Raw genomic sequence first — 57,309 nt, 5'->3', positions numbered from 1 at the left:
GCCAGCCTCCATGAATGCATGACACTGAGATGGATATCTGAGACATACCCACACAAAGAGAGCACATACGGGTATTTTGTGTGTGTTTGCTGCTTTGTCTCAAGCACTGCATAACCATTTCCTCGACAATGTCGTGGATATTATGATGTCAGTTTTCACTTCCCCGACGGCTTCTCTCTGACTTTATGCCTCTGTCTCTGAGAAAAGCATAGAAGGAAATATATGGCAAATGGACGCCTTCCCGCACTTGATGCTGTGGCTTAGTGAACATGTCCTTTGTGTTCTCGTCTAAAAGATGTCATCTTGTACGAAAGGTTTGCCTGGCGTTAAAGTGATCTGAATTTCAAAGCAGCAAGGAGGAAAGTCTGCGTTGCTCTGCTTGCTGGCAGGCAGCTTCTTGCAACTTCTTGCAGCTTCCCTGGTGGTCCAGTGGTTAGGATTCGGCGCTTTCACCGCCGCGGCCAGGATTCGATTCCCGGTTAGGGAACAGTGCGTTTTGAGGCTGTTTGAAATGCCTCCAATCAATGCACCCGCGCGAAGCAATGTCTGCTCCTGATCAACCTTTTGCAATTTCAACACTGCTGATGCCTCAACAGGTACACAATGCACTTCCTTGCCTTTTGTAAAATGCCTGCTGTTTCAAAGTCAGCAGGAAATTACATTTGGGACGAGAACAGTCACGGTTATTATCAAACTTCCATGTATTTTCTTGCAGGCTGCACCCCCTAACAAACTTAGCTTATCACAGCACGGCTATCAATCAACTCAACGCCAGTTTGAAGAATGCAACATTTGAAAGTTAGCAAAGTTTGCAAGACTTTAGTGAGAGAGAGTTGGGCCGTGATAACATTTCTAAGCAGTAAGATATTCAGTAGGCCTGAGCCCTTGCTGCGTCATACAATTCTCCCCATACTGATTCTGCTATCTTCAATTGGTCTCCTCTGGTTACCGTCATACCTGCCACTGGCAAGCGTTTCTCCTTATTACCTCAATCAAATCCCCTTGTAATTTTGAAAGCCTCTTATTAAATTTCCTCTTAACCGTCTGAGGAAAACAATCACAAACTCTCAACATAACTGAAGTTCCTTATCCCTCGGACCACTCTGCAAGACGTCAAACTGAGTGTCTCGCTCTGTATGTCTATCTTTGTCTCCCTCTTTGTCCCTGTCTCTCTCTGTATAGGATTCTGAGGTTGCTTGACAGGATAGATGCAGGGAGGATGTTTCCCCTCCTGGGGGAATCTACAACTAGGGGGCAAAGCTCCAGGATATCCGGTCGCCCATTTAAAACGGAGATGAGGAGGAATTTCTTCTCTCAGAATGTCGTGAATCTTTGGAATCCTCTACCCCACAGAGCTGTGGAGGCGGAGCCACTGAATATATTCAAGGTGGAGGTAGACATATATTTGAGCTGCAGTGGAGTCAAGGGTTATGGGGAGCGGGCAGGAAAGTGGCGTTGAGTAGAAGATCTGATCAGCCATGATCTTATTGAATGGCGGGGCAGGTTCGAGGGGCCGAATGGCCCACTCCTGCTCCTATTCCTTCTATTCTTATTTCTGTCCCTTCTGCCTCTGTCCCTCTGTTCACAGGTCGATTTTTGCTCTGACAGATTCGGCACTTTTCAGTTCCTCGTTAGTATAGTGGTGAGTATCCCCGCCTGTCACGCGGGAGACCGGGGTTCAATTCCCCGACGGGGAGAATTTTTAACATCCCCAATTTTAAACCTTTGGGCAGCTCCTTAAAAAGACCCTGGGAAAAGTTGAATAGAACAAAATGAACGAAAATAATTTTAAAATATGTACATGACGAAATTTATAACAACTCCCTGCACCAGTTCCTCGTTAGTGGAGTGTTCTCCTTCTGTTTGCCTGTTGTGTGGGGCTCTGAGGAGGGAGAGAGAAAATGAGATAACAGCGGGAGAAAGCACGACTGCTCTTTCAAAGAGACAGCACAGGCACGATTGGCCGAATGGCCTCCCACCGTGCTGCCAGCCTCCATGAATGCATGACACTGAGATGGATATCTGAGACATACCCACACAAAGAGAGCACATACGGGTATTTTGTGTGTGTTTGCTGCTTTGTCTCAAGCACTGCATAACCATTTCCTCGACAATGTCGTGGATATTATGATGTCAGCTTTCACTTCCCCGACGGCTTCTCTCTGACTTTATGCCTCTGTCTCTGAGAAAAGCATAGAAGGAAATATATGGCAAATGGACGCCTTCCCGCACTTGATGCTGTGGCTTAGTGAACATGTCCTTTGTGTTCTCGTCTAAAAGATGTCATCTTGTACGAAAAGTTTGCCTGGCGTTAAAGTGATCTGAATTTCAAAGCAGCAAGGAGTTAAGTCTGCGTTGCTCTGCTTGCTGGCAGGCAGCTTCTTGCAGCTTCCCTGGTGGTCTAGTGGTTAAGATTCGGCGCTTTCACTGCCGCGGCCCGGGTTCGATTCCCGATTAGGGAACAGTGCGTTTTGAGGCTGTTTGAAATGCCTCCAATCAATGCACCCGCGCGAAGCAATGCCTGCTCCTGATCAACCTTTGCAATTTCAACACTGCTGCTGCCTCAACAGGTTCACAATGCACTTCCTTGCCTTTTGTAAAATGCCTGCTGTTTCAAAGTCAGCAGGAAATTACATTTGGGACGAGACAATTTAAACGTGTACATGCCCACATTTAACTGCAGCTGACAGTGTCAGAACAGTCACGGTTATTATCAAACTTCCATGTATTTTCTTGCAGGCTGCACCCCCCCAAACAAACTTAGCTTATCACAGCACGGCTATCAATCAACTCAACGCCAGTTTGAAGAATGCAACATTTGAAAGTTAGCAACGTGTGCAAGACTTTAGTGAGAGAGAGTTGGGCCGTGATAACATTTCTAAGCAGTAAGATATTCAGTAGGCCTGAGCCCTTGCTGCGTAATACAATTCTCCCCATACTGATTCTGCTATCTTCAATTGGTCTCCTCTGGTTACCGTCATACCTGCCACTGGCAAGCGTTTCTCCTTATTACCTCAATCAAATCCCCTTGTAATTTTGAAAGACTCTTATTAAATTTCCTCTTAACCGTCTGAGGAAAACAATCACAAACTCTCAACATAACTGAAGTTCCTTATCCCTCGGACCACTCTGCAAGACATCAAACTGACTGTCTCGCTCTGTATGTCTATCTTTGTCTCCCTCTTTGTCCCTGTCTCTCTCTGTATAGGATTCTGAGGGTGCTTGACAGGATAGATGCAGGGAGGATGTTTCCCCTCCTGGGGGAATCTACAACTAGGGGGCAAAGCTCCAGGATATCCGGTCGCCCATTTAAAACGGAGATGAGGAGGAATTTGTTCTCTCAGAATGTCGTGAATCTTTGGAATCCTCTACCCCAGAGAGCTGTGGAGGCGGAGCCACTGAATATATTCAAGGTGGAGATAGACATATATTTGAGCTGCAGTGGAGTCAAGGGTTATGGGGAGCGGGCAGGAAAGTGGCGTTGAGTACAAGATCTGATCAGCCATGATCTTATTGAATGGCGGGGCAGGCTCGAGGGGCCGAATGGCCCACTCCTGCTCCGATTCCTTCTGTTCTTATTTCTGTCCCTTCTGCCTCTGTCCCTCTGTTCACAGGTCGATTTTTGCTCTGACAGATTCGGCACTTTTCAGTTCCTCGTTAGTATAGTGGTGAGTATCCCCGCCTGTCACGCGGGTGACCGGGGTTCAATTCCCCGACGGGGAGGATTTTTAACATCCCCAATTTTAAACCTTTGAGCAGCTCCTTAAAAAGACCCTGGGAAAAGTTGAATAGAACAAAATGAACGAAAATAATTTTAAAATATGTACATGACGAAATTTATAATAACTCCCTGCACCAGTTCCTCGTTAGTAGAGTGTTCTCCTTCTGTTTGCCTGTTGTGTGGGGCACTGAGGAGGGAGAGAGAAAATGAGATAACAGCGGGAGAAAGCACGACTGCTCTTTCAAAGAGACAGCACAGGCACGATTGGCCGAATGGCCTCCCACCGTGCTGCCAGCCTCCATGAATGCATGACACTGAGATGGATATCTGAGACATACCCACACAAAGAGAGCACATACGGGTATTTTGTGTGTGTTTGCTGCTTTGTCTCAAGCACTGCATAACCATTTCCTGGACAATGTCGTGGATATTATGATGTTCAGTTTTCACTTCCCCGACGGCTTCTCTCTGACTTTATGCCTCTGTCTCTGAGAAAAGCATAGAAGGAAATATATGGCAAATGGACCCCTTCCCGCACTTGATGCTGTGGCTTAGTGAACATGTCCTTTGTGTTCTCGTCTAAAAGATGTCATCTTGTACGAAAAGTTTGCCTGGCGTGAAAGTGATCTGAATTTCAAAGCAGCAAGGAGGAAAGTCTGCGTTGCTCTGCTTGCTGGCAGGCAGCTTCTTGCAGCTTCCCTGGTGGTCTCGTGGTTAGGATTCGGCGCTTTCACCGCCACGGCCCGGGTTCGATTCCCGGTTAAGGAACAGTGCGTTTTGAGGCTGTTTGAAATGCCTCCAATCAATGCACCCGCGCGAAGCAATGTCTGCTCCTGATCAACCTTTGCAATTTCAACACTGCTGATGTCTCAACAGGTACACAATGCACTTCCTTGCCTTTTGTAAAATGCCTGCTGTTTCAAAGTCAGCAGGAAATTACATTTGGGACGAGACAATTTAAACGTGTACATGCCCACATTTAACTGCAGCTGACAGTGTCAGAACAGTCACTGTTATTATCAAACTTCCATGTATTTTCTTGCAGGCTGCACCCCCCTAACAAACATAGCTTATCACAGCACGGCTATCAATCAACTCAACGCCAGTTTGAAGAATGCAACATTTGAAAGTTAGCAACGTGTGCAAGACTTTAGTGAGAGAGAGTTGGGCCGTGATAACATTTCTAAGCAGTAAGATATTCAGTAGGCCTGAGCCCTTGCTGCGTAATACAATTCTCCCCATACTGATTCTGCTATCTTCAATTGGTCTCCTCTGGTTACCGTCATACCTGCCACTGGCAAGCGTTTCTCCTTATTACCTCAATCAAATCCCCTTGTAATTTTGAAAGCCTCTTATTAAATTTCCTCTTAACCGTCTGAGGAAAACAATCACAAACTCTCTACATAACTGAAGTTCCTTATCCCTCGGACCACTCTGCAAGACGTCAAACTGACTGTCTCGCTCTGTATGTCTATCTTTGTCTCCCTCTTTGTCCCTGTCTCTCTCTGTATAGGATTCTGAGGGTGCTTGACAGGATAGATGCAGGGAGGATGTTTCCCCTCCTGGCGGAATCTACAACTCGGGGGCAAAGCTCCAGGATATCCGGTCGCCCATTTAAAACGGAGATGAGGAGGAATTTGTTCTCTCAGAATGTCGTGAATCTTTGGAATCCTCTACCCCAGACAGCTGTGGAGGCGGAGCCACTGAATATATTCAAGGTGGAGATAGACATATATTTGAGCTGCAGTGGAGTCAAGGGTTATGGGGAGCGGGCAGGAAAGTGGCGTTGATTATAAGATCTGATCAGCCATGATCTTATTGAATGGCGGGGCAGGCTCGAGGGGCCGAATGGCCTGCTCCTGTTCCTTCTGTTCTTATTCTAATTTCTGTCCCTTCTGCCTCTGTCCCTCTGTTCACAGGTCATTTTTGCTCTGACAGATTCGGCATCTTTCAGTTTCTCGTTAGTATAGTGGTGAGTATCCCCGCCTGTCACGCGGGAGACCGGGGTTCAATTCCCCGACGGGGAGAATTTTTAACATCCCCAATTTTAAACCTTTGGGCAGCTCCTTAAAAAGACCCTGGGAAAAGTTGAATAGAACAAAATGAACGAAAATAATTTTAAAATATGTACATGACGAAATTTATAACAACTCCCTGCACCAGTTCCTCGTTAGTAGAGTGTTCTCCTTCTGTTTGCCTGTTGTGTGGGGCACTGAGGAGGGAGAGAGAAAATGAGATAACAGCGGGAGAAAGCACGACTGCTCTTTCAAAGAGACAGCACAGGCACGATTGGCCGAATGGCCTCCCACCGTGCTGCCAGCCTCCATGAATGCATGACACTGAGATGGATATCTGAGACATACCCACACAAAGAGAGCACATACGGGTATTTTGTGTGTGTTTGCTGCTTTGTCTCAAGCACTGCATAACCATTTCCTGGACAATGTCGTGGATATTATGATGTTCAGTTTTCACTTCCCCGACGGCTTCTCTCTGACTTTATGCCTCTGTCTCTGAGAAAAGCATAGAAGGTAATATATGGCAAATGGACCCCTTCCCGCACTTGATGCTGTGGCTTAGTGAACATGTCCTTTGTATTCTCGTCTAAAAGATGTCATCTTGTACGAAACGTTTGCCTGGCGTGAAAGTGATCTGAATTTCAAAGCAGCAAGGAGGAAAGTCTGCGTTGCTCTGCTTGCTGGCAGGTAGCTTTTTGCAGCTTCCCTGGTGGTCTAGTGGTTAAGATTCGGCGCTTTTACTGCCGCGGCCCGGGTTCGATTCCCGATTAGGGAACAGTGCGTTTTGAGGCTGTTTGAAATGCCTCCAATCAATGCACCCGCGCGAAGCAAAGCCTGCTCCTGATCAACCTTTGCAATCTCAACACTGCTGCTGCCTCAACAGGTACACAATGCACTTCCTTGCCTTTTGTAAAATGCCTGCTGTTTCAAAGTCAGCAGGAAATTACATTTGGGACGAGACAATTTAAACGTGTACATGCCCACATTTAACTGCAGCTGACAGTGTCAGAACATTCACGGTTATTATCAAACTTCCATGTATTTTCTTGCAGGCTGCACCCCCCTAACAAACTTAGCTTATCACAGCACGGCTATCAATCAACTCAACGCCAGTTTGAAGAATGCAACATTTGAAAGTTAGCAACGGGTGCAAGACTTTAGTGAGAGAGAGTTGGGCCGTGATAACATTTCTAAGCAGTAAGATATTCAGTAGGCCTGAGCCCTTGCTGCGTAATACAGTTCTCCCCATACTGATTCTGCTATCTTCAATTGGTCTCCTCTGGTTACCGTCATACCTGCCACTGGCAAGCGTTTCTCCTTATTACCTCAATCAAATCCCCTTGTAATTTTGAAATCCTCTTATTAAATTTCCTCTTAACCGTCTGAGGAAAACAATCACAAACTCTCAACATAACTGAAGTTCCTTATCCCTCGGACCACTCTGCAAGACGTCAAACTGACTGTCTCGCTCTGTATGTCTATCTTTGTCTCCCTCTTTGTCCCTGTCTCTCTCTGTATAGGATTCTGAGGGTGCTTGACAGGATAGATGCAGGGAGGATGTTTCCCCTCCTGGGGGAATCTACAACTAGGGGGCAAAGCTCCAGGATATCCGGTCGCCCATTTAAAACGGAGATGAGGAGGAATTTGTTCTCTCAGAATGTCGTGAATCTTTGGAATCCTCTACCCCAGAGAGCTGTGGAGGCGGAGCCACTGAATATATTCAAGGTGGAGATAGACATATATTTGAGCTGCAGTGGAGTCAAGGGTTATGGGGAGCGGGCAGGAAAGTGGCGTTGAGTAAAAGATCTGATCAGCCATGATCTTATTGAATGGCGGGGCAGGCTCGAGGGGCCGAATGGCCCACTCCTGCTCCGATTCCTTCTGTTCTTATTTCTGTCCCTTCTGCCTCTGTCCCTCTGTTCACAGGTCGATTTTTGCTCTGACAGATTCGGCACCTTTCAGTTCCTCGTTAGTATAGTGGTGAGTATCCCCGCCTGTCACGCGGGCGACCGGGGTTCAATTCCCCGACGGGGAGAATTTTTAACATCCCCAATTTTAAACCTTTGGGCAGCTCCTTAAAAAGACCCTGGGAAAAGTTGAATAGAACAAAATGAACGAAAATAATTTTAAAATATGAACATGACGAAATTTATAACAACTCCCTGCACCAGTTCCTCGTTAGTAGAGTGTTCTCCTTCTGTTTGCCTGTTGTGTGGGGCACTGAGGAGGGAGAGAGAAAATGAGATAACAGCGGGAGAAAGCACGACTGCTCTTTCAAAGAGACAGCACAGGCACGATTGGCCGAATGGCCTCCCACCGTGCTGCCAGCCTCCATGAATGCATGACACTGAGATGGATATCTGAGACATACCCACACAAAGAGAGCACATACGGGTATTTTGTGTGTGTTTGCTGCTTTGTCTCAAGCACTGCATAACCATTTCCTGGACAATGTCGTGGATATTATGATGTTCAGTTTTCACTTCCCCGACGGCTTCTCTCTGACTTTATGCCTCTGTCTCTGAGAAAAGCATAGAAGGAAATATATGGCAAATGGACCCCTTCCCGCACTTGATGCTGTGGCTTAGTGAACATGTCCTTTGTGTTCTCGTCTAAAAGATGTCATCTTGTACGAAAAGTTTGCCTGGCGTGAAAGTGATCTGAATTTCAAAGCAGCAAGGAGGAAAGTCTGCGTTGCTCTGCTTGCTGGCAGGCAGCTTCTTGCAGCTTCTTGCAGCTTCCCTAGTGGTTAGGATACGGCGCTTTCACCGCCGTGGCCCGTGGTTCGATTCCCGGTTAGAGAACAGTGCGTTTTGAGGCTGTTTGAAATGCCTCCAATCAATGCACCCGCGCGAAGCAATGTCTGCTCCTGATCAACCTTTGCAATTTCAACACTGCTGATGTCTCAACAGGTACACAATGCACTTCCTTGCCTTTTGTAAAATGCCTGCTGTTTCAAAGTCAGCAGGAAATTACATTTGGGACGAGACAATTTAAACGTGTACATGCCCACATTTAACTGCAGCTGACAGTGTCAGAACAGTCACTGTTATTATCAAACTTCCATGTATTTTCTTGCAGGCTGCACCCCCCTAACAAACATAGCTTATCACAGCACGGCTATCAATCAACTCAACGCCAGTTTGAAGAATGCAACATTTGAAAGTTAGCAACGTGTGCAAGACTTTGGTGAGAGAGAGTTGGGCCGTGATAACATTTCTAAGCAGTAAGATATTCAGTAGGCCTGAGCCCTTGCTGCGTAATACAATTCTCCCCATACTGATTCTGCTATCTTCAATTGGTCTCCTCTGGTTACCGTCATACCTGCCACTGGCAAGCGTTTCTCCTTATTACCTCAATCAAATCCCCTTGTAATTTTGAAAGCCTCTTATTAAATTTCCTCTTAACCGTCTGAGGAAAACAATCACAAACTCTCAACATAACTGAAGTTCCTTATCCCTCGGACCACTCTGCAAGACGTCAAACTGACTGTCTCGCTCTGTATGTCTATCTTTGTCTCCCTCTTTGTCCCTGTCTCTCTCTGTATAGGATTCTGAGGGTGCTTGACAGGATAGATGCAGGGAGGATGTTTCCCCTCCTGGGGGAATCGACAACTCGGGGGCAAAGCTCCAGGATATCCGGTCGCCCATTTAAAACGGAGATGAGGAGGAATTTGTTCTCTCAGAATGTCGTGAATCTTTGGAATCCTCTACCCCAGAGAGCTGTGGAGGCGGAGCCACTGAATATATTCAAGGTGGAGATAGACATATATTTGAGCTGCAGTGGAGTCAAGGGTTATGGGGAGCGGGCAGGAAAGTGGCGTTGAGTATAAGATCTGATCAGCCATGATCTTATTGAATGGCGGGGCAGGCTCGAGTGGCCGAATGGCCCACTCCTGCTCCTGTTCCTTCTGTTCTTATTCTAATTTCTGTCCCTTCTGCCTCTGTCCCTCTGTTCACAGGTCGATTTTTGCTCTGACAGATTCGGCACCTTTCAGTTCCTCGTTAGTATAGTGGTGAGTATCCCCGCCTGTCACGCGGGAGACCGGGGTTCAATTCCCCGACGGGGAGAATTTTTAACATCCCCAATTTTAAACCTTTGGGCAGCTCCTTAAAAAGACCCTGGGAAAAGTTGAATAGAACAAAATGAACAAAAATAATTTTAAAATATGTACATGACGAAATTTATAACAACTCCCTGCACCAGTTCCTCGTTAGTAGAGTGTTCTCCTTCTGTTTGCCTGTTGTGTGGGGCACTGAGGAGGGAGAGAGAAAATGAGATAACAGCGGATGAAAGCACGACTGCTCTTTCAAAGAGACAGCACAGGCACGATTGGCCGAATGGCCTCCCACCGTGCTGCCAGCCTCCATGAATGCATGACACTGAGATGGATATCTGAGACATACCCACACAAAGAGAGCACATACGGGTATTTTGTGTGTGTTTGCTGCTTTGTCTCAAGCACTGCATAACCATTTCCTGGACAATGTCGTGGATATTATGATGTTCAGTTTTCACTTCCCCGACGGCTTCTCTCTGACTTTATGCCTCTGTCTCTGAGAAAAGCATCGAAGAAAATATATGGCAAATGGACCCCTTCCCGCACTTGATGCTGTGGCTTAGTGAACATGTCCTTTGTGTTCTCGTCTAAAAGATGTCATCTTGTACGAAAAGTTTGCCTGGCGTGAAAGTGATCTGAATTTCAAAGCAGTAAGGAGGAAAGTCTGCGTTGCTCTGCTTGCTGGCAGGCAGTTTTTTGCAGCTTCTTGCAGCTTCCCCAGTGGTTAGGATTCGGCGCTTTCACCGCCGCGGCCCGTGGTTCGATTCCCGGTTAGGGAACAGTGCGTTTTGAGGCTGTTTGAAATGCCTCCAATCAATGCACCCGCGCGAAGCAATGTCTGCTCCTGATCAACCTTTGCAATTTCAACACTGCTGATGTCTCAACAGGTACACAATGCACTTCCTTGCCTTTTGTAAAATGCCTGCTGTTTCAAGGTCAGCAGGAAATTACATTTGGGACGAGACAATTTAAACGTGTACATGCCCACATTTAACTGCAGCTGACAGTGTCAGAACAGTCACTGTTATTATCAAACTTCCATGTATTTTCTTGCAGGCTGCACCCCCCTAACAAACATAGCTTATCACAGCACGGCTATCAATCAACTCAACGCCAGTTTGAAGAATGCAACATTTGAAAGTTAGCAACGTGTGCAAGACTTTAGTGAGAGAGAGTTGGGCCGTGATAACATTTCTAAGCAGTAAGATATTCAGTAGGCCTGAGCCCTTGCTGCGTAATACAATTCTCCCCATTCTGCTATCTTCAATTGGTCTCCTCTGGTTACCGTCATACCTGCAACTGGCAAGCGTTTCACCTTATTACCTCAATCAAATCCCCTTGTAATTTTGAAAGCCTCTTATTAAATTTCCTCTTAACCGTCTGAGGAAAACAATCACAAACTCTCAACATAACTGAAGTTCCTTATCCCTCGGACCACTCTGCAAGACGTCAAACTGACTGTCTCGCTCTGTATGTCTATCTTTGTCTCCCTCTTTGTCCCTGTCTCTCTCTGTATAGGATTCTGAGGGTGCTTGACAGGATAGATGCAGGGAGGATGTTTCCCCTCCTGGGGGAATCTACAACTAGGGGGCAAAGCTCCAGGATATCCGGTCGCCCATTTAAAACGGAGATGAGGAGGAATTTCTTCTCTCAGAATGTTGTGAATCTTTGGAATCATCTACCCCAGAGAGCTGTGGAGGCGGAGCCACTGAATATATTCAAGGTGGAGGTAGACATATATTTGAGCTGCAGTGGAGTCAAGGGTTATGGGGAGCGGGCAGGAAAGTGGCGTTGAGTAGAAGATCTGATCAGCCATGATCTTATTGAATGGCGGGGCAGGTTCGAGGGACCGAATGGCCCACTCCTGCTTCTATTCCTTCTATTCTTATTTCTGTCCCTTCTGCCTCTGTCCCTCTGTTCACAGGTCGATTTTTGCTCTGACAGATTCGGCACTTTTCAGTTCCTCGTTAGTATAGTGGTGAGTATCCCCGCCTGTCACGCGGGAGACCGGGGTTCAATTCCCCGACGGGGAGAATTTTTAACATCCCCAATTTTAAACCTTTGGGCAGCTCCTTAAAAAGACCCTGGGAAAAGTTGAATAGAACAAAATGAACGAAAATAATTTTAAAATATGAACATGACGAAATTTATAACAACTCCCTGCACCAGTTCCTCGTTAGTAGAGTGTTCTCCTTCTGTTTGCCTGTTGTGTGGGGCACTGAGGAGGGAGAGAGAAAATGAGATAACAGCGGGAGAAAGCACGACTGCTCTTTCAAAGAGACAGCACAGGCACGATTGGCCGAATGGCCTCCCACCGTGCTGCCAGCCTCCATGAATGCATGACACTGAGATGGATATCTGAGACATACCCACACAAAGAGAGCACATACGGGTATTTTGTGTGTGTTTGCTGCTTTGTCTCAAGCACTGCATAACCATTTCCTGGACAATGTCGTGGATATTATGATGTTCAGTTTTCACTTCCCCGACGGCTTCTCTCTGACTTTATGCCTCTGTCTCTGAGAAAAGCAGAGAAGGAAATATATGGCAAATGGAGCCCTTCCCGCACTTGATGTTGTGGCTTAGTGAACATGTCCTTTGTGTTCTCGTCTAAAAGATGTCATCTTGTACGAAAAGTTTGCCTGGCGTGAAAGTGATCTGAATTTCAAAGCAGCAAGGAGGAAAGTCTGCGTTGCTCTGCTTGCTGGCAGGCAGCTTCTTGCAGCTTCCCTGGTGGTCTAGTGGTTAGGATTCGGCGCTTTCACCACCACGGCCCGGGTTCGATTCCCGGTTAGGGAACAGTGCGTTTTGAGGCTGTTTGAAATGCCTCCAATCAATGCACCCGCGCGAAGCAATGTCTGCTCCTGATCAACCTTTGCAATTTCAACACTGCTGCTGCCTCAACAGGTACACAATGCACTTCCTTGCCTTTTGTAAAATGCTTGCTGTTTCAAAGTCAGCAGGAAATTACATTTGGGACGAGACAATTTAAACGTGTACATGCCCACATTTAACTGCAGCTGACAGTGTCAGAACAGTCACGGTTATTATCAAACTTCCATGTATTTTCTTGCAGGCTGCACCCCCCTAACAAACTTAGCTTATCACAGCACGGCTATCAATCAACTCAACGCCAGCTTGAAGAATGCAACATTTGAAAGTTAGCAAAGTGTGCAAGACTTTAGTGAGAGAGAGTTGGGCCGTGATAACATTTCTAAGCAGTAACATATTCAGTAGGCCTGAGCCCTTGCTGCATAATACAATTCTCCCCATACTGATTCTGCTATCTTCAATTGGTCTCCTCTGGTTACCGTCATACCTGCCACTGGCAAGCGTTTCTCCTTATTACCTCAATCAAATCCCCTTGTAATTTTGAAAGCCTCTTATTAAATTTCCTCTTAACCGTCTGAGGAAAACAATCACAAACTCTCAACATAACTGAAGTTCCTTATCCCTCGGACCACTCTGCAAGACGTCAAACTGACTGTCTCGCTCTGTATGTCTATATTTGTCTCCCTCTTTGTCCCTGTCTCTCTCTGTATAGGATTCTGAGGGTGCTTGACAGGATAGATGCAGGGAGGATTTTTCCCCTCCTGGGGGAATCTACAACTAGGGGGCAAAGCTCCAGGATATCCGGTCGCCCATTTAAAACGGAGATGAGGAGGAATTTCTTCTCTCAGAATGTTGTGAATCTTTGGAATCATCTACCCCAGAGAGCTGTGGAGGCGGAGCCACTGAATATATTCAAGGTGGAGGTAGACATATATTTGAGCTGCAGTGGAGTCAAGGGTTATGGGGAGCGGGCAGGAAAGTGGCGTTGAGTAGAAGATCTGATCAGCCATGATCTTATTGAATGGCGGGGCAGGTTCGAGGGACCGAATGGCCCACTCCTGCTCCTATTCCTTCTGTTCTTATTCTTATTTCTGTCCCCTCTGTCCCTCTGTTCACAGGTCGATTTTTGCTCTGACAGATTCGGCACCTTTCAGTTCCTCGTTAGTATAGTGGTGAGTATCCCCGCCTGTCACGCGGGAGACCGCGGATCAATTCCCCGACGAGGAGAATTTTTAACATCCCCAATTTTAAACCTTTGGGCAGCTCCTTAAAAAGACCCTGGGAAAAGTTGAATAGAACAAAATGAACGAAAATAATTTTAAAATATGTACATGACGAAATTTATAACAACTCCCTGCACCAGTTCCTCGTTAGGAGAGTGTTCTCCTTCTGTTTGCCTGTTGTGTGGGGCACTGAGGAGGGAGAGAGAAAATGAGATAACAGCGGGAGAAAGCACGACTGCTCTTTCAAAGAGACAGCACAGGCACGATTGGCCGAATGGCCTCCCACCGTGCTGCCAGCCTCCATGAATGCATGACACTGAGATGGATATCTGAGACATACCCACACAAAGAGAGCACATACGGGTATTTTGTGTGTGTTTGCTGCTTTGTCTCAAGCACTGCATAACCATTTCCTGGACAATGTCGTGGATATTATGATGTTCAGTTTTCACTTCCCCGACGGCTTCTCTCTGACTTTATGCCTCTGTCTCTGAGAAAAGCATAGAAGGTAATATATGGCAAATGGACCCCTTCCCGCACTTGATGCTGTGGCTTAGTGAACATGTCCTTTGTGTTCTCGTCTAAAAGATGTCATCTTGTACGAAAAGTTTGCCTGGCGTGAAAGTGATCTGAATTTCAAAGCAGCAAGGAGGAAAGTCTGCGTTGCTCTGCTTGCTGGCAGGCAGCTTCTTGCAGCTTCCCTGGTGGTCTAGTGGTTAAGATTCGGCGCTTTCACTGCCGCGGCCCGGGTTCGATTCCCGATTAGGGAACAGTGCGTTTTGATGCTGTTTGAAATGTCTCCAATCAATGCACCCGCGCGAAGCAATGCCTGCTCCTGATCAACCTTTGCAATTTCAACACTGCTGCTGCCTCAACAGGGACACAATGCACTTCCTTGCCTTTTGTAAAATGCCTGCTGTTTCAAAGTCAGCAGGAAATTACATTTGTGACGAGACAATTTAAACGTGTACATGCCCACATTTAACTGCAGCTGACAGTGTCAGAACAGTCACGGTTATTATCAAACTTCCATGTATTTTCTTGCAGGCTGCACCCCGCTAACAAACTTAGCTTATCACAGCACGGCTATCAATCAACTCAACGCCAGTTTGAAGAATGCAACATTTGAAAGTTAGCAACGTGTGCAAGACTTTAGTGAGAGAGAGTTGGGCCGTGATAACATTTCTAAGCAGTAAGATATTCAGTAGGCCTGAGCCCTTGCTGCGTAATACAATTCTCCCCATACTGATTCTGCTATCTTCAATTGGTCTCCTCTGGTTACCGTCATACCTGCCACTGGCAAGCGTTTCTCCTTATTACCTCAATCAAATCCCCTTGTAATTTTGAAAGCCTCTTATTAAATTTCCTCTTAACCGTCTGAGGAAAACAATCACAAACTCTCAACATAACTGAAGTTCCTTATCCCTCGGACCACTCTGCAAGACGTCAAACTGAGTGTCTCGCTCTGTATGTCTATCTTTGTCTCCCTCTTTGTCCCTGTCTCTCTCTGTATAGGATTCTGAGGGTGCTTGACAGGATAGATGCAGGGAGGATGTTTCCCCTCCTGGGGGAATCTACAACTTGGGGGCAAAGCTCCAGGATATCCGGTCGCCCATTTAAAACGGAGATGAGGAGGAATTTCTTCTCTCAGAATGTCGTGAATCTTTGGAATCCTCTACCCCAGAGAGCTGTGGAGGCGGAGCCACTGAATATATTCAAGGTGGAGGTAGACATATATTTGAGCTGCAGTGGAGTCAAGGGTTATGGGGAGCGGGCAGGAAAGTGGCGTTGAGTAGAAGATCTGATCAGCCATGATCTTATTGAATGGCGGGGCAGGCTCGAGGGGCCGAATGGCCCACTCCTGCTCCGATTCCTTCTGTTCTTATTTCTGTCCCTTCTGCCTCTGTCCCTCTGTTCACAGGTCGATTTTTGCTCTGACAGATTCGGCACCTTTCAGTTCCTCGTTAGTATAGTGGTGAGTATCCCCGCCTGTCACGCGGGAGACCGGGGTTCAATTCCCCGACGGGGAGAATTTTTAACATCCCCAATTTTAAACCTTTGGGCAGCTCCTTAAAAAGACCCTGGGAAAAGTTGAATAGAACAAAATGAACGAAAATAATTTTAAAATATGAACATGACGAAATTTATAACAACTCCCTGCACCAGTTCCTCGTTAGTAGAGTGTTCTCCTTCTGTTTGCCTGTTGTGTGGGGCACTGAGGAGGGAGAGAGAAAATGAGATAACAGCGGGAGAAAGCACGACTGCTCTTTCAAAGAGACAGCACAGGCACGATTGGCCGAATGGCCTCCCACCGTGCTGCCAGCCTCCATGAATGCATGACACTGAGATGGATATCTGAGACATACCCACACAAAGAGAGCACATACGGGTATTTTGTGTGTGTTTGCTGCTTTGTCTCAAGCACTGCATAACCATTTCCTGGACAATGTCGTGGATATTATGATGTTCAGTTTTCACTTCCCCGACGGCTTCTCTCTGACTTTATGCCTCTGTCTCTGAGAAAAGAATAGAAGGTAATATATGGCAAATGGACCCCTTCCCGCACTTGATGCTGTGGCTTAGTGAACATGTCCTTTGTGTTCTCGTCTAAAAGATGTCATCTTGTCCGAAAAGTTTGCCTGGCGTGAAAGTGATCTGAATTTCAAAGCAGCAAGGAGGAAAGTCTGCGTTGCTCTGCTTGCTGGCAGGCAGCTTTTTGCAGCTTCCCTGGTGGTCTAGTGGTTAAGATTCGGCGCTTTTACTGCCGCGGCCCGGGTTCGATTCCCGATTAGAGAACAGTGCGTTTTGAGGCTGTTTGAAATGCCTCCAATCAATGCACCCGCGCGAAGCAATGCCTGCTCCTGATCAACCTTTGCAATTTCAACACTGCTGCTGCCTCAACAGGTACACAATGCACTTCCTTGCCTTTTGTAAAATGCCTGCTGTTTCAAAGTCAGCAGGAAATTACATTTGGGACGAGACAATTTAAACGTGTACATGCCCACATTTAACTGCAGCTGACAGTGTCAGAACAGTCACGGTTATTATCAAACTTCCATGTATTTTCTTGCAGGCTGCACCCCCCTAACAAACTTAGCTTATCACAGCACGGCTATCAATCAACTCAACGCCAGTTTGAAGAATGCAACATTTGAAAGTTAGCAACGTGTGCAAGACTTTAGTGAGAGAGAGTTGGGCCGTGATAACATTTCTAAGCAGTAAGATATTCAGTAGGCCTGAGCCCTTGCTGCGTAATACAATTCTCCCCATACTGATTCTGCTATCTTCAATTGGTCTCCTCTGGTTACCGTCATACCTGCCACTGGCAAGCGTTTCTCCTTATTACCTCAATCAAATCCCCTTGTAATTTTGAAAGCCTCTTATTAAATTTCCTCTTAACCGTCTGAGGAAAACAATCACAAACTCTCAACATAACTGAAGTTCCTTATCCCTCGGACCACTCTGCAAGACGTCAAACTGACTGTCTCGCTCTGTATGTCTATCTTTGTCTCCCTCTTTGTCCCTGTCTCTCTCTGTATAGAATTCTGAGGGTGCTTGACAGGATAGATGCAGGGAGGATGTTTCCCCTCCTGGGGGAATCTACAACTCGGGGGCAAAGCTCCAGGATATCCGGTCGCCCATTTAAAACGGAGATGAGGAGGAATTTGTTCTCTCAGAATGTCGTGAATCTTTGGAATCCTCTACCCCAGAGAGCTGTGGAGGCGGAGCCACTGAATATATTCAAGGTGGAGATAGACATATATTTGAGCTGCAGTGGAGTCAAGGGTTATGGGGAGCGGGCAGGAAAGTGGCGTTGAGTACAAGATCTGATCAGCCATGATCTTATTGAATGGCGGGGCAGGCTCGAGGGGCCGAATGGCCCACTCCTGCTCCGATTCCTTCTGTTCTTATTTCTGTCCCTTCTGCCTCTGTCCCTCTGTTCACAGGTCGATTTTTGCTCTGACAGATTCGGCACCTTTCAGTTCCTCGTTAGTATAGTGGTGAGTATCCCCGCCTGTCACGCGGGAGACCGGGGTTCAATTCCCCGACGGGGAGAATTTTTAACATCCCCAATTTTAAACCTTTGGGCAGCTCCTTAAAAAGACCCTGGGAAAAGTTGAATAGAACAAAATGAACGAAAATAATTTTAAAATATGAACATGACGAAATTTATAACAACTCCCTGCACCAGTTCCTCGTTAGTAGAGTGTTCTCCTTCTGTTTGCCTGTTGTGTGGGGCACTGAGGAGGGAGAGAGAAAATGAGATAACAGCGGGAGAAAGCACGACTGCTCTTTCAAAGAGACAGCACAGGCACGATTGGCCGAATGGCCTCCCACCGTGCTGCCAGCCTCCATGAATGCATGACACTGAGATGGATATCTGAGACATACCCACACAAAGAGAGCACATACGGGTATTTTGTGTGTGTTTGCTGCTTTGTCTCAAGCACTGCATAACCATTTCCTGGACAATGTCGTGGATATTATGATGTTCAGTTTTCACTTCCCCGACGGCTTCTCTCTGACTTTATGCCTCTGTCTCTGAGAAAAGCATAGAAGGAAATATATGGCAAATGGACCCCTTCCCGCACTTGATGCTGTGGCTTAGTGAACATGTCCTTTGTGTTCTCGTCTAAAAGATGTCATCTTGTACGAAAAGTTTGCCTGGCGTGAAAGTGATCTGAATTTCAAAGCAGCAAGGAGGAAAGTCTGCGTTGCTCTGCTTGCTGGCAGGCAGCTTCTTGCAGCTTCTCTAGTGATTAGGATTCGGCGCTTTCACCGCCGCGGCCAGTGGTTCGATTCCCGGTGAGGGAATAGTGCGTTTTGAGGCTGTTTGAAATGCCTCCAATCAATGCACCCGCGCGAAGCAATGTCTGCTCCTGATCAACCTTTGCAATTTCAACACTGCTGATGTCTCAACAGGTACACAATGCACTTCCTTGCCTTTTGTAAAATGCCTGCTGTTTCAAAGTCAGCAGGAAATTACATTTGGGACGAGACAATTTAAACGTGTACATGCCCACATTTAACTGCAGCTGACAGTGTCAGAACAGTCACTGTTATTATCAAACTTCCATGTATTTTCTTGCAGGCTGCACCCCCCTAACAAACATAGCTTATCACAGCACGGCTATCAATCAACTCAACGCCAGTTTGAAGAATGCAACATTTGAAAGTTAGCAACGTGTGCAAGACTTTAGTGAGAGAGAGTTGGGCCGTGATAACATTTCTAAGCAGTAAGATATTCAGTAGGCCTGAGCCCTTGCTGCGTAATACAATTCTCCCCATACTGATTCTGCTATCTTCAATTGGTCTCCTCTGGTTACCGTCATACCTGCCACTGGCAAGCGTTTCTCCTTATTACCTCAATCAAATCCCCTTGTAATTTTGAAAGCCTCTTATTAAATTTCCTCTTAACCGTCTGAGGAAAACAATCACAAACTCTCAACATAACTGAAGTTCCTTATCCCTCGGACCACTCTGCAAGACGTCAAACTGACTGTCTCGCTCTGTATGTCTATCTTTGTCTCCCTCTTTGTCCCTGTCTCTCTCTGTATAGGATTCTGAGGGTGCTTGACAGGATAGATGCAGGGAGGATGTTTCCCCTCCTGGGGGAATCTACAACTCGGGGGCAAAGCTCCAGGATATCCGGTCGCCCATTTAAAACGGAGATGAGGAGGAATTTGTTCTCTCAGAATGTCGTGAATCTTTGGAATCCTCTACCCCAGAGAGCTGTGGAGGCGGAGCCACTGAATATATTCAAGGTGGAGATAGACATATATTTGAGCTGCAGTGGAGTCAAGGGTTATGGGGAGCGGGCAGGAAAGTGGCGTTGAGTATAAGATCTGATCAGCCATGATCTTATTGAATGGCGGGGCAGGCTCGAGGGGCCGAATGGCCCACTCCTGCTCCTGTTCCTTCTGTTCTTATTCTAATTTCTGTCCCTTCTGCCTCTGTCCCTCTGTTCACAGGTCGATTTTTGCTCTGACAGATTCGGCACCTTTCAGTTCCTCGTTAGTATAGTGGTGAGTATCCCCGCCTGTCACGCGGGAGACCGGGGTTCAATTCCCCGACGGGGAGAATTTTTAACATCCCCAATTTTAAACCTTTGGGCAGCTCCTTAAAAAGACCCTGGGAAAAGTTGAATCGAACAAAATGAACGAAAATAATTTTAAAATATGTACATGACGAAATTTATAACAACTCCCTGCACCAGTTCCTCGTTAGTAGAGTGTTCTCCTTCTGTTTGCCTGTTGTGTGGGGCACTGAGGAGGGAGAGAGAAAATGAGATAACAGCGGGAGAAAGCACGACTGCTCTTTCAAAGAGACAGCACAGGCACGATTGGCCGAAAGGCCTCCCACCGTGCTGCCAGCCTCCATGAATGCATGACACTGAGATGGATATCTGAGACATACCCACACAAAGAGAGCACATACGGGTATTTTGTGTGTGTTTGCTGCTTTGTCTCAAGCACTGCATAACCATTTCCTGGACAATGTCGTGGATATTATGATGTTCAGTTTTCACTTCCCCGACGGCTTCTCTCTGACTTTATGCCTCTGTCTCTGAGAAAAGCATAGAAGGAAATATATGGCAAATGGACCCCTTCTCGCACTTGATGCTGTGGCTTAGTGAACATGTCCTTTGTGTTCTCGTCTAAAAGATGTCATCTTGTACGAAAAGTTTGCCTGGCGTGAAAGTGATCTGAATTTCAAAGCAGCAAGGAGGAAAGTCTGCGTTGCTCTGCTTGCTGGCAGGCAGCTTCTTGCAGCTTCCCTGGTGGTCTAGTGGTTAAGATTCGGCGCTTTCACTGCCGCGGCCCCGGTTCGATTCCCGATTAGGGAACAGTGCGTTTTGATGCTGTTTGAAATGTCTCCAATCAATGCACCCGCGCGAAGCAATGCCTGCTCCTGATCAACCTTTAGCAATTTCAACACTGCTGATGCCTCAACAGCTACACAATGCACATCCTTGCCTTTTGTAAAATGCCTGCTGTTTCAAAGTCAGCAGGAAATTACATTTGGGACGAGACAATTTAAACGCGTATATGCCCACATTTAACTGCAGCTGACAGTGTCAGAACAGTCACGGTTATTATCAAACTTCCATGTATTTTCTTGCAGGCTGCACCCCCCTAACAAACTTAGCTTATCACAGCACGGCTATCAATCAACTCAACGCCAGTTTGAAGAATGCAACATTTGAAAGTTAGCAACGTGTGCAAGACTTTAGTGAGAGAGAGTTGGGCCGTGATAACATTTCTAAGCAGTAAGATATTCAGTAGGCCTGAGCCCGTGCTGCGTAATACAATTCTCCCCATACTGATTCTGCTATCTTCAATTGGTCTCCTCTGGTTACCGTCATACCTGCCACTGGCAAGCGTTTCTCCTTATTACCTCAATCAAATCCCCTTGTAATTTTGAAAGCCTCTTATTAAATTTCCTCTTAACCGTCTGAGGAAAACAATCACAAACTCTCAACATAACTGAAGTTCCTTATCCCTCGGACCACTCTGCAAGACGTCAAACTGACTGTCTCGCTCTGTATGTCTATCTTTGTCTCCCTCTTTGTCCCTGTCTCTCTCTGTATAGGATTCTGAGGGTGCTTGACAGGATAGATGCAGGGAGGATGTTTCCCCTCCTGGGGGAATCTACAACTAGGGGGCAAAGCTCCAGGATATCCGGTCGCCCATTTAAAACGGAGATGAGGAGGAATTTGTTCTCTCAGAATGTCGTGAATCTTTGGAATCCTCTACCCCAGAGAGCTGTGGAGGCGGAGCCACTGAATATATTCAAGGTGGAGATAGACATATATTTGAGCTGCAGTGGAGTCAAGGGTTATGGGGAGCGGGCAGGAAAGTGGCGTTGAGTACAAGATCTGATCAGCCATGATCTTATTGAATGGCGGGGCAGGCTCGAGGGGCCGAATGGCCCACTCCTGCTCCGATTCCTTCTGTTCTTATTTCTGTCCCTTCTGCCTCTGTCCCTCTGTTCACAGGTCGATTTTTGCTCTGGCAGATTCGGCACCTTTCAGTTCCTCGTTAGTATAGTGGTGAGTATCCCCGCCTGTCACGCAGGAGACCGGGGTTCAATTCCCCGACGGGGAGAATTTTTAACATCCCCAATTTTAAACCTTTGGGCAGCTCCTTAAAAAGACCCTGGGAAAAGTTGAATAGAACAAAATGAACGAAAATAATTTTAAAATATGTACATGACGAAATTTATAACAACTCCCTGCACCAGTTCCTCGTTAGTAGAGTGTTCTCCTTCTGTTTGCCTGTTGTGTGGGGCTCTGAGGAGGGAGAGAGAAAATGAGATAACAGCGGGAGAAAGCACGACTGCTCTTTCAAAGAGACAGCACAGGCACGATTGGCCGAATGGCCTGCCAGCCTCCATGAATGCATGACACTGAGATGGATATCTGAGACATACCCACACAAAGAGAGCACATACGGGTATTTTGTGTGTGTTTGCTGCTTTGTCTCAAGCACTGCATAACCATTTCCTCGACAATGTCGTGGATATTATGATGTCAGTTTTCACTTCCCCGACGGCTTCTCTTTGACTTTATGCCTCTGTCTCTGAGAAAAGCATAGAAGGAAATATATGGCAAATGGACGCCTTCCCGCACTTGATGCTGTGGCTTAGTGAACATGTCCTTTGTGTTCTCGTCTAAAAGATGTCATCTTGTACGAAAGGTTTGCCTGGCGTTAAAGTGATCTGAATTTCAAAGCAGCAAGGAGGAAAGTCTGCGTTGCTCTGCTTGCTGGCAGGCAGCTTCTTGCAACTTTTTGCAGCTTCCCTGGTGGTCTAGTGGTTAAGATTCGGCGCTTTCACTGCCGCGGCCCGGGTTCGATTCCCGATTAGGGAACAGTGCGTTTTGATGCTGTTTGAAATGTCTCCAATCAATGCACCCGCGCGAAGCAATGCCTGCTCCTGATCAACCTTTGCAATTTCAACACTGCTGCTGCCTCAACAGGGACACAATGCACTTCCTTTCCTTTTGTAAAATGCCTGCTGTTTCAAAGTCAGCAGGAAATTACATTTGTGACGAGACAATTTAAACGTGTACATGCCCACATTTAACTGCAGCTGACAGTGTCAGAACAGTCACGGTTATTATCAAACTTCCATGTATTTTCTTGCAGGCTGCACCCCCCTAACAAACTTAGCTTATCACAGCACGGCTATCAATCAACTCAACGCCAGTTTGAAGAATGCAACATTTGAAAGTTAGCAACGTGTGCAAGACTTTAGTGAGAGAGAGTTGGGCCGTGATAACATTTCTAAGCAGTAAGATATTCAGTAGGCCTGAGCCCTTGCTGCGAAATACAATTCTCCCCATACTGATTCTGCTATCTTCAATTGGTCTCCTCTGGTTACCGTCATACCTGCCACTGGCAAGCGTTTCTCCTTATTACCTCAATCAAATCCCCTTGTAATTTTGAAAGCCTCTTATTAAATTTCCTCTTAACCGTCTGAGGAAAACAATCACAAACTCTCAACATAACTGAAGTTCCTTATCCCTCGGACCACTCTGCAAGACGTCAAACTGAGTGTCTCGCTCTGTATGTCTATCTTTGTCTCCCTCTTTGTCCCTGTCTCTCTCTGTATAGGATTCTGAGGGTGCTTGACAGGATAGATGCAGGGAGGATGTTTCCCCTCCTGGGGGAATCTACAACTAGGGGGCAAAGCTCCAGGATATCCGGTCGCCCATTTAAAACGGAGATGAGGAGGAATTTCTTCTCTCAGAATGTCGTGAATCTTTGGAATCCTCTACCCCAGAGAGCTGTGGAGGCGGAGCCACTGAATATATTCAAGGTGGAGATAGACATATATTTGAGCTGCAGTGGAGTCAAGGGTTATGGGGAGCGGGCAGGAAAGTGGCGTTGAGTACAAGATCTGATCAGCCATGATCTTATTGAATGGCGGGGCAGGCTCGAGGGGCCGAATGGCCCACTCCTGCTCCTATTCCTTCTGTTCTTATTCTTATTTCTGTCCCTCTGTTCACAGGTCGATTTTTGCTCTGACAGATTCGGCACTTTTCAGTTCCTCGTTAGTATAGTGGTGAGTATCCCCGCCTGTCACGCGGGAGACCGGGGTTCAATTCCCCGACGAGGAGAATTTTTAACATCCCCAATTTTAAACCTTTGGGCAGCTCCTTAAAAAGACCCTGGGAAAAGTTGAATAGAACAAAATGATCGAAAATAATTTTAAAATATGAACATGACGAAATTTATAACAACTCCCTGCACCAGTTCCTCGTTAGCAGAGTGTTCTCCTTCTGTTTGCCTGTTGTGTGCGGCACTGAGGAGGGAGAGAGAAAATGAGATAACAGCGGGAGAAAGCACGACTGCTCTTTCAAAGAGACAGCACAGGCACGATTGGCCGAATGGCCTCCCACCGTGCTGCCAGCCTCCATGAATGCATGACACTGAGATGGATATCTGAGACATACCCACACAAAGAGAGCACATACGGGTATTTTGTGTGTGTTTGCTGCTTTGTCTCAAGCACTGCATAACCATTTCCTGGACAATGTCGTGGATATTATGATGTTCAGTTTTCACTTCCCCGACGGCTTCTCTCTGACTTTATGCCTCTGTCTCTGAGAAAAGCATAGAAGGAAATATATGGCAAATGGACCCCTTCCCGCACTTGATGCTGTGGCTTAGTGAACATGTCCTTTGTGTTCTCGTCTAAAAGATGTCATCTTGTCCGAAAAGTTTGCCTGGCGTGAAAGTGATCTGAATTTCAAAGCAGCAAGGAGGAAAGTCTGCGTTGCTCTGCTTGCTGGCAGGCAGCTTCTTGCAGCTTCCCTGGTGGTCTAGTGGTTAGGATTCGGCGCTTTCACCGCCGCGGCACGGGTTCGATTTCCGGTTAAGGAACAGTGCGTTTTGAGGCTGTTTGAAATGCCTCCAATCAATGCACCCGCGCGAAGCAATGTCTGCTCCTGATCAACCTTTAGCAATTTCAACACTGCTGATGCTTCAACAGGTACACAATGCACTTCCTTGCCTTTTGTAAAATGCCTGCTATTTCAAAGTCAGCAGGAAATTACATTTGGGACGAGACAATTTAAACGCGTATATGCCCACATTTAACTGCAGCTGACAGTGTCAGAACAGTCACGGTTATTATCAAACTTCCATGTATTTTCTTGCAGGCTGCACCCCCCTAACAAACTTAGCTTATCACAGCACGGCTATCAATCAACTCAACGCCAGTTTGAAGAATGCAACATTTGAAAGTTAGCAACGTGTGCAAGACTTTAGTGAGAGAGAGTTGGGCCGTGATAACATTTCTAAGCAGTAAGATATTCAGTAGGCCTGAGCCCTTGCTGCGTAATACAATTCTCCCCATACTGATTCTGCTATCTTCAATTGGTCTCCTCTGGTTACCGTCATACCTGCCACTGGCAAGCGTTTCTCCTTATTACCTCAATCAAATCCCCTTGTAATTTTGAAAGCCTCTTATTAAATTTCCTCTTAACCGTCTGAGGAAAACAATCACAAACTCTCAACATAACTGAAGTTCCTTTTCCCTCGGACCACTCTGCAAGACGTCAAACTGAGTGTCTCGATCTGTATGTCTATCTTTGTCTCCCTCTTTGTCCCTGTCTCTCTCTGTATAGGATTCTGAGGTTGCTTGACAGGATAGATGCAGGGAGAATGTTTCCCCTCCTGGGGGAATCTACAACTAGGGGGCAAAGCTCCAGGATATCCGGTCGCCCATTTAAAACGGAGATGAGGAGGAATTTCTTCTCTCAGAATGTCGTGAATCTTTGGAATCCTCTACCCCAGAGAGCTGTGGAGGCGGAGCCACTGAATATATTCAAGGTGGAGATAGACATATATTTGAGCTGCAGTGGAGTCAAGGGTTATGGGGAGCGGGCAGGAAAGTGGCGTTGAGTAGAAGATCTGATCAGCCATGATCTTATTGAATGGCGGGGCAGGCTCGAGGGGTCGAATGGCCCACTCCTGCTCCTATTCCTTCTGTTCTTATTTCTGTCCCTTCTGCCTCTGTCCCTCTGTTCACAGGTGGATTTTTGCTCTGACAGATTCGGCACCTTTCAGTTCCTCGTTAGTATAGTGGTGAGTATCCCCGCCTGTCACGCGGGAGACCGGGGTTCAATTCCCAGACGGCGAGAATTTTTAACATCCCCAATTTTAAACCTTTGAGCAGCTCCTTAAAAAGACCCTGGGAAAAGTTGAATAGAACAAAATGAACGAAAATAATTTTAAAATATGTACATGACGAAATTTATAACAACTCCCTGCACCAGTTCCTCGTTAGTAGAGTGTTCTCCTTCTGTTTGCCTGTTGTGTGGGGCTCTGAGGAGGGAGAGAGAAAATGAGATAACAGCGGGAGAAAGCACGACTGCTCTTTCAAAGAGACAGCACAGGCACGATTGGCCGAAAGGCCTCCCACCGTGCTGCCAGCCTCCATGAATGCATGACACTGAGATGGATATCTGAGACATACCCACACAAAGAGAGCACATGCGGGTATTTTGTGTGTGTTTGCTGCTTTGTCTCAAGCACTGCATAACCATTTCCTCGACAATGTCGTGGATATTATGATGTCAGTTTTCACTTCCCCGACGGCTTCTCTCTGACTTTATGCCTCTGTCTCTGAGAAAAGCATAGAAGGAAATATATGGCAAATGGACGCCTTCCCGCACTTGATGCTGTGGCTTAGTGAACATGTCCTTTGTGTTCTCGTCTAAAAGATGTCATCTTGTACGAAAGGTTTGCCTGGCGTTAAAGTGATCTGAATTTCAAAGCAGCAAGGAGGAAAGTCTGCGTTGCTCTGCTTGCTGGCAGGCAGCTTTTTTCAACTTCTTGCAGCTTCCCTGGTGGTCCAGTGGTTAGGATTCGGCGCTTTCACCGCCGCGGCCAGGATTCGATTCCCGGTTAGGGAACAGTGCGTTTTGAGGCTGTTTGAAATGCCTCCAATCAATGCACCCGCGCGAAGCAATGTCTGCTCCTGATCAACCTTTAGCAATTTCAACACTGCTGATGCCTCAACAAGTACACAATGCACTTCCTTGCCTTTTGTAAAATGCCTGCTGTTTCAAAGTCAGCAGGAAATTACATTTGGGACGAGACAATTTAAACGCGTATATGCCCACATTTAACTGCAGCTGACAGTGTCAGAACAGTCACGGTTATTATCAAACTTCCATGTATTTTCTTGCAGGCTGCACCCCCTAACAAACTTAGCTTATCACAGCACGGCTATCAATCAACTCAACGCCAGTTTGAAGAATGCAACATTTGAAAGTTAGCAAAGTGTGCAAGACTTTAGTGAGAGAGAGTTGGGCCGTGATAACATTTCTAAGCAGTAAGATATTCAGTAGGCCTGAGCCCTTGCTGCGTCATACAATTCTCCCCATACTGATTCTGCTATCTTCAATTGGTCTCCTCTGGTTACCGTCATACCTGCCACTGGCAAGCATTTCTCCTTATTACCTCAATCAAATCCCCTTGTAATTTTGAAAGCCTCTTATTAAATTTCCTCTTAACCGTCTGAGGAAAACAATCACAAACTCTCAACATAACTGAAGTTCCTTATCCCTCGGACCACTCTGCAAGACGTCAAACTGAGTGTCTCGCTCTGTATGTCTATCTTTGTCTCCCTCTTTGTCCCTGTCTCTCTCTGTATAGGATTCTGAGGTTGCTTGACAGGATAGATGCAGGGAGGATGTTTCCCCTCCTGGGGGAATCTACAACTAGGGGGCAAAGCTCCAGGATATCCGGTCGCCCATTTAAAACGGAGATGAGGAGGAATTTCTTCTCTCAGAATGTCGTGAATCTTTGGAATCCTCTACCCCACAGAGCTGTGGAGGCGGAGCCACTGAATATATTCAAGGTGGAGGTAGACATATATTTGAGCTGCAGTGGAGTCAAGGGTTATGGGGAGCGGGCAGGAAAGTGGCGTTGAGTAGAAGATCTGATCAGCCATGATCTTATTGAATGGCGGGGCAGGTTCGAGGGGCCGAATGGCCCACTCCTGCTCCTATTCCTTCTATTCTTATTTCTGTCCCTTCTGCCTCTGTCCCTCTGTTCACAGGTCGATTTTTGCTCTGACAGATTCGGCACTTTTCAGTTCCTCGTTAGTATAGTGGTGAGTATCCCCGCCTGTCACGCGGGAGACCGGGGTTCAATTCCCCGACGGGGTGAATTTTTAACATCCCCAATTTTAAACCTTTGGGCAGCTCCTTAAAAAGACCCTGGGAAAAGTTGAATAGAACAAAATGAACGAAAATAATTTTAAAATATGTACATGACGAAATTTATAACAACTCCCTGCACCAGTTCCTCGTTAGTAGAGTGTTCTCCTTCTGTTTGCCTGTTGTGTGGGGCTCTGAGGAGGGAGAGAGAAAATGAGATAACAGCGGGAGAAAGCACGACTGCTCTTTCAAAGAGACAGCACAGGCACGATTGGCCGAATGGCCTCCCACCGTGCTGCCAGCCTCCATGAATGCATGACACTGAGATGGATATCTGAGACATACCCACACAAAGAGAGCACATACGGGTATTTTGTGTGTGTTTGCTGCTTTGTCTCAAGCACTGCATAACCATTTCCTCTACAATGTCGTGGATATTATGATGTTCAGTTTTCACTTCCCCGACGGCTTCTCTCTGACTTTATGCCTCTGTCTCTGAGAAAAGCAGAGAAGGAAATATATGGCAAATGGACGCCTTCCCGCACTTGATGCTGTGGCTTAGTGAACATGTCCTTTGTGTTCTCGTCTAAAAGATGTCATCTTGTACGAAAAGTTTGCCTGGCGTTAAAGTGATCTGAATTTCAAAGCAGCAAGGAGTTAAGTCTGCGTTGCTCTGCTTGCTGGCAGGCAGCTTCTTGCAGCTTCCCTGGTGGTCTAGTGGTTAAGATTCGGCGCTTTCACTGCCGCGGCCCGGGTTCGATTCCCGATTAGGGAGCAGTGCGTTTTGAGGCTGTTTGAAATGCCTCCAATCAATGCACCCGCGCGAAGCAATGCCTGCTCCTGATCAACCTTTGCAATTTCAACACTGCTACTGCCTCAACAGGTTCACAATGCACTTCCTTGCCTTTTGTAAAATGCCTGCTGTTTCAAAGTCAGCAGGAAATTACATTTGGGACGAGACAATTTAAACGTGTACATGCCCACATTTAACTGCAGCTGACAGTGTCAGAACAGTCACGGTTATTATCAAACTTCCATGTATTTTCTTGCAGGCTGCACCCCCCTAACAAACTTAGCTTATCACAGCACGGCTATCAATCAACTCAACGCCAGTTTGAAGAATGCAACATTTGAAAGTTAGCAAAGTGTGCAAGACTTTAGTGAGAGAGAGTTGGGCCGTGATAACATTTCTAAGCAGTAAGATATTCAGTAGGCCTGAGCCCTTGCTGCATAATACAATTCTCCCCATACTGATTCTGCTATCTTCAATTGGTCTCCTCTGGTTACCGTCATACCTGCCACTGGCAAGTTTTTCTCCTTATTAGCTCAATCAAATCCCCTTGTAATTTTGAAAGCCTCTTATTAAATTTCCTCTTAACCGTCTGAGGAAAACAATCACAAACTCTCAACATAACTGAAGTTCCTTATCCCTCGGACCACTCTGCAAGACGTCAAACTGACTGTCTCGCTCTGTATGTCTATCTTTGTCTCCCTCTTTGTCCCTGTCTCTCTCTGTATAGGATTCTGAGGGTGCTTGACAGGATAGATGCAGGGAGGATATTTCCCCTCCTAGGGGAATCTACAACTAGGGGGCAAAGCTCCAGGATATCCGGTCGCCCATTTAAAACGGAGATGAGGAGGATTTTCTTCTCTCAGAATGTCGTGAATCTTTGGAATCCTCTACCCCAGAGAGCTGTGGAGGCGGAGCCACTGAATATATTCAAGGTGGAGATAGACATATATTTGAGCTGCAGTGGAGTCAAGGGTTATGGGGAGCGGGCAGGAAAGTGGCGTTGAGTAGAAGATCTGATCAGCCATGATCTTATTGAATGGCGGGGCAGGCTCGAGGGGCCGAATGGCCCACTCCTGCTCCTATTCCTTCTGTTCTTATTTCTGTCCCTTCTGCCTCTGTCCCTCTGTTCACAGGTCGATTTTTGCTCTGACAGATTCGGCACCTTTCAGTTCCTCGTTAGTATAGTGGTGAGTATCCCCGCCTGTCACGCGGGAGACCGGGGTTCAATTCCCAGACGGGGAGAATTTTTAACATCCCCAATTTTAAACCTTTGAGCAGCTCCTTAAAAAGACCCTGGGAAAAGTTGAATAGAACAAAATGAACGAAAATAATTTTAAAATATGTACATGACGAAATTTATAACAACTCCCTGCACCAGTTCCTCGTTAGTAGAGTGTTCTCCTTCTGTTTGCCTGTTGTGTGGGGCTCTGAGGAGGGAGAGAGAAAATGAGATAACAGCGGGAGAAAGCACGACTGCTCTTTCAAAGACACAGCACAGGCACGATTGGCCGAAAGGCCTCCCACCGTGCTGCCAGCCTCCATGAATGCATGACACTGAGATGGATATCTGAGACATACCCACACAAAGAGAGCACATACGGGTATTTTTTGTGTGTTTGCTGCTTTGTCTCAAGCACTGCATAACCATTTCCTCGACAATGTCGTGGATATTATGATGTTCAGTTTTCACTTCCCCGACGGCTTCTCTCTGACTTTATGCCTCTGTCTCTGAGAAAAGCAAAGAAGGAAATATATGGCAAATGGACGCCTTCCCGCACTTGATGCTGTGGCTTAGTGAACATGTCCTTTGTGTTCTCGTCTAAAAGATGTCATCTTGTACGAAAGGTTTGCCTGGCGTTAAAGTGATCTGAATTTCAAAGCAGCAAGGAGGAAAGTCTGCGTTGCTCTGCTTGCTGGCAGGCAGCTTCTTGCAGCTTCCCTGGTGGTCTAGTGGTTAAGATTCGGCGCTTTCACTGCCGCTGCCCGGGTTCGATTCCCGATTAGTGGAACAGGGCGTTTTGAGGCTGTTTGAAATGCCTCCAATCAATGCACGCGCGCGAAGCAATGCCTGCTCCTGATCAACCTTTGCAATTTCAACACTGCTGCTGCCTCAACAGGTTCACAATGCACTTCCTTGCCTTTTGTAAAATGCCTGCTGTTTCAAAGTCAGCAGGAAATTACATTTGGGACGAGACAATTTAAACGTGTACATGCCCACATTTAACTGCAGCTGACAGTGTCAGAACAGTCACGGTTATTATCAAACTTCCATGTATTTTCTTGCAGGCTGCACCCCCCTAACAAACTTAGCTTATCACAGCACGGCTATCAATCAACTCAACGCCAGTTTGAAGAATGCAACATTTGAAAGTTAGCAAAGTGTGCAAGACTTTAGTGAGAGAGAGTTGGGCCGTGATAACATTTCTAAGCAGTAAGATATTCAGTAGGCCTGAGCCCTTGCTGCATAATACAATTCTCCCCATACTGATTCTGCTATCTTCAATTGGTCTCCTCTGGTTACCGTCATACCTGCCACTGGCAAGCGTTTCTCCTTATTACCTCAATCAAATCCCCTTGTAATTTTGAAAGCCTCTTATTAAATTTCCTCTTAACCGTCTGAGGAAAACAATCACAAACTCTCAACATAACTGAAGTTCCTTATCCCTCGGACCACTCTGCAAGACGTCAAACTGACTGTCTCGCTCTGTATGTCTATCTTTGTCTCCCTCTTTGTCCCTGTCTCTCTCTGTATAGGATTCTGAGGGTGCTTGACAGGATACATGCAGGGAGGATATTTCCCCTCCTAGGGGAATCTACAACTAGGGGGCAAAGCTCCAGGATATCCGGTCGCCCATTTAAAACGGAGATGAGGAGGATTTTCTTCTCTCAGAATGTCGTGAATCTTTGGAATCCTCTACCCCAGAGAGCTGTGGAGGCGGAGCCACTGAATATATTCAAGGTGGAGATAGACATATATTTGAGCTGCAGTGGAGTCAAGGGTTATGGGGAGCGGGCAGGAAAGTGGCGTTGAGTAGAAGATCTGATCAGCCATGATCTTATTGAATGGCGGGGCAGGCTCGAGGGGCCGAATGGCCCACTCCTGCTCCTATTCCTTCTGTTCTTATTTCTGTCCCTTCTGCCTCTGTCCCTCTGTTCACAGGTCGATTTTTGCTCTGACAGATTCGGCACCTTTCAGTTCCTCGTTAGTATAGTGGTGAGTATCCCCGCCTGTCACGCGGGAGACCGGGGTTCAATTCCCAGACGGGGAGAATTTTTAACATCCCCAATTTTAAACCTTTGAGCAGCTCCTTAAAAAGACCCTGGGAAAAGTTGAATAGAACAAAATGAACGAAAATAATTTTAAAATATGTACATGACGAAATTTATAACAACTCCCTGCACCAGTTCCTCGTTAGTAGAGTGTTCTCCTTCTGTTTGCCTGTTGTGTGGGGCTCTGAGGAGGGAGAGAGAAAATGAGATAACAGCGGGAGAAAGCACGACTGCTCTTTCAAAGAGACAGCACAGGCACGATTGGCCGAAAGGCCTCCCACCGTGCTGCCAGCCTCCATGAATGCATGACACTGAGATGGATATCTGAGACATACCCACACAAAGAGAGCACATACGGGTATTTTGTGTGTGTTTGCTGCTTTGTCTCAAGCACTGCATAACCATTTCCTCGACAATGTCGTGGATATTATGATGTCAGTTTTCACTTCCCCGACGGCTTCTCTCTGACTTTATGCCTCTGTCTCTGAGAAAAGCAGAGAAGGAAATATATGGCAAATGGACGCCTTCCCGCACTTGATGCTGTGGCTTAGTGAACATGTCCTTTGTGTTCTCGTCTAAAAGATGTCATCTTGTACGAAAAGTTTGCCTGGCGTTAAAGTGATCTGAATTTCAAAGCAGCAAGGAGTTAAGTCTGCGTTGCTCTGCTTGCTGGCAGGCAGCTTTTTGCAGCTTCCCTGGTGGTCTAGTGGTTAAGATTCGGCGCTTTCACTGCCTCTGCCCGGGTTCGATTCCCGATTCGTGGAACAGTGCGTTTTGAGGCTGTTTGAAATGCCTCCAATCAATGCACGCGCGCGAAGCAATGCCTGCTCCTGATCAACCTTTGCAATTTCAACACTGCTGCTGCCTCAACAGGTTCACAATGCACTTCCTTGCCTTTTGTAAAATGCCTGCTGTTTCAAAGTCAGCAGGAAATTACATTTGGGACGAGACAATTTAAACGTGTACATGCCCACATTTAACTGCAGCTGACAGTGTCAGAACAGTCACGGTTATTATCAAACTTCCATGTATTTTCTTGCAGGCTGCACCCCCCTAACAAACTTAGCTTATCACAGCACGGCTATCAATCAACTCAACGCCAGTTTGAAGAATGCAACATTTGAAAGTTAGCAAAGTGTGCAAGACTTTAGTGAGAGAGAGTTGGGCCGTGATAACATTTCTAAGCAGTAAGATATTCAGTAGGCCTGAGCCCTTGCTGCATAATACAATTCTCCCCATACTGATTCTGCTATCTTCAATTGGTCTCCTCTGGTTACCGTCATACCTGCCACTGGCAAGCGTTTCTCCTTATTACCTCAATCAAATCCCCTTGTAATTTTGAAAGCCTCTTATTAAATTTCCTCTTAACCGTCTGAGGAAAACAATCACAAACTCTCAACATAACTGAAGTTCCTTATCCCTCGGACCACTCTGCAAGACGTCAAACTGACTGTCTCGCTCTGTATGTCTATCTTTGTCTCCCTCTTTGTCCCTGTCTCTCTCTGTATAGGATTCTGAGGGTGCTTGACAGGATAGATGCAGGGAGGATATTTCCCCTCCTAGGGGAATCTACAACTAGGGGGCAAAGCTCCAGGATATCCGGTCGCCCATTTAAAACGGAGATGAGGAGGATTTTCTTCTCTCAGAATGTCGTGAATCTTTGGAATCCTCTACCCCAGAGAGCTGTGGAGGCGGAGCCACTGAATATATTCAAGGTGGAGATAGACATATATTTGAGCTGCAGTGGAGTCAAGGGTTATGGGGAGCGGGCAGGAAAGTGGCGTTGAGTAGAAGATCTGATCAGCCATGATCTTATTGAATGGCGGGGCAGGCTCGAGGGGCCGAATGGCCCACTCCTGCTCCTATTCCTTCTGTTCTTATTTCTGTCCCTTCTGCCTCTGTCCCTCTGTTCACAGGTCGATTTTTGCTCTGACAGATTCGGCACCTTTCAGTTCCTCGTTAGTATAGTGGTGAGTATCCCCGCCTGTCACGCGGGAGACCGGGGTTCAATTCCCAGATGGGGAGAATTTTTAACATCCCCAATTTTAAACCTTTGAGCAGCTCCTTAAAAAGACCCTGGGAAAAGTTGAATAGAACAAAATGAACGAAAATAATTTTAAAATATGTACATGACGAAATTTATAACAACTCCCTGCACCAGTTCCTCGTTAGTAGAGTGTTCTCCTTCTGTTTGCCTGTTGTGTGGGGCTCTGAGGAGGGAGAGAGAAAATGAGATAACAGCGGGAGAAAGCACGACTGCTCTTTCAAAGAGACAGCACAGGCACGATTGGCCGAAAGGCCTCCCACCGTGCTGCCAGCCTCCATGAATGCATGACACTGAGATGGATATCTGAGACATACCCACACAAAGAGAGCACATACGGGTATTTTGTGTGTGTTTGCTGCTTTGTCTCAAGCACTGCATAACCATTTCCTCGACAATGTCGTGGATATTATGATGTCAGTTTTCACTTCCCCGACGGCTTCTCTCTGACTTTATGCCTCTGTCTCTGAGAAAAGCATAGAAGGAAATATATGGCAAATGGACGCCTTCCCGCACTTGATGCTGTGGCTTAGTGAACATGTCCTTTGTGTTCTCGTCTAAAAGATGTCATCTTGTACGAAAGGTTTGCCTGGCGTTAAAGTGATCTGAATTTCAAAGCAGCAAGGAGGAAAGTCTGCGTTGCTCTGCTTGCTGGCAGGCAGCTTCTTGCAACTTCTTGCAGCTTCCCTGGTGGTCCAGTGGTTAGGATTCGGCGCTTTCACCGCCGCGGCCAGGATTCGATTCCCGGTTAGGGAACAGTGCGTTTTGAGGCTGTTTGAAATGCCTCCAATCAATGCACCCGCGCGAAGCAATGTCTGCTCCTGATCAACCTTTAGCAATTTCAACACTGCTGATGCCTCAACAGGTACACAATGCACTTCCTTGCCTTTTGTAAAATGCCTGCTGTTTCAAAGTCAGCAGGAAATTACATTTGGGACGAGAACAGTCACGGTTATTATCAAACTTCCATGTATTTTCTTGCAGGCTGCACCCCCTAACAAACTTAGCTTATCACAGCACGGCTATCAATCAACTCAACGCCAGTTTGAAGAATGCAACATTTGAAAGTTAGCAAAGTTTGCAAGACTTTAGTGAGAGAGAGTTGGGCCGTGATAACATTTCTAAGCAGTAAGATATTCAGTAGGCCTGAGCCCTTGCTGCGTCATACAATTCTCCCCATACTGATTCTGCTATCTTCAATTGGTCTCCTCTGGTTACCGTCATACCTGCCACTGGCAAGCGTTTCTCCTTATTACCTCAATCAAATCCCCTTGTAATTTTGAAAGCCTCTTATTAAATTTCCTCTTAACCGTCTGAGGAAAACAATCACAAACTCTCAACATAACTGAAGTTCCTTATCCCTCGGACCACTCTGCAAGACGTCAAACTGAGTGTCTCGCTCTGTATGTCTATCTTTGTCTCCCTCTTTGTCCCTGTCTCTCTCTGTATAGGATTCTGAGGTTGCTTGACAGGATAGATGCAGGGAGGATGTTTCCCCTCCTGGGGGAATCTACAACTAGGGGGCAAAGCTCCAGGATATCCGGTCGCCCATTTAAAACGGAGATGAGGAGGAATTTCTTCTCTCAGAATGTCGTGAATCTTTGGAATCCTCTACCCCACAGAGCTGTGGAGGCGGAGCCACTGAATATATTCAAGGTGGAGGTAGACATATATTTGAGCTGCAGTGGAGTCAAGGGTTATGGGGAGCGGGCAGGAAAGTGGCGTTGAGTAGAAGATCTGATCAGCCATGATCTTATTGAATGGCGGGGCAGGTTCGAGGGGCCGAATGGCCCACTCCTGCTCCTATTCCTTCTATTCTTATTTCTGTCCCTTCTGCCTCTGTCCCTCTGTTCACAGGTCGATTTTTGCTCTGACAGATTCGGCACTTTTCAGTTCCTCGTTAGTATAGTGGTGAGTATCCCCGCCTGTCACGCGGGAGACCGGGGTTCAATTCCCCGACGGGGAGAATTTTTAACATCCCCAATTTTAAACCTTTGGGCAGCTCCTTAAAAAGACCCTGGGAAAAGTTGAATAGAACAAAATGAACGAAAATAATTTTAAAATATGTACATGACGAAATTTATAACAACTCCCTGCACCAGTTCCTCGTTAGTAGAGTGTTCTCCTTCTGTTTGCCTGTTGTGTGGGGCTCTGAGGAGGGAGAGAGAAAATGAGATAACAGCGGGAGAAAGCACGACTGCTCTTTCAAAGAGACAGCACAGGCACGATTGGCCGAATGGCCTCCCACCGTGCTGCCAGCCTCCATGAATGCATGACACTGAGATGGATATCTGAGACATACCCACACAAAGAGAGCACATACGGGTATTTTGTGTGTGTTTGCTGCTTTGTCTCAAGCACTGCATAACCATTTCCTCGACAATGTCGTGGATATTATGATGTCAGCTTTCACTTCCCCGACGGCTTCTCTCTGACTTTATGCCTCTGTCTCTGAGAAAAGCATAGAAGGAAATATATGGCAAATGGACGCCTTCCCGCACTTGATGCTGTGGCTTAGTGAACATGTCCTTTGTGTTCTCGTCTAAAAGATGTCATCTTGTACGAAAAGTTTGCCTGGCGTTAAAGTGATCTGAATTTCAAAGCAGCAAGGAGTTAAGTCTGCGTTGCTCTGCTTGCTGGCAGGCAGCTTCTTGCAGCTTCCCTGGTGGTCTAGTGGTTAAGATTCGGCGCTTTCACTGCCGCGGCCCGGGTTCGATTCCCGATTAGGGAACAGTGCGTTTTGAGGCTGTTTGAAATGCCTCCAATCAATGCACCCGCGCGAAGCAATGCCTGCTCCTGATCAACCTTTGCAATTTCAACACTGCTGCTGCCTCAACAGGTTCACAATGCACTTCCTTGCCTTTTGTAAAATGCCTGCTGTTTCAAAGTCAGCAGGAAATTACATTTGGGACGAGACAATTTAAACGTGTACATGCCCACATTTAACTGCAGCTGACAGTGTCAGAACAGTCACGGTTATTATCAAACTTCCATGTATTTTCTTGCAGGCTGCACCCCCCCAAACAAACTTAGCTTATCACAGCACGGCTATCAATCAACTCAACGCCAGTTTGAAGAATGCAACATTTGAAAGTTAGCAACGTGTGCAAGACTTTAGTGAGAGAGAGTTGGGCCGTGATAACATTTCTAAGCAGTAAGATATTCAGTAGGCCTGAGCCCTTGCTGCGTAATACAATTCTCCCCATACTGATTCTGCTATCTTCAATTGGTCTCCTCTGGTTACCGTCATACCTGCCACTGGCAAGCGTTTCTCCTTATTACCTCAATCAAATCCCCTTGTAATTTTGAAAGACTCTTATTAAATTTCCTCTTAACCGTCTGAGGAAAACAATCACAAACTCTCAACATAACTGAAGTTCCTTATCCCTCGGACCACTCTGCAAGACATCAAACTGACTGTCTCGCTCTGTATGTCTATCTTTGTCTCCCTCTTTGTCCCTGTCTCTCTCTGTATAGGATTCTGAGGGTGCTTGACAGGATAGATGCAGGGAGGATGTTTCCCCTCCTGGGGGAATCTACAACTAGGGGGCAAAGCTCCAGGATATCCGGTCGCCCATTTAAAACGGAGATGAGGAGGAATTTGTTCTCTCAGAATGTCGTGAATCTTTGGAATCCTCTACCCCAGAGAGCTGTGGAGGCGGAGCCACTGAATATATTCAAGGTGGAGATAGACATATATTTGAGCTGCAGTGGAGTCAAGGGTTATGGGGAGCGGGCAGGAAAGTGGCGTTGAGTACAAGATCTGATCAGCCATGATCTTATTGAATGGCGGGGCAGGCTCGAGGGGCCGAATGGCCCACTCCTGCTCCGATTCCTTCTGTTCTTATTTCTGTCCCTTCTGCCTCTGTCCCTCTGTTCACAGGTCGATTTTTGCTCTGACAGATTCGGCACTTTTCAGTTCCTCGTTAGTATAGTGGTGAGTATCCCCGCCTGTCACGCGGGAGACCGGGGTTCAATTCCCCGACGGGGAGAATTTTTAACATCCCCAATTTTAAACCTTTGGGCAGCTCCTTAAAAAGACCCTGGGAAAAGTTGAATAGAACAAAATGAACGAAAATACTTTTAAAATATGAACATGACGAAATTTATAACAACTCCCTGCACCAGTTCCTCGTTAGTAGAGTGTTCTCCTTCTGTTTGCCTGTTGTGTGGGGCACTGAGGAGGGAGAGAGAAAATGAGATAACAGCGGGAGAAAGCACGACTGCTCTTTCAAAGAGACAGCACTGGCACGATTGGCCGAATGGTCTCCCACCGTGCTGCCAGCCTCCATGAATGCATGACACTGCGATGGATATCTGAGACATACCCACACAAAGAGAGCACATACGGGTATTTTGTGTGTGTTTGCTGCTTTGTCTCAAGCACTGCATAACCATTTCCTGGACAATGTCGTGGATATTATGATGTTCAGTTTTCACTTCCCCGACGGCTTCTCTCTGACTTTATGCCTCTGTCTCTGAGAAAAGCATAGAAGGAAATATATGCCAAATGGACCCCTTCCCGCACTTGATGCTGTGGCTTAGTGAACATGTCCTTTGTGTTCTCGTCTAAAAGATGTCATCTTGTACGAAAAGTTTGCCTGGCGTGAAAGTGATCTGAATTTCAAAGCAGCAAGGAGGAAAGTCTGCGTTGCTCTGCTTGCTGGCAGGCAGCTTCTTGCAGCTTCCCTAGTGGTTAGGATTCGGCGCTTTCACCGCCGCGGCCCGTCGTTCGATTCCCGGTTAGGGAACAGTGCGTTTTGAGGCTGTTTGAAATGCCTCCAATCAATGCACCCGCGCGAAGCAATGTCTGCTCCTGATCAACCTTTGCAATTTCAACACTGCTGATGTCTCAACAGGTACACAATGCACTTCCTCGCCTTTTGTAAAATGCCTGCTGTTTCAAAGTCAGCAGGAAATTACATTTGGGACGAGACAATTTAAACGTGTACATGCCCACATTTAACTGCAGCTGACAGTGTCAGAACAGTCACTGTTATTATCAAACTTCCATGTATTTTCTTGCAGGCTGCACCCCCCTAACAAACATAGCTTATCACAGCACGGCTATCAATCAACTCAACGCCAGTTTGAAGAATGCAACATTTGAAAGTTAGCAACGTGTGCAAGACTTTAGTGAGAGAGAGTTGGGCCGTGATAACATTTCTAAGCAGTAAGATATTCAGTAGGCCTGAGCCCTTGCTGCGTAATACAATTCTCCCCATACTGATTCTGCTATCTTCAATTGGTCTCCTCTGGTTACCGTCATACCTGCCACTGGCAAGCGTTTCTCCTTATTACCTCAATCAAATCCCCTTGTAATTTTGAAAGCCTCTTATTAAATTTCCTCTTAACCGTCTGAGGAAAACAATCACAAACTCTCAAAATAACTGAAGTTCCTTATCCCTCGGACCACTCTGCAAGACGTCAAACTGACTGTCTCGCTCTGTATGTCTATCTTTGTCTCCCTCTTTGTCCCTGTCTCTCTCTGTATAGGATTCTGAGGGTGCTTGACAGGATAGATGCAGGGAGGATGTTTCCCCTCCTGGGGGAATCTACAACTCGGGGGCAAAGCTCCAGGATATCCGGTCGCCCATTTAAAACGGAGATGAGGAGGAATTTGTTCTCTCAGAATGTCGTGAATCTTTGGAATCCTCTACCCCAGAGAGCTGTGGAGGCGGAGCCACTGAATATATTTAAGCTGGAGATAGACATATATTTGAGCTGCAGTGGAGTCAAGGGTTATGGGGAGCGGGCAGGAAAGTGGCGTTGAGTATAAGATCTGATCAGCCATGATCTTATTGAATGGCGGGGCAGGCTCGAGGGGCCGAATGGCCCACTCCTGCTCCTATTCCTTCTGTTCTTATTCTAATTTCTGTCCCTTCTGCCTCTGTCCCTCTGTTCACAGGTCGATTTTTGCTCTGACAGATTCGGCACCTTTCAGTTCCTCGTTAGTATAGTGGTGAGTATCCCCGCCTGTCACGCGGGAGACCGGGGTTCAATTCCCCGACGGGGAGAATTTTTAATATCCCCAATTTTAAACCTTTGAGCAGCTCCTTAAAAAGACCCTGGGAAAAGTTGAATAGAACAAAATGAACAAAAATAATTTTAAAATATGTACATGACGAAATTTATAACAACTCCCTGCACCAGTTCCTCGTTAGTAGAGTGTTCTCCTTGCCTGTTGTGTGGGGCACTGAGGAGGGAGAGAGAAAATGAGATAACAGCGGGAGAAAGCACGACTGCTCTTTCAAAGAGACAGCACAGGCACGATTGGCCGAATGGCCTCCCACCGTGCTGCCAGCCTCCATGAATGCATGACACTGAGATGGATATCTGAGACATACCCACACAAAGAGAGCACATACGGGTATTTTGTGTGTGTTTGCTGCTTTGTCTCAAGCACTGCATAACCATTTCCTCGACAATGTCGTGGATATTATGATGTTCAGTTTTCACTTCCCCGACGGCTTCTCTCTGACTTTATGCCTCTGTCTCTGAGAAAAGCATAGAAGGAAATATATGGCAAATGGACCCCTTCCCGCACTTGATGCTGTGGCTTAGTGAACATGTCCTTTGTGTTCTCGTCTAAAAGATGTCATCTTGTCCGAAAAGTTTGCCTGGCGTGAAAGTGATCTGAATTTCAAAGCAGCAAGGAGGAAAGTCTGCGTTGCTCTGCTTGCTGGCAGGCAGCTTCTTGCAGCTTCCCTGGTGGTCTAGTGATTAAGATTCGGCGCTTTCACCGCCGCGGCCCGGGTTCGATTCCCGGTTAGAGAGCAGTGCGTTTTGAGGCTGTTTGAAATGCCTCCAATCAATGCACCCGCGCGAAGCAATGCCTGTTCCTGATCAACTTTTGCAATTTCAGCACTGCTGCTGCCTCAACAGGTACACAATGCACTTCCTTGCCTTCTGTAAAATGCCTGCTGTTTCAAAGTCAGCAGGAAATTACATTTGGAACGAGACAATTTAAACGTGTACATGCCCGCATTTAACTGCAGCTGACAGTGTCAGAACAGTCACGGTTATTATCAAACTTCCATGTATTTTCTTGCAGGCTGCACCCCCCTAACAAACTTAGCTTATCACAGCACGGCTATCAATCAACTCAACGCCAGTGTGAAGAATGCAACATTTGAAAGTTAGCAACGTGTGCAAGACTTTAGTGAGAGAGAGTTGGGCCGTGATAACATTTCTAAGCAGTAAGATATTCAGTAGGCCTGAGCACTTGCTGCGTAATACAATTCTCCCCATACTGATTCTGTTATCTTCAATTGGTCTCCTCTGGTTACCGTCATACCTGCCACTGGCAAGCGTTTCTCCTTATTACCTCAATCAAATCCCCTTGTAATTTTGAAAGCCTCTTATTAAATTTCCTCCTAACCGTCTGAGGAAAACAATCACAAACTCTCAACATAACTGAAGTTCCTTATCTCTCGGACCACTCTGCAAGACGTCAAACTGAGTCTCTCGCTCTGTATGTCTATCTTTGTCTCCCTCTTTGTCCCTGTCTCTCTCTGTATAGGATTCTGAGGGTGCTTGACAGGATAGATGCAGGGAGGATGTTTCCCCTCCTGGGGGAATCTACAACTAGGGGGCAAGGCTCCAGGATATCCGGTCGCCCATTTAAAACGGAGATGAGGAGGAATTTATTCTCTCAGAATGTCGTGAATCTTTGGAATCCTCTACCCCAGAGAGCTGTGGAGGCGGAGTCACTGAATATATTCAAGGTGGAGATAGACATATATTTGAGCTGCAGTGGCGTCAAGGGTTATGGGGAGCGGGCAGGGAAGTGGCGTTGAGTAGAAGATTTGATCAGCCATGATCTTATTGAATGGCGTGGCAGGCTCGAGGGGCCGAATGGCCCACTCCTGCTCCTATTCCTTCTGTTCTTATTCTTATTTCTGTCCCTTCTGCCTCTGTCCCTCTGTTCACAGGTCGATTTTTGCTCTGACAGATTCGGCACCTTTCAGTTCCTCGTTAGTATAGTGGGGAGTATCCCCGCCTGTCACGCGGGAGACCGGGGTTCAATTCCCCGACGGGGAGGATTTTTAACATCCCGAATTTTAAACCTTTGTGCAGCTCCTTAAAAAGACCCTGGGAAAAGTTGAATATAACCAAATGAGCGAAAATAATTTTAAAATATGTACATGACGAAATTTATAACAACTCCCTGCACCAGTTCCTCGTTAGTAGAGTGTTCTCCTTCTGTTTGCCTGTTGTGTGGGGCACTGAGGAGGGAGAGAGAAAATGAGATAACAGCGGGAGAAAGCACGACTGCTCTTTCAAAGAGACAGCACAGGCATGGTTGGCCGAATGACCTCCCACCGTGCTGCCAGCCTCCATGAATGCATGACAATGAGATGGATATCTGAGACATACCCGCCGCGGCCCGGGTTCGATTCCCGGTTAGGGAACAGTGCGTTTTGAGGCTGTTTGAAATGCCTCCAATCAATGCACCCGCGTGAAGCAATGCCTGCTCCCGATCAACCTTTGCAATTTCAACACTGCTGCTGCCTCAACAGGTACACAATGTACTTCCTTGCCTTCTGTAAAATGCCTGCTGTTTCAAAGTCAGCAGGAAATTACATTTGGAACGAGACAATTTAAACGTGTACATGCCCACATTTAACTGCACCTGACAGTGTCAGAACAGTCACGGTTATTATCAAACTTCCATGTATTTTCTTGCAGGCTGCACCCCCCTAACAAACTTAGCTTATCACAGCACGGCTATCAATCAACTCAACGCCAGTGTGAAGAATGCAACATTTGAAAGTTAGCAACGTGTGCAAGACTTTAGTGAGCGAGAGTTGGGCCGTGATAACATTTCTAAGCAGTAAGATATTCAGTAGGCCTGAGCCCTTGCTGCGTATTACAATTCTCCCCATACTGATTCTGTTATCTTCAATTGGTCTCCTCTGGTTACCGTCATACCTGCCACTGGCAAGCGTTTCTCCTTATTACCTCAATCAAATCCCCTTGTAATTTTGAAAGCCTCTTATTAAATTTCCTCTTAACCGTCTGAGGAAAACAATCACAAACTCTCAACATAACTGAAGTTCCTTATCCCTCGGACCACTCTGCAAGACGTCAAACTGAGTGTCTCGCTCTGTATGTCTATCTTTGTGTCCCTGTCTCTCTCTGTGTAGGATTCTGAGGGTGCTTGACAGCATACATGCAGGGAGGATGTTTCCCCTCCAGGGGGAATCTACAACTAGGGGGCAAAGCTCCAGGATATCCGGTCGCCCATTTAAAACGGAGATGAGGAGGAATTTCTTCTCTCAGAATGTCGTGAATCTTTGGAATCCTCTACCCCAGAGAGCTGTGGAGGCGGAGTCACTGAATGTATTCAAGGTGGAGATAAACATATATTTGAGCTTCAGTGGAGTCAAGGGTTATGGGGAGCGGGCAGGAAAGTGGCGTTGAGTAGAAGATCTGTCTCTGAGAAAAGCATAGAAGGAAATATATGGCAAATGGACGCCTTCCCGCACTTGATGCTGTGGCTTAGTGAACATGTCCTTTGTGTTCTCGTCTAAAAGATGTCATCTTGTACGAAAAGTTTGCCTGGCGTGAAAGTGATCTGATATCTTATATATTTCAATAAGATCGCCTCTCATTCTTCTGACCTCCAATGAGTAGAGTCCCAATCTACTCAACTTCTCCTCATATGTCCACCCCCTCATCCCCGGGATTAACCGAGTGCACCTTCTTTGTACTAACTCGAGAGCAAGTATGTCTTTTCTTAAGTAAGGACACCAAAACTGTATGCAGTATTCCAGGTACGGTCTCACCAATACCTTGTACAATTGCAACAATACCTCCCTGTTTTTATATTCTCTCCCCCTAGCAATAAAAGCCAACATTCCCTTGGCCATCTTGATCACTTGCTGCACCTGCATACTTACTTTTTGAGTTTCGTGCACCAGGACCCCCAATCCCTTTCTACTACAGTACTTTCCAGTTTCTTGTCATTCAGATAATAACATGCTCTATGATTTTTCCCATCAAAGTGCATACCCTCACACTTTCCAGTATTGTATTCCATCTGCCGAATCTCTGCCCACTTACTTAGCCTGTCTATGTCCCATTGCAGGTTTTTTATGTCCCCCTCATTCACTACTTTCCTTCCAATCTTTGCATCATCTGCAAACTTTGTTATTTTACACTCGGTCCCCTCCTCCAAATCGTTAATATAGATTGTAAAGAGTTGGGGACCCAGCACTGACCCCTGCAGAACGCCACTAGTTACTGGTTGCCAGTCTGAGAATGAACCATTTATCCCAACTCTCTGCTTTCTGTTACACACTGTCTACACTGGGCTCCTTGGGCCTGATATTGTGGCGAGTCGCTTTCTTCCAGGCCGCCCGAGGGTCCGGTGTTCGGGGACATTCACAAACTCACTCACGCACTGTCGACACTGGCCTCCCTGGGCCTGAAATTGTGGTGAGCTGCTCCCACCCGGGCTGCGGGGCCGGTGATCGGGGTCATTCACACACTCACTCTCACACTTTCTGCAATGGGCTCACTGGGACTGATATTGTGTCGAGGCACTCTCCCCCGGGCCGAATGCCCGTGGGGCTGGTGCCCTTAAAGATAAACGTTGGGACTAACAAATGTACATTCCCCTGGATTTCTGTGGACATACAGGCTAGTAGAAAGAATAAAAGGGAGGTGGATGAGAGATACCGAGTGCTAAATACTGCAGAATGTTTAGAGGAGTACGGAAAGTACAGGACTGCAATTAAAAACGAAATTAAGAAAGCAAAGTGAGTACATGAACAATTCTTGGCAAGTAAAATCCAGGAAACACGAAAGATATTAATGAATATTTTAAGTTTAAGAGTATAACTAAAGAAAGTGTAGGGCCTATTAGAGATCATGAGGGTTATCTGTGTGTGGAGGCGGGAGACATCAGTAGCGTTCTTAATGAATATTTTGCGTCCGTCTTCACAAAGGAGCAGGCAAAGCAGACATTGCTATCAGTGGGAATGAGTGTGAAGTTTTAGATGAAATAAACATAGTGAGAGAGGAAGTACTAAGGGGATTCGCAGCTTTAAAAGTGGTTAAATCCCCAGGCTCGGATGAAATGTATCCCAGGCTGTTAAGCAAAGCGAAAGAGGAAATAGCAAAGTCCCTGACCATCACCTTCCAATCTTCTCTGGCTTCAGGTGTGGTGCCGGAGTAATGGAGGACTGCTAATGTGGTACCCTGGTTTAAAAAGGGAGCTAAGGTTAGACAGAGTAATTAAAGGCCAGTCAACCTAACCATGGTGGTGGGAAAAATATTGGATAGAATTCTGAAGGAAAGCGTCGGCGGGATTCTCGAGCGGCAGAGCGGGGCTATAAAAGTCCCAGAGACCAGGTAAGGCCTCACAGCATCGGCGGGAATCCTGAGCGGCAGAGCGGGGCTATAAAAGTCCCACAGACCAGGTAAGGTTTACCAATCTCCAGTCTGGGAACTCGGAGGGAAGGAGAGAGGTAAAAAGTAATCCAAGTGTGACGTCACCAGAAAGCGGGTAATGATTGGTTGGTAAGTATTTCTCCCTTTTTAAGCTTAAATCTCTTTGGTTTATAATTTCTAAGGTGTGATATTCAACATCCAGAATCGGGGCAGAGGGTATTTAAGAATAATATTAATAAATTTAATTAATTACATAGAATGGGAGATCAGGTGATGTGTTGCTGCTGCAATATGTGGGAGCTGGTGACCACCATTGATGCTCACGGTGATCATATTTGCAGTAATTGTTGGCTGCTCGAGAAAACACCGGCTCCGTGTTGAAGAGCTGGAGTCCGAGCTTCAAACACTGAGACACATCAGGGAGGGGGAGAGTTACCTGGACTCTGTGTATCACGAGGTATTCACACCAATTAGATTAATTAATTCAGATGTAGTACGTGGCCAGGGTCAGGATGGTGTGACTAGAAGTGAGGCAGGTACGGGGATCCAGGAGGTAGTGTTGGAGGAGCCGCAGCCCTTGCTCTTGTCCAACAGGTTTGAGGCTCTTACTCCCTGTGAGGATGGGAACAGGGACTGAGGGGAGGATGAGCAACCTGGCCACAGCACCGTGGAGCAGGGGGCCATTCAAGTGGGGGACTTAAAAGAAATCTTGTAGTGGTAAGGGATAGTATCGTTAAGGGGATAGATAGAGTTCTTTGCAGCCGAGAGCGAGAGTCCCGAAGGCTGTGTTGCCTGCCCGGTGCCAGGGTTAAGGACATCTCGACTGGAGAGGAACTTTGAGTGGGAGGGGGAGGATCCAGTTGTCGTGGTCCATGTTGGTACCAACGACATAGATAGGACAAGGAAGGAGGTTCTGCTGAGGGAGTTTGAGCAGCTAGGGGCCAAATTAAAAAGCAGAACCACAAGGGTAATAATCTCTGGATTATTACCTGAGCCACGAGCGAATTTGGCTAGGACAAATAAAATTAGAGAGTTAAATGCGTGGCTCAAAGACTGGTGTGGGAGAAATGGGTTTTGCTTCCTGGGACACTGGCACCAGTACTGGGGCAGGAGGTAGCTGTTCCGTTCGGACGGGCTTCACTTGGCCAGTGTTGGGGCTAGAGTCCTGGCGGATCATATAACTAGGGCTGTAGAGAGGGCTTTAAACTAACTAGTGGGGGGGAGGTTCCAAGAGAGCAAATAATAAAAATGACAACAAAGAAGGTGATAGACTTAGGTAGCATTGGGTAAATTAAAAACCAGAGCGTGTCAGGAAGGGGCAGAAGGTATGGAGTAAAAGGTAAAGTAATAAAAAGGGCAAAAGCAGGAACTAAGTGTCACAAAACATATTTGAAAGTTCTCTATCTGAATGCACGTAGCATTCGTTCTGAATGCACGTCGCATTCATAACAAAATAGACGAGTTAATGACACAAATAACTACATATGGGTATGATCTTGTGGCCATTACAGAAACATGGCTGCAGGGTGACAATGCCTGGGAATTAAACATACCAGGTCATTTAACGATCAGGAAGGACAGGCAGGAAGGAAGGGGAGGTGGGGTGGCTATGTTAATAAAGGAAGGAATCACTGTAATACAGAGAAATGATATTGTGTCAAAACATCAGGATAATGAAACAGTTTGGGTGGAGGTAAGGAATAATAAGGGGAAAAAACACTAGTGGGCGTAGTCTATAGGCCTCCAAACAATGGCAACTCTGTTGGATGGAGTATCAATCAGGAAATAGTTGAGGCTTGTAATAAGGGAACATCTATAATTATGGGGGATTTTAACAATCATATTAATTGGACAAATCAAATTGGGCAGGGCTGCCTTGAGGATAAGTTCATTGAGTGCATTAGGGATGGGTTTCTTGAGCAGTATGTAACTGAACCGACCAGGGGGCAAGCAACCTTAGATCTGGTCCTGTGTAACGAGACAGGATTAATTAAAAATGTCCTAGTAAAGGATCCCCTTGGAATGAGTGACCATAACATGGTTGAATTCCATATTCAATTAGAGGGTGAGAAGGTGGGATCTCAAACAAGCGTGCTAAGCTTGAATAAAGGAGACTATGAAGTTATGAGAGCGGAATTGACTAGAGTGGATTGGGAAAATAGATTAAAGGGTAAGACGATACATGATCAGTGGTGTACATTTAAGGAGTTATTTTACAACTTCCAAAAAAAAAAATATTCCACTGAAAAGTAAAGGGTGTAAAAGAAAAGACAGCCATCCGTGGCTAAGTAAATAAATTAAGGATTGTATTCGACTAAAAACAAGGGCATATAAGGTCGCCAAATCTAGTGGGATGATAGAGGATTGGGAAAACTTTAAAAGACAGCAAAAAATAACAAAAAGATTGATTAAGAAAGGGAAGATAGATTATGAAAGTAAATTAGCAAAAAATATAAAAACAGATATAAGAGTTTTTATAGTTATATAAAAAGAAAAAGGGTGGCTAAAGTAAATGTTGGTCCATTAGAGGATGAGACCGGGAAATTAATGGTGGGAAATATGGAGATGGCAAAAACTCTGAATGAATATTTTACATCAGTCTTTACAGTAGAAGACACTAAGAATACCCCAACACTGGACAAACAGGGGGCTAAAGGGGGGAGGAGCTAAACACGATCAAAATCACTAAGGAAGTGGTACTCGGTAAAATAATGGGACTCAAGGCGGATAAATCACCTGGAACTGTTGGCTTACATCCTAGGGTCTTGAGGGAAGTGGCGGTAGGGATTGTGGATGCATTGGTAATAATTTTCCAAAACTCCCTGGACTCGGCAAAGGTCCCGGCAGACTGGAAAACTGCTAATGTAACACCCTTATTTAAAAAGGGCAGTAGACAGAAGGCTGGAAACTATAAACCGGTTAGCCTAACATCTGTGGTAGGTAAAATTTTGGAGTCCATTATTAAGGAGACAGTAACAGGACATTTGGATAATCATAATTTAATAGGACAAAGTCAGCATGGTTTTATGAAGGGGAAGTCATGTTTGACAAATTTGCTGGAGTTCTTTGAGGAAGTAACGTATAGGGTGGATAAAGGGCAACCAGTGGAGGTAGTGTATTTACACTTCCAAAAGGCATATGTCAAGGTGCCACACAAAAGATTATTGCTTAAGATAAAAAAATCACGGGTTGCGGGTAATATTCTGGCATGGAGAGAGTATTGGCTATCTAACAGAAGGCAGAGAGTTGGGATAAATGGTTCATTCTCAGACTGGCAATCAGTAACTAGTGGTGTTCAGCAGGGGTCAGTGCTGGGTCCCCAACTCTTTACAATCTATATTAACGATTTGGAGGAGGGGAATGAGTGTAACATATCAAAGTTTGCAGATGCTACTAAGATGGGAGGGAAAGTAGTGAGTGAGGAGGACATAAAAAACCTGCAAGGGGACATAGACCAGAAGTGGGCAGACATTTGGCAGATGGAATACAATACTGGAAAGTGTGAGGTTATGCACTTTGGCAGGAAAAATCGTAGGTCAAGTTATTATCTTAATGCAAGAAACTGGAAAGTACTGAAGTACAAAGGGATCTGGGGGTCCTGGTGCACGAAACTCAAAGGTTAGTATGCAGGTGCAGCAAGTGATTAGGAAGGCCAAAGGAATATTGGCTTTCATTGCTAGGGGGATAGAATATAAAAATAGGGAGGCATTGCTTCTGTTGTACAAGGTATTGGTGAGACCGCACCTGGAATACTGCGTACAGTTTTGGTGTCCATACTTAAGAAAGGACATACTTTCTCTCGAGTTAGTACAAAGAAGGTTCACTCGGTTAATCCCGGGGATGAGGGGGTGGACATATGAGGAGAGGTTGAGTAGATTGGGACTCTACTCATTGGAGTTCAGAAAAATGAGAGGCGATCTTATTGAAACATATAAGATTGTGAAGGGTTTGGATCGGGTGGATGCGGGGAAGATGTTCCTGATGATGGGTGAAACTAGAACTAGGGGGCATAGTCTTAGAATAAGGGGCTGCTCTTTCAAAACTGAGATGAGGATGAACTACTTCACTCAGAGGGTGGTAGGTCCATGGAATATGCTGCCCCAAAAAGCTGTAGAAGCTACATCATTACATAAATTTAAAACAGAAATAGACAGTTTCCTTGAATTAAAGGGAATTAAGGGTTACGGGGAGTGGGCAGGAATGTGGACATGAGTCTAGGTTCGGATCGGTCATGGCCCTGTGGGTAGCGGAGCGGGCCCAGCGTCCGTCTAGCCTGATCCTGCTCCTATTTCGTGTGTCTAATTCTGTTAGATTCCATAGATTGTTCTGTGATAGTGGATTGGCGGTTAGGGTCAGATCAGCCATGATCTTATTGAATGGCAGAGCAGGCTCGATGGGCCGATTGGCCTACTCCTGCTCCTATTTCTTATGTTCTTAAGTTCTTATGTTCATTTAGAAAGATGCTGATTGATCAAGGATCGTCAGCGCCGATTTGTTAAGGGGAAGTCGTGTCTGACAAACTTCATTGAATAATTTTGGGCGGTAACAAGGAGGGTCGATGAGGATAGTTCATTTGTTGTAGTCTACATGGATTTTGGAAGGCTCTTGATGAGGTTCCACATGGCAGACCGACCACGAAGTTAAAAGACCATGGCATCCACGGCAAAGTGTGAAGTTGGATTCAATACTGGCTCGGAGACAGGAAGCAGAGGGTAATGGTCGATTGTTATTTCTGTGATTGGAAGGCTGTACCCAGTGGGGTTCTGCAGCTCACTTTCTCTTTGTGGTATGTGTCAATGATCTTGACTTGAATATAATGGGTATGCCTAAGAAGTTTTCAGATTATACTAAAATCGGCTGTGTGGTTGAAACGGAAGAAGGAAGCTGTATACTGCAGGAAGATATCTATAAATTGGTCAGGTGGTCAGAACAGTGGCAAATAGAATTCAATCCGGAGAAGTGTGGTGTATTGCTTTTGTGCAGGGCTAACAAGGAAATGGAATACACATTAAATGGTAGTACACTGAGTAGTGTAGAGGTACAAAGGGGCCTTGGAGTGCATGTCCACAGATCCCTGAAGGTAGCAGGCCAGGTAGATAAGCTGGTTTAGAATGTAAACGGGCTGCTTGCCATTATTAGACGTGGCATAGAATACAAGAGCAGGGAGGCTATGCTTCAACTGTGTAAAACACTAGTTAGGCCTCAGCTATTGTACTGCTTGCAGTTCTGGTCACCACATTACAGAAAAGCTGTGATTGCACTACAGAGTGTACAGAGGATACGTAAAAGGCTGTTGCCGGGAGTAGAGAATCTTAGCTACGAGGAGAGACTGGATAGGCTGGGTTTGTTTTCCTTGGAACAGAGGAGGCTGAGGCGAGACCTTATTGAGGTGTATTAAATTATGAGGGGCCTAGATAAAGTGGATAGAAAGGACCTATTTCCCTTAGCAGATGGGTGAAAAACCAGGGGCAAAGATTTAAAGTAATTTGTGGAAGGTTTAGAGCTGATTTGAGGGGAGATTTCTTCACGCAGAGGATTGTGGGGGTCTGGAACTCACTGCCTGACAGGGCGATAGAGGCAGAATACCTAACCACATTTAAAAAGTACTTGGATATGCACTTTGGATGCTGTAAGCTGCAGGGCTACGGACCAAGAGCTGGGAAATGGGATTAGGCTGGAGAGCTCTTTGATGGCGAGCGCAGAGACGATGTGCCGAAATGACCGCCTTCCATGCTGTAACTTTCTATGATCTATGATTCTATGATTCTCTCGGGAACATTCGCTCACACACTTTCTACACTGGGCTCTCTGGGCCTGATATTGAGGTAAGCCGCTCTCCCCCATGCCGCCTGCGGATCCGGTGATCAGCGACATTAACATACACAATCACACATTGCCTACACTGGCCTCCCTGGGCTTGATATTGTGTGAGCTGCTCTCTCCAGGTCGCCCGCAGGGCCGGTGGTCGGGGACATTCACACGCTCGCTCACACGCTGGGCTCCCTCGGCTGTAATAGTTTCAGGGGCTGTATTAATTTCAGGGCCTGCCTTACTTTGAGTGGCTGTATTAAATTTAGGGGCTGTATTTGTTTGAGGGACTCTATAATTTGAGGGGATCTGTTACTTTCAGAGGCTGTATTAGTTACAGGTTCTGTATTAGTTTGAGAGGCTGTATCAGTTTCAGGGGCTGTATTAGTTTGATGTGCTGTATTAATTTGAGGGGCTGTTTTAGATTGAGGGGATTTATTAGTTTCAGGTGATGTATTAGATTGAGAGTCTGTAAAGTTTGAGGGGCTGTATTAGTTTGAGGGGCTGTATTAGTTTGAGGGGCTGCATTAGTTTGAGGTGCTGTATTAGTTCAGCAGCTGTATTAGTTTGAGGGGCTGCATTAGTTTGAGGTGCTGTATTAGTTGAGGAGCTGTATTAGTTTGAGGTGCTGTGTTAATTTCAGTGGCTTTAATAGTTTGAAGGACTGTATTAGATTGAGGGCATGTAATAGAGGGACTATATTATTTTGAGGAGCTGTACTAGTTTGATGGGCTGTAGTAATTTTAGATGCTGTATTAGTTTGAGGGACTGTATTAGATTGAGGGGCTGTATTCGTTTGAGGTGCTGTATTAATCTGAGGTGCTGTATTAGTTTGAAAGGCTGTTTCAGTTTGAGGGTCTGTATAAGTTTGAATACTGTATTAGTTTGAGAGGCTGTGTTAATTTCAGAGGCTGTATTATTTTGACAGTCTATATTGGCATGTTGGGCTGTATTAGGTGAGGGAATGTGTTAGATTGAGGTGATCTATTAGTTTGAGGTGCTGTATTAGTTTAAGGGGCTATATAAGTTTGAGGTGCCGTATTACTTTGAGTGTCTGTATTATTTGAGGTGCTGTTTTAGTTGAGGTGCTGTATTAGATTGATGGGCTGTATTAGTTTGAGGGGCAGTATTAGTTTGAGGGGTTGCATTACTAAGGGGGTCTCTATTAGTTTGAGGGGCTGCATTAATAAGAGTGGCTGTATTAGTTTGAGTAGGTGTCTTAGTTTGAGGGGTTGTATCAGTTTAACGGGCTTTATTAGCTTGAATGTTGTATTAGTTTGAGAGCCCCTGTTAGTTTCAGAGGCTGTTTTATTGCGACGAGCTGTATTCGTTTGATGGGATCTATTAGGCACGGGACTGTGTTAGATTGAGGTGCTCCATTAGTTTGAGTTGCTGTGTTGCCTTTGGGGGCTATATTAGTTTGAGGGGCGTTATTAGTTTTAGGCATTGTATTAGTTTGAGGGGCTGTATTAGTTTGAGGGGCTGTATTGGTTTGAATGGCTGTATTATTTTAAATGGATGTGTTAGTTTGAAGGGCTGTCTTATTTTGAGGGGTTGTATTAGTTTGTGTGGCTGTATTAGTTTGAGGGGTTGTGTTGGTTGAGGGGCTGTATTATTTTGAGGAGCTGTAGCAGTTTGAGGGGCTGTATTAGATTGAGGTGTTTTATTATTTTGATGTACTGAATTAGTTTGAGGCGCAGTATGAGTTTGAGGGTCTGTATTATTTTGTGGTGCTGTTTCAGTTTGAGGGGTTGTATTAGTTTGACATACTGTATTAATTTCAGTGGCTGTAAAAGTTTGAGGGACTGTATTAGATTGAGGGCATGTATTAATTTGAGGGGCTTTATTTCTTTGAGGAGCGGTATTAGTTTGATGATCTGCATTACTTTTAGAAGCCATATTAGGTTGAGGGGTTGTGTTGGGTTGAGGGGCTGTATTAGTTTTAGGAGCTGAATCAGTTTGAGGAGCTGTATTAGTTTGAAATACTTTGTTAATTTCAGTGGCTGTAATAGCTTGAAGGACTGTATTAGATTGAGGGCATGTACTAGTTGAGAGACTATATTATTTTGAGGAGCTGTATTAGTTTGATGTGCTGTATTACTTTAGAAGCTCTATTAGTTTGATGGACTGTATTAGATTGAGGGGTTGTATTCGTTTGAGGTGCTGTATTAAGCTGAGGTGCTGTATTAGTTTGAAAGGCTTTTTCAGTTTGAGCATCTGTATAAATTTGATTACTGTATTAGTTTTAGAGGCTGTGTTAGTTTCAGAGGCTGTATTATTTTGACCGTCTGTATTATTATGTTGGGCTTTATTAGCTGAGGGACTGTTATTTTAGGTGACCTTTTAGTTTGATGTGCTGTAATAGTTTGTGGGGCTATATAAGTTTGAGGGGCCGTATTAGTTTGAGTGGCTGTATTATTTGAGGTGCTGTTTTAGTTTGAGTCGCTGCATTAGATTGATGGGCTGTATTAGTTTGAGTGGCGATATTAGTTTGAGAGGCTGCATTACTAAGGGGGTCTCTATTAGTTTGAGGAGGTGTATTAGTTTGAGGTGTTATTTTCGGTTGAAGGGCCGTATTTTTTTGAAGGGCTTTGTTAGTTTGAGAAGTTGTATTAGATTGAGGGGCTCTATCAATTTGAGGTGCTGTATGTATCTGAGGTTCTGTAATAGTTTGAATGTTGTATTAGTTAGAGAGGCTGTGTCAGTTTCAGAGGCTGTATTATTTTGACGGTCTCTATTAGTATGAGGGGCTTTATTAGGTGAGGGACTGTGTTAGATTGAAGCGCTCTACTAATTTGAGGTGCTGTATTAATTTGAGTGGCTGTATTAATTTCAGGGGCTGTGTTCGTTTCAGGGGCTAGTTTAGTTGGAGGCGCTCTAATATTGAGGTGCTCCATTAGTTTAAGGGACTGTATTAGATTGAGGTGCTTTATAAGTTTGAGATAATTTATTAGTTTGATGTGCTTTATTAGTTTGAGGGGCAGAATGAGTTTGAGTGGCTCTATTAGTTTGAGGGGCTGTGTTACTTTGAGGGGCTGTATTAGTTTGACGAGCTGTATGAATTTGAGGAAATACATTACATTGAGGTGCATTATAAGTATGAGGGGCTGGATTAGTTTGAGGTACTGTATGACTTTGAGCGGCTCTCTTAGTTTGGGGGCTGTATTAATTTGAGGAGTAGTATGAATTTAATGAGCTATATTAGTTTGAGATAATGTATTAACTTCAGTGGCTGTAATAGTTTGAGGGTCTGAATTAGATTGAGGGCATATATTAATTTGATTGCCTGTATTAATTTCAGAGACTGTGTTAGTTTGAGGCACGGCATTATATTGAGGTGCTGTATTAATTTGATGGTCTGTATCTTTTGAGGGGCTGTATTAGTTCGAGGCGCTGTATTATTTTAGGTGCTCCATTAGTTTCAGGGACTGTATTAGATTGAGGTGCTTTATTAGTTTGATGGGATGTATTAGTTTGAGAGGCTGCATTAATAAGAGGGGCTGTATTAGTTTGAGAAGGTGTCTTGGTTTGAGGGGTTGTATCAGTTTAACGGGCTGTATTAGTGTTAATGTTGTATTAGTTTGAGAGGCTGTGTTAGTTTCAGAGGTTGTTTTATTGTGACGATATGTATTAGTTTGAGGAGCTGTTTAGGTGCGGGACTGTGTTAGATTGAGGTGCTCCATTAGTTTGAGGCGCTGTATTAACTTTGGGGGCTATATTAGTTTTAGGCGTTGTATTAGTTTGAGGGGCTGTATTAGTTAGAGTGTCTGCATTAGTTTGAGCGGCTCTATTATTGTGAGTTGCTGTATTAGTTTGAGGGGCTGTATTCGTTTGAGTGGCTGCATTATATTGATGGGATGTGTTAGTTTGAAGGGCTGTCTTATTTTGAGGGGCAGTATTAGTTTGAGGCACTGTATTATATTGAGGTGCTCTATTATTATAATGGACCATATTAGATTGAAGTGCTTTATTGCTTTGAGGTACTGTATTAGTTTGAGGTGGAGTAATAGTTTGAGGGGCTGTATTAGTTTGAGGGGCTTTATTAGTTTGTGGGTCTGAATTAGTTTGAGGGGTTGTGTTGGTTTGAGGGGCTGTATTAGTTTGTGGAGCTGTATCAGTTTGAGGCACTGTATTAGATTGAGGTGTTTTATTAGTTTGAGGTAGTGTATTAGTTTGAGGCGCAGTATGAGTTTGAGGGCCTGTATTATTTTGTGGTGCTGTGTCAGTTTCATGGGTGGTATTTGCTTGAGATACTGTATTAATTTCAGTGGCTATAAAAGTTTGAGGAACTGTATTAGATTGAGGGCATGTATTAATTTGAGGAGCTTTATTATTTTGAGGAGCTGTATTAGTTTGCTTTGACTGCATTAATTATAGAAGCTGTGTTAGTTTGAGGGACTGTATTAGATTTAGGTGATGTATTAATTTGAGGGACTGTATGAGATTGAGGGGCTGTAGAATTTTGAGGTGCTTTGTTAGTTTCAGGAGTTGTATTAGTTTGAGAGACTGTATTAGATTGTGTGGCTTTATTTGTCTGAGGGACAGTATCAGTTTGAGTAGCATTGTTAGTTTGAGAAACTGTTTGAGTTTGAGGGGCTGTATTATTTTGAGGGGATGTATTACTTTGAAGGGCTTTATTAGATTGATCAGCTGTATTAATCTGTGGGTTTGTATTAGTTTGAGCGCCTGTATTATTTTGAGTTGGTGCATTAGATTGAGGGACTGCATTAGTTTGAGGAGGTGTATTACTTTGAGGGGTCGTATTAGTTTGTGGAGCTGTATTATTATGAGTGGTTCTATTAGTTCGAGTGGCTGTATTAGTTTGAGGTACTGTAATAGTTTGAGGGTCTGTATTAGTTGGAGCTGATGAGTTAGTTTGAGGGAATGTATTAGTTTGAGGGGGTTCAGTAGTTTGTAGGTCTGTAATCGTTTGAGGGGCTGTATTATTTTGAGGTACTCTTATTAGTTTGAGGGTCTGTATTGGTTTGAGGGACTGTAGTAGTTTGTGGGACTGTATTATTTTGGGGGTCTGTATTAGTTTGAGGGTCTGTATTAGTTTGAGGGGTATATTTGTTTGTGGGTCTGCATTAGTTTGAGGGGCTGTATTAGTTTGAGGGACTGTATTAGTTTTAGGGTCTGTATTTGTTTGAGGGACTGTATTAGTTTGCCAGTCTGTATTAGTTTGAAGTACGTCTTAGATTAAAGCTCTGTATTTGTTTGAGGGACTGTATTAGTTTGAGAATCTATTAGTTTGAGGGGATGTATTAGTTTGAGTGTCTGTATTAGTTTGAGTGTCTGTATTAGTTTTCAGGCTGTATTACTTTTAGGGGCAGTATTATTGTGAGGTGCTGCATTAGATTGGGGGTCGCTATTAGTTTGAGAGGCTGTATTACTTTGAGGGGCTGCATTAGTTTACGGGACTGTATTATGTTGAGGGTCTGTATTAGTTTGCGGTTCTTTTTTAGTTTGAGTGATTGTATTAGTTTGATGGACTGCATTAGTTTGAGGATACGTATTAGTTTGAGGGGCTGTATTAGTGTGAGGTATTGTTTTATATTGGGTGTTGTGGTGTATGTGCCTTTAAGAGCAATTATGGTGTATGTGCCTTTAAGAGCCCCAGGTGTGCGTAATGCCGGTAATTGCCACTTGGGCCATATAAGCCTGTGTATTGTGTATATCCTTTAGAAACCCACCCCCCCCAAGACTTGCTTAGTAAATACCTATGAACCAACTCCTGTCTTCAGTGTCTTTATCTATACACGGCCACTACAGTGGTGACGAAGTGGAAACGGACTTACCTGCAATTCGGCAGCACCTCAAGGACATCCATTCCTCCAGCGTCCAGAAGATTCAAGGAAGTAAGAGAAACTGTGATTTCACCAGCTGGCCAAGCTGGTGACAGGTACTGCGCTAATCCTTCCTGGGCGTCAGGCTGGAGCTCCAGCGGCGGGCTCTACAGCTGAG

At 45.5% G+C, this 57,309-nt stretch overlaps 10 non-coding genes across 10 annotated transcripts; all 10 read left to right on the top strand.

Moving 5' to 3' along the window:
• Positions 1–1,625: 1,625 nt before the first annotated feature.
• On the top strand, positions 1,626–1,697 carry trnad-guc (transfer RNA aspartic acid (anticodon GUC)). Its single transcript has one exon. It is a non-coding gene; the product is annotated as a tRNA-Asp (tRNA).
• An 8,040-nt stretch (positions 1,698–9,737) lies between these two features.
• trnad-guc (transfer RNA aspartic acid (anticodon GUC)) lies at positions 9,738–9,809 on the top strand. The gene has a single exon. It is a non-coding gene; the product is annotated as a tRNA-Asp (tRNA).
• A 1,951-nt stretch (positions 9,810–11,760) lies between these two features.
• On the top strand, positions 11,761–11,832 carry trnad-guc (transfer RNA aspartic acid (anticodon GUC)). The gene has a single exon. It is a non-coding gene; the product is annotated as a tRNA-Asp (tRNA).
• A 3,980-nt stretch (positions 11,833–15,812) lies between these two features.
• Positions 15,813–15,884, top strand: trnad-guc (transfer RNA aspartic acid (anticodon GUC)). The gene has a single exon. It is a non-coding gene; the product is annotated as a tRNA-Asp (tRNA).
• A 1,954-nt stretch (positions 15,885–17,838) lies between these two features.
• trnad-guc (transfer RNA aspartic acid (anticodon GUC)) lies at positions 17,839–17,910 on the top strand. The gene has a single exon. It is a non-coding gene; the product is annotated as a tRNA-Asp (tRNA).
• A 1,953-nt stretch (positions 17,911–19,863) lies between these two features.
• Positions 19,864–19,935, top strand: trnad-guc (transfer RNA aspartic acid (anticodon GUC)). Its single transcript has one exon. It is a non-coding gene; the product is annotated as a tRNA-Asp (tRNA).
• Positions 19,936–23,905: 3,970 nt separating this feature from the next.
• On the top strand, positions 23,906–23,977 carry trnad-guc (transfer RNA aspartic acid (anticodon GUC)). The gene has a single exon. It is a non-coding gene; the product is annotated as a tRNA-Asp (tRNA).
• A 12,054-nt stretch (positions 23,978–36,031) lies between these two features.
• trnad-guc (transfer RNA aspartic acid (anticodon GUC)) lies at positions 36,032–36,103 on the top strand. The gene has a single exon. It is a non-coding gene; the product is annotated as a tRNA-Asp (tRNA).
• Positions 36,104–38,057: 1,954 nt separating this feature from the next.
• On the top strand, positions 38,058–38,129 carry trnad-guc (transfer RNA aspartic acid (anticodon GUC)). The gene has a single exon. It is a non-coding gene; the product is annotated as a tRNA-Asp (tRNA).
• A 1,953-nt stretch (positions 38,130–40,082) lies between these two features.
• Positions 40,083–40,154, top strand: trnad-guc (transfer RNA aspartic acid (anticodon GUC)). Its single transcript has one exon. It is a non-coding gene; the product is annotated as a tRNA-Asp (tRNA).
• Positions 40,155–57,309: the final 17,155 nt, after the last annotated feature.

The sequence above is a fragment of the Somniosus microcephalus genome, unplaced genomic scaffold (genome assembly GCF_052327205.1).
Source record: "Somniosus microcephalus isolate GS21.2 unplaced genomic scaffold, FLI_Smic_1.0 unresolved_chr5, whole genome shotgun sequence".
Taxonomy (NCBI): Eukaryota; Metazoa; Chordata; class Chondrichthyes; order Squaliformes; family Somniosidae; genus Somniosus; species Somniosus microcephalus.
Note: the sequence above shows the minus strand (reverse complement) of the source record. Positions and strands in the feature narration are given on the sequence as shown.